This window comes from Lissotriton vulgaris, chromosome 6 (assembly GCF_964263255.1).
Source record: "Lissotriton vulgaris chromosome 6, aLisVul1.2, whole genome shotgun sequence".
NCBI classification, from domain to species: Eukaryota; Metazoa; Chordata; class Amphibia; order Caudata; family Salamandridae; genus Lissotriton; species Lissotriton vulgaris.
The window spans coordinates 1118982423-1119054511 of NC_141694.1; positions in this window are offsets into that span (position 1 = coordinate 1118982423).

Here is a 72089-nt window from a genome sequence, read left to right on the forward strand (position 1 = left end):
TCACGGTGCGCTGTTCAGGAAACGGCTCGCATTCTTGATCCGCCTGTCCACTGGTTGTTCAGTCAAAGGACTGGTGTTTTTCACCTACAAATTGTTTTTCTCTGTAAAGACTGTTGATGTTGTAATTACTTTGCTATGTAATTTGTTTCAAATGTTTCTGTCGGTGTCACCCAAATCGTGATTTTTCACCTTGAATGTTTGTTCATTTGTATATATTGTACATATTCTTGCATGTTTTTGAACTGACTGTCTAGATAGAAAGTCCTTTTGATGTCATACCTCCAATGGAGTAATGCAAACTGATTATAAAAAATAATAAATTTGTTTGGAAATACAAAACCATTGGCTACGCAGTACGGTCTGGCTGTGTGGACCTTGATTCTTCTCGAAACAATCCTGATCAGCTACTTTGTTCTGTTTTTTCAATTGTTGAGATCCAGGCTGATTAGTAGTAGGATCCAATACCTTCATTTGTACACAGGCTGCCAATAATGCCAGCACCATTTGCCTACCCCTCAATGATTGTAGAGGGAATGTCAGTGCGTTAGGGAGACCCAGTAAGGTATACGCCAGGAATCGCGGGATCTCCGTTTCGAAAGCTTTATCAATGTTATTTAACACTCCCTCCCAGAAGCGCTCCAGACGTGGGTAATGCCAAAGCAAGTGTGCTAGAGAACTAGTGAGACCAAAACACCGCCAACACCTTCGCCATATGATTTATGTCCCAGCTGTGAATACATGCCGGCGTTAGATACCAGTGGGATGTGACTTTGAAAGCTGAGTCAGTGCCAGCAGTACTGTGTGCTGTGTGGTGAGCTCTGTAATGGGTGTTCTCCCAATCTTTAGCTGTCAAAGCCCTACCCAGTTCCACCTCCCAACGGAGCTGCCCTATCGTCTTTCCCTCTCCCTGTCCAGTGGCCAACATAGAATACTGGTCCAAGATAAGGTGCTTATCATCTGTTTTGCATACCAAACATTTCTCAAACGGAGTAAGCCGTCGGGAAGCCGGCGCTATGTATGATGGGGAGGTAACCCAGTGTCGGGTTGGATATAGTGTAATTCATCAGCTTTAAGCAAATCATAATCTTGTCTCAGCTGCTTATAAGGCATTATACCTTGGGTATCAAACATGGAGCCATCCGTTTACACCCCGCTTCTCTCCATCTCTGGAAAAACACAGATTTACAGCCTCGGGGGAAGTCCGTATTGTTTATTTTATTTTTATTTATTTTGCGGGTTTATAGAGCGCTAGAATAAAATCCCAAGGGAGTATCTCCGCGCTATCTGACTGCTAACCCTGCAGTAGAACGAATTCCATGGCTCCACTCTGGTTCTCAAACTGTGTGGTTAGATCTGGAACAAGAACGTCTTCAGCTTTTTCCTGAAGGCCAGATGATTTTCTAGCTGCCTAAGCTGGAGCAGGAGACCATTCCATATCCTCGGTCCCCTCACAGACAGAGCCTTACCCCCTTGCCTTACCCGCTTGATCCTAGGAACAGTGAGAAGCATTTGGTCACTGGACCGTAAAGCACGAGAAGGGACATACGGCACAAACTTGTCTGCCAGATAGGAGGGACCCAGACCATGAAGTCCTTTGTGGACCGTACAACAGATCTTAAAAGTAACTCTCTGGCGGATGGACAGCCAATGAAGCCTGGCAAGAAGAGGTTTTGAAGATGTTCTCGGAGGGGCATTTAAAACCAGCCTGGCTGCGGTGTTCTGCACAACCTGTAACCTATCCAGATCCTCCTCATTAGCTGACAGCAAGAGACCATTACAATAGTCGAGACGACTGATAACTAACGCCTGGACCAGGGTCTTTCTGATGGTATCTGGAAGCAATGGAAAAACTCTGCGCAGCAATCCAATGGTCCGAAAACAAGATCCAACAATGTTGGTAACATGCTGCTTCAAGCTGAGTTCTTGTTCCAGACGGACCCCTAGGTTCTTGACTATCTGCTTAGGCTCGGGGACTGGGCCTAGATCTAAAGGCCACCAGTCCGGAGCCCAGCAGATCTTAGCCTCCCCAAAAAGCATAACCTCTGTCTTTGAAACATTGCACTGCAACATATTCAAAGACATCCACTGGGAAACTGCTCTCATCCCCTCAGAGAAAGAATGTAATACCTCTGGAGTAAGATGGTCAAAGGGAAAGAGCAGCTGGGTATCATCAGCATAAGATACTGGGCAAAAACCAAAGGCTCTCAGGATATTAGCCAGGGGGGCCACATAGATGTTGAATAATGTAGGGCTCAAACAGGAGCCCTGTGGCACCCCCTTAGTAATCCTGGTCTCCTCGGATCGGAAATCGCCCATGGTGACACATTGGGTCCGATCCGAAAGAAAGCTCTTTAGCCAAGCCAGTGCCATGCCCCCTAGTCCACTCCCAGTCAGACGCTCGACCAAAATTTCATGTGAGATGGTATCAAAAGCTGCCGATAGATAGATCTAGCAGCACCAGGACAGCTGATTTTCCTTTGTCCTGGAGCATGCGTAGATCATCGGTGATCGACAGCAAAGCTGTTTCCGTGCTGTATTTTGGTCTAAAGCCCGACTGGGATGGATCTAGGGCACCAGTGTGTTCCAGGTGATTGGACAAGTGCTTATTGACGTGCTTTTCTATGAGCTTTCCCATGAATGGTAAAAGGGAGATGGGTCTCAAATTGGTCATGTCAGCCCATGTAGTGGCGGTGTTCTTGCGGATAGGTCGCACTTGGGCTCTCTTCCACTCCAATGGGACACAACCTGTGTTCAAAGAGAGGTTGACCAGACTTTGTATTTCTGGTGCTAATATGCTCCTCACTGAAACCATCACTCTTGGTGGAAGCTGGTCCATAGGACTCCCACTCTTTATAGTTGTAATAAGTCCCTCCACTTCAGTCAAGGTGATATTAGAGAAGTTCGACAGAGTGGAAGCGATGATCTTTTTACTCGCTGGGACAACAGTGGGAAAAGTGACATGTCCAATTGAAGCAATGGAGGCATGAATCTTCTCATAGATGGTTTCAATTTTGTTCGTAAAGAAGCAAGAAATATCATTACAAAGTTGTTGAGATGAAGTGTCAACACTCTCACATGCTGCCGGCTTCAAAAAGGAGTTCAGTATTTGATAAAGCATCCTCAGCGCATTTCCTACCGCCTCTAACTGTGAGGTAATATGATGTTTGCGAGCTGTTCGAATAGCTTTGTGATATGATTTTAACGCCCTCTGACACTCCAATTTATCTGACTGCAAATGAGATGTACGCCAGGTTTTCTCAAATTTTCTTGTTCTACGCTTCATGGATCTCAGGTCCTCTGAAAACCACACCTCCTGATTTTTCGTCGGGCGGGTCTTAAAGGTTTTCATAGGAGCTATGTGCTCAATGGCAATGGTTACTGCCTTTTCATATCTCTCTAGCGCCACATCAATGTTATTGGTTGTGGAATAGTCTTGGATAGAGAAGGCATCCCTAAAAGATTCATTGGTAATCTTGTGCCATTGTCTCCGTTTCATAGGGATCTGAATAGATCTCTTTAGAGTTGGTCCTATCTCAGGAATATGAAATTCCATAGTAAAATGGTCTGTCCATAGATTTGCAATAGGGGCAGAACACTCAACTCCAAGGAACCTGGACAAAATGAGGTCCAGAGTATGTCCGGCCCTATGAGTGGGTCCTTTATTACGTAGCAGAAATCCTAATGAAAAGAGATCATTTAGTAAATCCTGGGTCTCTTTTTCCTCCTTAAGCTCTGCGTGTATATTAAAATCACCCAATAATAAAAAATCTTTCTCGACATTAACATAGGGGGCCAATAATTCCATCAAAGTGTTGGAGAAATTGTTCATAGGTCCAGGAGGCCGATAGACCAAAGCACCGTTCATAAAACATTTAGACGAGGTACTGATTTTAAAAACCAACATCTCCGCAGAGCAATATTTCTCAAGAGTGGAGACCATGATATTGTCTTTATGCACGATGGCAAGGCCGCCTCCCTTTTTAATGGGTCTGTCCTGACAGATAATTTTGTATCCCACCGGTATTCCCAAAGTAATAGTAGGTGCAGTGTGGGGTTTTAACCAGGTTTCAGTAAAGAAACATAGGTCAGGTTCAGCCTCCGAGATTAGATCCCATATCTGCATGTGATGTTTAGGCAGTGATCTAATATTACATAGAAGGCATTTATAACGGGAACCGGTGGTGATAGGGGCAGGGGGTGCGGGCACAGCTAATTGCTCCAGCCGGAGCGGTGCATTTATACTCTGGAAGCGGCAATTTTTACATGAGAAGGGGCCTTCTAAGTATTGAACTTGGTTGCACACACAGTCTCCACCAATAGATGATTGAACATGGCGTAGTGCGGCAGCAGTGTATGATATCTTGTGCATGATGTTATCACTTACTGGTGCAGGGGTCCCCATCCTAGCCCTAGGCCCCTAGCCCCGTCCTGTTACGGACTGGCACAGACTGGCTTCTCTTTGGCGCCTCTTCGGCGTGTCAATGGCGCTCCCGCTGCGCGTTTCCGCTGCGCTAGCAGCCAAGGGCTCTATAGATTAGGAGGGTTGGGAGACTAGACCGACACCCTAACAAGATGGCCGCCCGTCGTGGAACGACCAGGAAGTGCCAGCGCTATTCCTCCCTCCACATCAATCAGCAGTGAAAGCTGCGGTGGACCGTGGAGTCAGCGCACCTCAGAGGTGAGTACAAAGCTATCCGTTTTTTTAAATCAACTTACTTGAAGATATGGGTACAGACAGTGCATTAAAAATAGCATTTTTGTTAAAAAACCGAGTACAGCGCTAATAGGTTTAAAAACCAGCATTACAATTACACACTTTAAAATTCTAGAGCAGAGATGCACACAACATGCTCCCACCACAATATTAGCAATCAATAGGGGGGCGCGATGAGGATAGGCTCTTTAATAGTCAGGGAGGGCTGGGAGACTAGACCGACACCCTAACAAGATGGCCGCCCGTCGTGGAACGACCAGGAAGTGCCAGCGCTATTCCTCCCTCCACTCCACATCAATCAGCAGTGAAAGCTGCGGTGGACCGGGGAGTCAGCGCGCCTGTTGACTATGGGAAAGTCATCAGACCCCTTTTGAGTGCCAATACGTCCCATACTTTCATCGTGGCTGCTGGGACTGGTGCCTAGTAGAGACCGCATGCCCTCAATTTCAGCCAGGCCTCCATCCAAATGTTAATCCCTGCTATCACCTGATCCATGAAGGTCCAGTACTTTTCGAAAAGTGGTTGATTCCACTCCACAATATATCGGAGATGAGAGGCTTGTAGGTATCTCTGTATTACAGGGAGGGCTGCACCCACCTCACGATTGGGTTTTGAAAATTGATTAAAGGGCAGGCATGTCTTCCGCCCTTCTCTAACAAATGTATTAATGGCCAACTGGAGGGATCACAGCATCTTTGGGGGGAACTAACGGCAGTAGCTGAAAAATGTATAGGATTTAAAGCAGCATTGTCATTTTAACTGCTGCTATACGACCTAACCGGGCTAATTTTAGCCACTCCCAACCCGCTAGGGCTTTCCTTGTCTGCTCTAAAAGTGCGGAATAGTTCAGTTCCAGTGTCCTCGATATTGTCGTAGCTAGTAAAATACCTAGATACGTTATTGGCTGTGAAGACCATTGTAGGGGGAATCGCTTCCGTAGGTACTCCTCTTGCTGTGACGGGGTAGTGAGGTTGAGCACTTGAGTTTTTCTCAGCTTGACATTAAAACTCAAGACACGAGTGACTACCTTGAAACGTGTAATATCACACCCCTTCCTCTCTTCCAAGAGAGCTGGTAGAGAGGATAGTGGTTCTGCTAGGGTCAGAATCACATTTTCTGCGCAAAGGCTTATTTTATGGATGTCCCCTCCAAAGTGCAGTCCTTTTATTAGGGGTTGGTCCCTGATCTGCTGGGCTAGGGGCTCCATATATTGGGCAAAGAGGAGGGGTGAAAGCGGACACCCCTGCCTCGTGCCTCTGACTATACGAAAGGACATAGAGGACGTCCCATTGACTCTAAAAAACGCTCGAGGGGTCTGATATATATATGGTAAATCCATGTCATGAGTGGCTCTCCAAAACCAAAGCGATGGAGAGTGTCGAATAGGTAGCTACACCTTACCCTGTTGAACGCTTTTTCGGCATCCACTGACAGGAATAGGGCTTCCTTCCCAGAACTGCACACGCTGTCCATAAGATATTCAAGACATTTCGTAACCCTGACTGATCTGAGTCAATCAATCCTTCCATCATCGGGCCAAACTGCAGCTAGCACCCCGGTAAAGAGCTTTGCATCCAAGTTAAGGAGGGAGATCGGACGGTACGCCCCGCATTGACTAGGATCTTTGTGCGGCTTCAAGATCACTGAGATCCCTGCTTCAGACATGGAATCAGTGATCGTGCCACTGTCTTAAAAGGACTTAAACAGTCTTGTAAGTAGATGGGCTAGTTCCATACAGAAGGTCTTTTAAAACAAGGTGGGGTACCTGTCCGGGCCGGGGTCTTGTTCACCTTCAACAGAGCTAGGGCCGCTTTGACTTGTTCCGGTCGGATGGGCTCGTCTAGTTGACTCGCCTGATCCTTGGGAAGGGGTGTGATATTACACGTTTCAAGGTAGTCACTCGTGTCTTGCTGCCCTATTTCCTCTATGGCATACACCAATTGATAAAAGTGCTTAAATGTATCCGCAATCTGACTTTCTGCATAAAGCTCCTCCCCCGATAGTGTCTTTATCTTGGGTATCGCCTCCGCTAGAGTCCGAGCCCTCAGCCAATGAGCCAGCATCCTCACACATTTGTCGCTGCTTAAGTAAAACTTATGTCATAATCGCAGTAGCGCATATTCCGCCCTATCCAAGTCAAGATGTTTTAATAGGAGTCTCTTCCTTTCCAACTCCTACCACACCCTCGGCACTCCTGTGCGTTTATGGATCCCCTCCAGCTCCCTCACCTCTTGTGTAATGCTCTGTCGTGTTTCCCTGTGTGGTTTTTCTTTCGGCAGAGGATATGGCCATGAGCTCCCCCCGTATCACCAATTTCAGGGCCTCCCAAATTGCAGCTAACGGGGTGTCGGCTCTATCATTAAGGCTGATATATCCCTCACCTCTCCCCCAAATCTCCTTCACTGTTGCCGGTGATTGCAATAGCCCCTCTCGCAAGCACCATCAGGTCTGAGTGGGAGTGGCTCCACTCGTGTGCAGTTTGACTGTGATTAGGGCATGATCCGATGGTGAGGGAGGCGCTATTGAGGTCTTCCGAATGTTAGGCAAGAGTGCTGTCAACGCTAGGAAGTAATCTAGGCGCGTGTAGGTCATGCGCAGAGGAATAGTATGTGTAATAGCGTGTATCTGGGTGATGAAGGCGCCAAATGTCATGCAGCCCACAGTCCGCAAGCCATTCTTTACCCTCAGAGGAGATCGCCCCTGTTTGTACCTGCCACAGGCAGGATAAATCCCAGTCATTATCCATCACTAAATTAAAATCCCCCCTATCAAAATTGCCCGTCTGTGAGAGTCTTAATGAGAAAAGGTTCCTGGTTCATGGTAGATGAGTAAACGTTGAGGAGAGTGAGAAGAGTAGTGCCCCATTGAACCCTCAGAGCAAGAACACTCCCCCGCACCTCATGGAGCGTTGAGGGGACTTTGCCTACAAATTTCGCATTAAGCAGTATAGCTACCCCACAAGTTTTGGAAGTACTGGCATGTGCGGCGTATCCTTGGAGAGTAAATGGGTTTCTTGTAGCATGCAAATGTCCCCCTCTGCATTTTTTAGCAACAAGAGAATAGCCGAGCGCTTTACGGGGTGGTTAAGCCCCCGAACATTGAGGGAGATTACCTTAAGGCCTTTACCCATTACCTGTACCTACTGGGGGAAAGGTTTGAAAGTCGCAAGCAGCCTAGTGAGACCTGAGTGGTACGGACCCATGGACGCTTAACCGCCCCATCCTAAGACTAGGGGCCCTAGCACCGGTGCAGTATACCCAAAGAAAATGAAACCCCAGAAAAATAAACATCAAGTACTCAACCATTAAATCGGATGGCGTGACCTAACCGAGTCCACAAGGAGAGGAGAGCCTGCGTTCCGGCTCTGCCTCTACCTCTAGTATGTGCTCTATGATGCTGTCCGGTATTGCACTCAGCATGGAGCCGACTGATCAGGGATGGAGATGACCACTTCTCATTCTTTGAAAATAGTTGCTGTGTCTGGTTTATGTGGTGACGAGGGTTTCCCCACTGTTTGCCAACGGTGATGGGCTTTGCTCGAGTCGTTGGTGGGTTTGCTCTGCCTCTCTGGGGACTGTGACCTTGCCATTCTCAACACCTCTTAGGCCTCTTGGAGAGAATGAATCTGCCGCAGCTTACCCTTGTACCTAAAGATAATACGGAAAGGATAGCCCCAGGAATAGGCAATCCCCAATTCTTTCAAGCGCATTGTAATCGGCCTACAGTCCCTGTGTTTACTTAAGGGGACAGCCGATAGGTCTTAGTAGAGTGTCAGTGAGGTTCCACAGAACTGCAGAGGATGCGCCGCTCTAACTTTCTTTATAATCAGTTCTTTCAATTTGAAAATTATGTATACAGATAAGAATGTCTGGTGGTGGCGCCTTCCTGCCCCTAGGTAAGCCTACCCTATGAGCTCTGTCAATCTGGATTTCAGTTGTGTGCTCGTCTCCCAACACCTATAGACATAGAGCCGACACAAACTCCCTGATGTCCTCCCCTTCTGTATTGGATGGCACTCCTCAGATTGGAATGTTGTTGCGGCGGGAGCTGTTTGCCAGGTCTTCCGCTTGACCTTGCAGTTCAATATGTTGTTCTTTAAAGCAGAGGAGCTCCTGCTGCATCAACTCGATTTTCTCATCCCGCCCAGTTTCAAGCTTCTCAAGAGTCGCAACCAGCTCCCCGATGTCTTCCACCTCTCATTTAATTTCTTTTGAAGTCGGCTGCTATATGCACTTTGTGCTCATATAGATCATCTCTCAATGATGCAAACAGTTCCGTCATGAAGGCCTTCGTGGCCGGAGCATCTGCACCTTCATGGCTCCCGATGACCCATCCGTCTCTTGTCTTGTACTGTCAGTCGTCCCTTGGGTGGGCTGTTTTAAGAGCATTTCTTTAATGGAGCGCTCCTTCTTCAAGCAGGCACTTGCCATCCTCCCCATCCAGCACCTCCGATGGGGTGCGACGCTCTTCAGGATCATCAATAATTAATCATTGGCTTGTCTGTGGTATCCGGTGACCAAGGCCCTGCCTCTCTACTGGCTGCGATTAAATATCCCAGACCCCAGGTCTGGTGTGCCAGGTAAGTCAGGTCAATGCTCCCTAAACCGTATCATCAAGCCGCACCTCTAACTCACCTATTTTGGGGCTATGAAGTGCGTCGGTTTCCACTCACTGCAGGGGGTCAGGCGGTTCGATAGCCACCACTGCGCCCTCGTCTGTGAATACAAAGCACCCTGTCCAGGGAGTTCTGTGCTGGCCAGATGGCCTTGTACTCTATGGATGCGCCAAAGCCACGTGGTAGCTGAAGGATCACTGGCAGTTCGTTGAGTGGGCCTCCTCACCCACATCATGCACTGTATCTCAGCAGCCTAGCTCACGTCCTCACTTCCTAGGGCTCCACTGTTCGCTTGCCTACCACTGCCCTCAGGGGCCTCCCGGGCCTCCACGCCTAGGCATGCGCTTCGCCCTTACCAGCTGTTCCCGGTGGTCCTCTGTGCAGTGTTGCTTCTGGCGGGTGTTGTGTTCTAGTTGTCCTACGCCGGTGGCGCAATAGGCGCACAGCGTAGACCCACGTGACCCTGCAAATAAAAGGGGTCTGTGAGCGTACGTACGCCAGTTGGCGACGACGTGACCAGCAATTAAACATAGCCCACAGTGTCCGTCCATTCTGTTCTAGGCCTGCGCCACGTGCAAACAAATTAGCAACCCAGAGTGCCCCCGAGTGTAGGGTAACTCATTGCCCTGCCTGTGGACCCCCACACGACACAACAGCTGGCGACGAGGGTGGGCGTACCCTCGCTGTGTGTGTACACGTTCCTTTGCGGGGCGGCCGCGAGCTCTGCCATCGGCTCACGGCGCTCGTGCCCCTGGGGTCCCGGCAGCTGTACGACGATTCGCCCGGAACGTCGACCGGGGAACACTGGTGCCCACCAGGTGAGCCACTGCGCCTGCAGGGAGGGGTGTGCACGCCCGGACCGTCGACCGGGGCACGCAGAAATTCACGGGGCGCGCCGCCGTGCCTACCGGCGGTGCGTGCATCGCTACAGAAGGGCTGCGACCTCATTACCTGCCCGACTACACACACTGGCTGGTTCCCCCTCGAGGCGGCAAGTGGAGCCCAGCTGACATTGCGCAGCGCCGCAGGCGGATGAGCCATCGCATTGAAGCGCGCTGCCGCCACAAGGCCGCTGCCACGCCCCCTCACCTCCGCGCTGCCCGTGAAGAGGGCCCTGATAACGCGCTGCTGCAGGGAGGGGAGAGAACAGGATCACACGGAGCCTCTGAGCATAGCACCATACCCAACACAAGAAAACAAGCATTGGCAACACGAAAAGAAAAGAACAATAGAGCTACATAAACAAGAAAGAAGCCACATAATCCCTACGTCACACGGTGGCACAACTCCACCTCACGCCTTGCCAATAGCGAAACCGCACAGCGGAAGCCTAGGAGCACCCAGCAAAGCCAGTAGCGCGACACCGCAACGGACATGGCCACGATACCGCCAATCGAACCATTTCTAGTAGAAGGCTCGCCATCCTCACTGGCTCCAAAATGGAAGGACTGGGTCGACAGGCTGTTAATATTCTTTGAGGCCACCAAGGTCAACAAGGATCAAAAAAGGGCCATGGTATTACATCTTGGGGGCAAAGACGTCCACAACATCGCGAAAACTCTAGCAGAAGCGTCCCCGAAGACCCACCGCACATTGATAGAAGCCCTGAACAAGTACTTTGAGCCCATGGCCAATCAGAACTACGAACGGTTCATCTTCAGACAAGCGCGGCACCTGCCCGAAGAGTCATTGGACGCGTACCACACCCGGCTAAAGAACCTCGCCTTGACTTGCGGATTCGCGGACGTCACTGAGGAGATCCGGGGACAGATCATTCAGGGATGCGCATCAGCCAAACTCCGAGAACGCATCCTGGAAGAGTCAGGGAAGCCCCTGGCGGACATACTGACCCTAGGTCGCACGAAAGAGTTGTCGAAGGCCCGAGCGGCCCCCATGGAGGTGGCCCTCCAGGCCCCGGTGAAAGCCGAACCAGTCAACAAAGTGACCGTAAAATCTCCAGCGAAATGGAACAAGAAGAGCCCCGGAGCCGGAGCTACAGGAGCCACCGCAAATGCATCAGGAAAGACCTGTGGATATTGTGGAGGATCACTTCACCCAGCAAAGGGGAAGCGGTGCTCCGGGTGTGGTCGCTTTAACCACTTTGAAAAAGTCTGTCGGTCCAAGAAATACAGAAGACCAAGACGAGTGGTAAACACAATTCCTGAAGGAGACCCCAGTCAGAGCGATATGGACGATGACGAGGAAGAAGAAAGGGTCGTCCACCGAGTACATATGATTGGCACGGCCGTCAGCAGGACCAGGCGGTTACCGCAATGTGGCATCCAGGTGGGAGAACAGGAACTCATGGCTGTGGTAGACACCGGAGCGACCATCAACCCCCTGGCAGCCTCTCTGTACTAGACCATGGATCCACCCCCCATGCTCAGCCCGTCGCCCATCCCCGTCTTCTCCTACGGCCAAGACACTCCTCTGAAAATCCGAGGTAAATTCAGGACATCCATCTCACACGGCGATCATTCCATCACGGCCAACATCTTTGTGGCGGAGGACGGGCAAGGCATGCTGCTTGGATGCCGGGCGGCCGAAGACTTGGGGATTGTCACCTTTGCATTTGGGGTACACCAGGAATCCATCCAACAGCTCACCACGGATTTTGCCGACATCTTCAAGGGCATTGGAAAGTTCACCGGGAACAAAGTACATCTCCACATTGACCCCACTGTCCAGCCTGTAGCCTTAAGGCATCGCCAGATTGCATTTCATCTCAGACCACTCGTGGAAGAAGAACTAAAAAAGCTAGAAGAAGCGGGCATCATAGAAAAGGTAACTGGTCCCACTCCCTGGGTTTCTCCTATAGTGGTCACACGGAAACCGAAGCAACCAGGAGCTGTCAGAATCTGTGTGGATATGCGCCTCCCCAACGCCGCCATCAAAAGAGAGCGCCACATAACGCCCACCATTGACGATCTGATAGGTGAAATGGTGGGAGCAAGTTGGATCTCAAAGCTGGACCTCCGGTCTGGTTACCACCAGCTAGTGCTTGACGAAGAGTCGCGTAACATTACGACCTTCTCCACACATGTGGGACTCAGGAGATACACACGCCTCAGCTTTGGCGTGTCCAGTGCCGCGGAGGTATTCCAAATGTAATACAGGAGCTGATCACTGACATACCCGGAGTAATTAACGTCAGTGACGATATCATGATCCACGCCCGCACAGTACAGGAACACAATGCCCGACTAACACAAGTGTTTAAAAGACTCAGAGAAGCAGGCCTCACTTTACATCGTGAGAAGTGTGAGTTTCTGAAACGCAAGCTGCAATTCTTTGGGTACACATTCTCAGCCGAGGGAGTCAATCCAGACCCCGACAAGGTAAAGGACATTAAAGCTGCCGCTCCCCCCACAACTGTCACTGAAGTCCGCAGCTTCCTGGGGATGGTCAACTACTGCGGGAGGTTCATCCGAGATCTGGCTAAACTCACACTGCCGCTAAGAGACCTCACCAAAGACAACACGCCGTGGAAATGGGGACCGGAACAAGCCAAGGCATTTCATGACATCAAGGAAGCTCTCTCAGACGCCAGAACTCTGGCCTTCTTTGACCCCCGGAAACTAACACTAGTCGCCGTGGATGCGGGCCCAGTGGGGCTGGGAGCAGTCTTGATGCAAAGACAAAGGGCGGATGAAGATTGGACCCCAGTAGCGTTTGCGAGTCGCTCTCTCACCGAGACTGAACAAAGATACTCGCAAATCGAGAAGGAAGCAATAGCGATTCACTGGGGATGCCAGCACTTCCATCTGTATGTATATGGAAAGCCATTCACAGTAGCCACGGACCACAAGCCGCTGGTAGCCCTCTTCTCCGGAACATCCACAAAATCTCCCCCGTGCATAGAGAAATGGATGCTTCAACTCCAAGACTACAACTGCCGGGTGGAGTACCAGCCAGGATCAAGGAATCCCGCGGACTATCTATCCCGACACCCGAGAGCTGCGACCAGAGAAAAGATGGAAGATGCCGCGGACACCGAAGCTTACGTGAGGTGCGTCACAGCCAGATCCTGCCCCGTGCCGGTGTCTCTGGAGAGTATCGCTGCAGCCACCCAGGCGGATGAATGCCTGCAAAAGGCCCGAGCAGCCCTGCAAAGTGGAAACTGGCGCCGGGCCAGGGAAAGTTGGAAGATACTAACACCAGAAGCACAGCGTATCCTGCAAAGTCTGTACCATGTGCGTGAAGAACTCAACGAGGACAACACCGGATGTCTGCTGCGAGGACACCGACTGGTGATACCATCTGCTTTGACGGCCCGAATGGTACAGCTGGCGCACGTGGGCCACCAGGGAATGGTGAAAACAAAATCCCGACTAAGGACCAAGGTCTGGTTTCCCCTTATGGACGATCTAGTGGAGGCTACAGTGAGATCATGCACCGCCTGCCAAGTCACAGGGGACACACCACGGGAAGCTCCCATAGTCATTGAGCCACGGCCACAACACCCTTGGGAATGTGTCAGTCTGGATTTCGGCAGCCTTCCGGACAGGAGGCAAACCATGGTGGCCATCGATGACCACTCCAAGTATCCCGAAGTAGAAATCCTACCGACTACCAGTGCAGCGGAGGTCCTCCCTAAACTAGAGAAATTAATAGCAGCCCACAGTCTGATCAAAGAATTACGAACTGACAATGGTCCTCCCTTTCAAGGGCAGGAGTTTACCAACTATCTGAGTACAATGGGCATACAGCATCTCCTGATAACGCCCCGCTGGCCTCAAGCCAATGGAGAAGCCGAGTGATTCATGAGGACCCTCAACAAGGTGATCCGGATCGCTCATGAGAAAGGACAGTCAATAGAGTTGGCCATCTTTACATTCTTAAGGAGCTATCGGCAGACACCTCACATGACTACGGGGGTCGCCCCTGGACATGTCCTCATGGGAAGAGTAGTGGTGGACTCGATACCTCATCACCCTCACTGGAAGCCGACACTGTCCGATGAATGACAGATTGAGGCCCGACGGCGGAAAGCATACGCCCAGACTAGTCTACGCCGAAAAGCCAAGGTCCCACAGATTGTCAGAGGAAATTTAGTACTACTCAAGAATCGGGTCACCAGCGGGAAGTTCAGACTCACCTACGAGGCACGACCCTGGAAGGTGATCAATGTAAAAGGAACTCGAGTGATAGCCGCCCGAGGCAGAGAAGTAGTCACTCGCAACGTATCTCATTTCAAGATCTTTCATCCCGAGACTGAGGCGATCTCTCACTCTGAGCCCCCTGCGAGCCCAACGTCAGTCAACTCAGAGACTCTTCCCCCGCTGGCAGCATCAGGGGGACCTCGCGAAGAAGAGCCCACTGACGTCACCGGAGGGGAAGACCTTCATCAGAACCCATCGGAGAGCAGTGTCGTGGACCAAAGTGGGAACAGTCCTGTGGCCAGTGACCAACGACAACCTTCCCCGGCTGGGGTTGGTGCCACGCCGAACAGGGGTCCCAACCGATACCAACTGAGGAAGAATCCAGAGCCATCCCGCCGTCTGCGGGATTACTTCACGTAAGACTGTTCCACTGTTTTGTTTTTTTAGCTTGTTGAAATGAACATTCCAAGACTGTATGCTGAAACCCATGTGACCTAGACGCCTCACCCGGTGGTGTCCTGAACATTGCCAGGCAGAACTGTCTGATCGCTTTGTTTCGTTTTATTTTATGGTTGGTGAGGAATGTTGTGTTCTAGTTGTCCTACGCCGGTGGCCCAATAGGCGCACAGCATAGACCCACGTGACCCTGCAAATAAAAGGGGTCTGCGAGCGTACGTACGCCAGTTGGCGTCGACGTGACCAGCAATTAAACATAGCCCACAGTGTCCGTCCATTCTGTTCTAGGCCTGCGCCACGTGCAAACTAATTAGCAATCCAGAGTGCCCCCGAGTGTAGGCTCTCTCAGACGCCAGAACTCTGGCCTTCTTTGACCCCCGGAAACTAACACTAGTCGCCGTGGATGCGGGCCCAGTGGGGCTGGGAGCAGTCTTGATGCAAAGACAAAGGGCGGATGAAGATTGGACCCCAGTAGCGTTTGCGAGTCGCTCTCTCACCGAGACTGAACAAAGATACTCGCAAATCAAGAAGGAAGCCATAGCGATTCACTGGGGGTGCCAGCACTTCCATCTGTATGTATATGGAAAGCCATTCACAGTAGCCACGGACCACAAGCCGCTGGTAGCCCTCTTCTCCGGAACATCCACAAAATCTCCCCCGTGCATAGAGAAATGGATGCTTCAACTCCAAGACTACAACTGCCGGGTGGAGTACCAGCCAGGATCAAGGAATCCCGCGGACTACCTATCCCGACACCCGAGAGCTGCGACCCCCACACGACACAACAGCGGGCCGCATCAAGGTCCCGGGCGGCTGAATACTCGTTGGGGCAGCCCAAGGTCTCCTGCTTCCACTGAATTTCAGATCTACAATGGTCCCGGGGTCCGCCGACCACCACTCAATCAGCTCGCCAGGGGCCGTATCGCCATATTGCTCTGGGGCACACGATGGTGCGGTTTGCGCTACTCCTGTAGCCCCTGTCATCCACAGCGCTTACCATTTAATCCTGCAATCTTGGGCGAGATCTGATTAGGAACCCCAGGCGTGGCAGTCTGCTCTCAGGTGGCTGGGACCAGCGCCTCGCCCATTCCCCCTCAGCAGCCGCGCCACTCATGAGGCAAGCTTTCCTCCGCTGGGTCGTTCATGCACCAAGCTGTTCTACCCCGGTCCACTGCACAGGGTCCTCCAAGTTCTCTGAGCCCCTGAGAGCTATAGATGAGGCAGTCAGCATGCCGGATCGGATGCCCTCTGCGCCCCTCGCTTACGCCAGGGAACTCTCACTTCGCGTCCCGGGCATGCTGTCCACTCTCTCTGGCACCCTGTCATTCCCTGCCACTCCAGCATGTCGATACTGGTCGCCAGACACCCCCACAGGCTCCAGACATGATCCGGAGGCTGATGCTCATTCTCCCTGCCAGGGATGAAGTTTCAGAGCAGGCGATTACAAGGCTATTGTTTTGGTGGAGCCGGAGGAGCCGCAAAATATGTCCTACATAGCCACCATCTTGGCCACGCCCCCTAAAACATGCTTATTTAAAAACAAACTCAAGGCTGTGAGCCACTCTGATTGTGTCTGAGAGCTAATGGAAGCTCGAGATCAACAGGTTGGAAATACCTGGGATAAACAATAGCAGCCTGACTGGGACTTCAGCATGGCAGCATGTGTGATGTTATATGTACAACATTGCTTCCTTGTTTAAGGGAGAGAAGCATTTTGCTGCCACTGCGAGTTTGCTGCATGATGGGATTCCAGCTCAGCTGATTCTAGTTTACCCACAAATTTATTTGGAGGTAGTCAGGGGTCACAGCTGTGACCTCTAGCATGCTCCCTGTTACTCCTGGCACTTCCTTTCCAACCCCTAGCCTCAGAGGGCAGAAAAAATATTTGCCTCCTCTGAGGCCAGGGGTCCAAATGTAGTGACAGGAGTAGCAAGTAGCAAGCTAGAGGTCACAACTGTGACCCCGACTATGTCCAAATGGCACCCAAGTGGTTAACCCAGCAAAGAGGTATGTCTGGATTACAAACAAGACACTTGGCCTGATGGCACCTACCCACAGGTAATGAGACGTTAGACCACCTATCTCGGTTTTGGCAGATCACCCCCCCTAGACAAATTAGATTAGGAAGCGCTAGGTGGGAGTGCACTATAGCACAGTAGTTATATGCAAGCAAACATTCACTGCTATAGCACAATGGTGGAATTGTTCCTCTTTGTCACTGTTAGAATTGGGGGTCTCTAGTTGCCAGAGGTAGGTACCTTTGACCAAATAGGGACCCTTGCTTCTAGTCAGGGTAAGAGGCTACACTCCTAAAATACCTCCTGCTCACCCCCTTGGTAGCTTGGCACGACCAGACAGGCTTATCTCAGAGGCAGTGTGTAAATCATTTGTGAACACAGAGTAATGTAGTGAAAACACTACAGATGGACACCACACAGGTTTAGAAAAATAAGTAATCTTTACTAGACTTAACACAAGACCAAACAACAAAAATCCACAATACTGTAATCCAAATAAGTCTTTAAAATTTTAGAAACAGCTTAGTTCACTTTAGATGCAAATGCAACACTTTACTCTCACGGTACCTTGGTTGGGTACCGCAAAGCAAACAAAAGGGTCGCAGGGAAGGTGATGCGTCGGTTCCTTACACTCAGGGGAGTGGATGCGTCGGTTCCTTACTGCTGCGCAGGAGAGTTGAAGCTTGCTTCCGTACTGTGTGGGGAGGTGATGCTTCAGTTTCTTACTGCTCTCCGATACGATGCGATGACGCTCCGGTGCAATGTGACAAAATGGCATGGTTACGATGCGACAACGTAGGTGCGATGTGTGCAGGCCCGACGGCTGTGCGGCAACTTGGTGATCTTCTGAGCCGCGACATACCTTGCGACAAGCTTCTCCGGTGATATGGCGGTGACCTCTGTGGCGGCGGTACGCTTCTCTGGGGATGCGACGTGATTCGGTGATGCAATGGTGATAGCAGCAGAGGCGGCACACTTGCTTGCCGATGCGACAGCAACTGCTGCGGCTGCTACATGCTTCTCGTCGTTGAATTGCGCTTCCAGCACCCAGCGACACACATTCTCTCAGAAGGCCCAGCACAACAGCAGGCACTTCAATTCCCAGCAAAGGAATTCAGGGGGGAGCTGGGGGTGAAGTCTTGTATCCCTCAGACTTCAGGCAGGAGGTAAGCTCCAAGTTCAAGCCCTTGGAGATCTTCCACAAGATGATGAAAATAACACGCAGTCCTCTTCTCCTTTCTTTGGCAATGAAGCAACCACTGCAGGCCAACCCCCAAACACACAGCGCCTCCTTCAGCTTCCTGGTTCTTCTCCTCAGACAAAGGTTTGTCTTGATTCCAAGAAGTGATCTACAGCTCTGTGGAGAAGTGTGGCTCAATGGTTAGAGCGGCAGACCCTGGTGCAGAGGTCTGGCCCTGGACCAGGGTTCAATTCCCGCCTCGGTGGGTCTTGGGCTCAATTTCCTCGGACCTGATAATTCTCGCCTCAGTGCCTATTCTAATCATGGGTCCCACTCTGTAACTCTGGGCAATAGCTTGCTTTATCTCCACAACGGCCCCAACAGTGCTGGGATGCCAGGCTTCACCTTGGGGGTGCCCAGGAGTGGCCATTTCACAGGGAAAAGCCAGGAAGGGTTCCACAGCGGTATGCGTTACAGCGCCAGGACACCCCAGTTGGGGTATTAGTGCGCTTTACAAGTACAAATTACATTACGGGTCAGGGTCCCCCTTTTTATACACCAAAACCCTTTGTCTCTGAAGGCAGAGAGTGTCTGTACCTATCCAAACCAGTTCTGGGTGCATTCTGCTAGTGCAGAACTTCTTCCTTTGTCAGTGTGGGCCAGGGTCATCAGACACACCACAGGAGGTGGAACCAGGATTTTGGAAGGCAGGTACAGCCCTATTCAGGCCCAGATCCTACTCCTCCCACCACTCCTCATGTAGATAGGTCTATTCAGCTTTGTGCTGACTCACCCCATTTCCTGGAGCCACCCCAGCCCCTGTCCCTAACAAACCAGACATGGTATACACAACCTAGCAGAGGCAGGCCTGGATGGTTAGGCAAGAAAATACCTACTTTCTAAAAGTGGTATTTTCAAACACAGAATGTTAAAACCAACTTCATAAAAAGATGCATTTATCATTAAGAGATCATCGGCCCCATGGTTTGACCAGTCACTTAAAGAAAAACAAGGATAGGTACGTAGTCCTGAACGTATGTGGCGGAAAGAGTATCATGAGGAGGATCGCTGTAAATGTAAAACAGCTAGAAGCGTATACCATGCGCTGATTAAAAAAGCAAAAATTACATTTTACACTACAGCAATAGAAATGGCTAATAACAAACAAAAAGCTATCTTTAAGATAGTAAATGGTTTCAACAACCCCAAAATACTAGTGCAGGAAATCCCACCTTCTGAAAATCTCTGTAATATTATTGCGGACTTTTTTGAACAAAAAGTACAGGGCCTTACTAAGGACTTTGCAGCTCCTGTCGAAGAATTAGGGGAAGCTAGCAGTAGGGTGAATTGTCCTCCGTACTCTCTGGCGATGTTTCGGCCAATAAGCCAGGAAGAGACTCATGAGGCAATACTGGCAACCAAAACAGGGTCGCCATTTGATCCATGCCCCCCCATGCTTCTACATACACTAGTGGATACTGTCAATCCTGTAATTAATAACATCATAAATGCATCACTGGCCACGGCCATCATCCCCTCAGAATGGAAACTGGCGGGGGTCAAACCGCTGCAGAAAAAACATCTACCTGACCCCGCCACACTATCCAACCTTCGACCAATTTCACTGCTCCCTGTATTATGTAAAATTACAGAGTTGTTTGTAAATAAACAAACCACTAAGTTTCTTGAAGACAACCAGGCCTGGCACCCTAACCAATCAGGCTTCAGAGCACAACACTCTACTGAGTCCGCTCTCCTGTTCACCACTGATACCATCCGTATGGTATTGGACCAGGGTAAGAAGGCTGTCCTGTTCCTTTTAGATCTGTCGGCAGCTTTCGACACGGTCTCACATACCATCTTGATTGACCAGCTAGCAACATCTGGCATAACTGGAAAGGTCCTGGACTGGATTAAGAACTTTTTAAGTGGCAGGAGACAAGTGGTCACCCTGGGTGATTTCTGCTTGAAGGAAAAACTACTTACGACTGGAGTACCGCAAGGGTCTAGTCTAAGTCCGACACTTTTCAATGTGTACACCACCCCTCTGATCAGATTGATATTGTCCTTTGGTATTGATGTGGTTGCATACGCGGACGATACTCAACTGATCCTATTCCTTGATAAAGACACCCAGGACTGGGGAGAAAATCTGAAAGGTTGCCTGACGGCCACATTTGACTGGATGGAGAAGAACCATTTGAAATGTAATATGGGCAAAACAGAAATCATGCCAATGGGCCCTCATAATGACTTTGTCCCTAAACTCTGGTGGCCGGTGAACGCAGAGGTACCGCCTAATACCACCAATGCGGCACGTAATTTAGGCATCAAGTTTGACACCGCTCTGTCTTTCAAACACAGGCACTGGCAGTAGCAGGGACCTGTTTCAACGTCATCAAGGGACTAAAAAATGTTTTCAACCTTCTTCCCCTGGCAGCTAGGAAAACGGTAACGGTCGCTCTTGTGACATCGAGGCTAGATTACTGCAACAGCCTATATGCAGGGACCAATAAAGTGGTCACACACAAACTTCAGAAGGTGCAACACGCAACCGCTAGGCTGGTGTTGAAATGGCCAAAGAAATCCCCTGCATCTGCTGCATTAGACACCTTGCACTGGCTACCAATTATTAATGGGTCCTTTTCAAGATCCTAGTTATTACATTCAGAGCCTTCCACTCTCAGGGACCAAAGTACCTACAAGGGAGCCTCTCTCGTTACCACCCCGTGCGCAACTTGCGTTCCTTCAATGCCAACCTGTTGTCTGTCCCTGGTTTCAGACCGAGATCAAGGGGGGGGTAAATCTTTGCCAGTTCTAGGGCCAAAGGCATGGAATAAACTCCCCCCTCACCTCCGTGCCATAGAGCAGGAACTGGAATTTCGAAAGGCACTGAAAACCTGGATCTTTAAGCTTCCTGACACCTGTGCAAGTGTTCCTGTGTGAAGGCCTGGCAGAATTACTAATAGCAGCCTGACCAGTGTTTATATCTTCCTTTCAGTAGTGGCGCCTAGATGCTCCTTGGAGCGACAGTTGCGCTATACAAATATCTGTTTACATTACATTCTGAGTTCAGGCATACTGAACTCGAATTTCTACCTAGTTTCCTGAGTCAGTTAGGATTATAAGATGTTATAACTGCCTATTGGTACAGGTAGCCTTGCAATAGTGAAAAACGAAATTGTCTGTAATTCACTATCAGGACATGCCACACACATCAGGGCATGTCCTACCTTTTACATACAATGCACACTGCCCTTGGGCTACGTTAAGTGTGACTAATATGTAGAGAAGGGAATGTTTAGGGGCTGGCAAGTGGGTGCACTTGTCAAGTCGACATGGCAGCCCCAGGCTGCACACAGACTCTGCAATGGCAGGCCTGAGCCATAGTTTAAAAGCTGCTCCAGTGGGGGGCACCATCAATGCTACAAGCCCACCAGCAAAACACACATGATGATGGACGGAATGTTGCACAATGGCAAAACATTCACTCCCAGTCACAGATCTGGGTTTAATCCATCGTTATTTTGCTCACCAAGCTACTGTTAAGCGTGCAACCACAAGATTCCAGATGTTCCGTCTTGAAGATGACTAGTCCCAATTCTTTCTAAAACCAACTAGCGTGACAAGGATTTGGCTCTTGGCACAACCAATTAGTCCCAAAAAGGAAGGGGAAGTGGATGAGAAACAAACAAACAAACACAGGATCTCTTCTGAAAGGAGATTGCTGCTGCTGTTTCTCGTGAAGTATTCTGGGCTTTCTCCTACAGCTGTGGTTTGACTTGAGCTGAGTACTGTAGCTGAGTTATAAACACCAACACATGAATTAGCAACTTAAACTAAGCATTTCCAGTTATAACTGTATTTTCTTGACTTAATCGAAATACATACCCAAACAAGGAAAAACCCATTCATATACTTCGTAGTAGCAAGGTATTTTGAGTTCTCCTATGTAATTGTGTCACCTACAGTACAAATACAGTGATTAAGCGTCGAGTACAAGAAATAAAAACATTGCACTGCAAACTACGTTTAACCGATTAATGAGTGAGTTAGTACAACTTGTGAAACAGTCATGCACAACTGTATTTCCCTACCTTGCGTCAAAATGTTCTTGCGTTGAGTAGGGATTCTGAAAAGAAAAGGAAAGCGAGAAAAAACACAACCTACTGCTTTCTCTTAATCCCTTAATAATCCTAGGAACTCTCAAAGGATTTCTACCAAATACAATATGACTTTTACAATATGCAGTACAAAATTCCAAGGCAACAGTTGAATGGCACTGTTACTTTTATATTAGTTTGCTGATGTGTCCTTTCTAACATTTACAAGAAAGTCTTTTCTCCGCAGGTAAAATTGTCTGTAAATAACCAAAAGGTTTGTGAACTCAAAAGTCCGTTTTGCTTTAGCCAAGGATTGTTTATTCTCTGTCTAACTAGTTAAGTCTTACTTCTTTAACAGCTCCGGAAGTCCGTTTGTGGGGAACTCCTTGGCAGGAGGACGGGTCCGACGAGGAAAAGGCTCCGATGTTGAAAACCGGAATTCGGAACTCCGGCGAAGAAGACGAGGGAGAATGAAGAAAATCTCCGGACCTCCGCAGCTCTGGAAGGTGTTGCTGCTGAGGACTTCAGGTAAGGGGGCACTGAGGGAGAGGGAGGCAAAGGGAATCAGGAGACGGGGAGACTGGAATCTTGCAGAGACGCTGACGCTGCAACCTCAAAGCGAAGCGTCTCTCTGGGCTCCGACGAGGCTTTTATAGTCTCTCAAGCCGACGGCAGTTTCCACGTGTTGCCGAGCCTCGGTTTACGCACATGTGCAACGTGCTGGCTCTATTCATGAATTTGCATAGTTTTCCAACCTCTTCTTCAATATGTATTGCCAAGTCCAGTACCAACAAGCACTGCTAGAAGCCAACGCCCAATGGAACAAACAACAAGCATTGCTAGATGCAAATGTCAAATTTAGCAAACACATATTATCAAGGCATAACAAGTGTAAAAAGAAGAAGGTGTTTAGGTGCTCATAACAGTCCCCCCCCCCAAAGGTCGTCTCACAGGTCGGGGCTTGTTAGGATACATGACATGAAAGGAACGAACCAAGCGCGGAGCATGTACATGATTCTACGGCTCCCAAGATCTTTCAGAAACATCATAACCTTTCCAGTCGATCAAATAATATAAACGACCCCTAACTCGTTTTGAATCTAGAATTTTCTTGACCTCATACTCTACGTGATCTCCCACAACAATTAGAGGGGGTGGTTCATCAGGACGGGTGTTTGGATTTACAGGTTTAATCAAAGATACATGGAATACAGGATGGATTTTATAATCTTGGGGAAGGCTCAGTTTTACTGAAACGGGATTCACAATCTTTTCAACGGTAAATGGGCCAATGAATCGAGGTTTTAATTTTCTAGGTCCCTCGATTTGAATATTTTTAGTAGATAGCCAGACTTGATCTCCAGCTTTATAAACTGGTGATGGAATTCTATGTTGATCGGCACTGATTTTCATTTTATGTTTCTGTTTTGTTAAAGTTTGTTTGACTTTTTCCTGGAAATCTCGCAAACAAGCTATTTTTTCTGAAACTGCTGGCATATCAATAGTTTTCTCAGGAAAAACAATTGGTAAGGTTCTAGGGTGCTGGCCAGTGAGAAAGTAAAATGGGGAACAGCCTAGAGCAGAATGTAAAGTGTTATTATATGTGAACTCTGCTAAAGGTAGAGCCTCAACCCAATTTGAAGACAACGTAGTGGTCAAACATCGTAAACTTTGTTCTAAGTATTGATTTAGTCTTTCGTTTTGACCATCAGTTTGAGGGTGGAAGGCTGATGATAATGCTAAGTCAATCCCCAACTGACTACTTAGCTGTTTCCAAAATTTTGACAAGAATTGAGGGCCCCTGTCTGAAATTATTTTCTGTGGTAAACCGTGTAATTTCACAATATTAGCTAAAAACACTTCACTGAATTCTACTGCTGATGGAATGAAATGTCCCATTTTGGATAACAAATCTACAACTACTAGGATAGTTGTCATTCCAGATGATTTTGGTAAGTCTGTGATAAAATCCAAACTAATAGTATGCCAGGGTATTGGAGGTATTTCCATTGGTTGTAACAACCCCATGGGAGATGAATGAGAAGACTTTTGTTGAGCACATACTGGACAAGCCTGAATGAACTTCTGTACATCAAGTCTCATGTTCTTCCACCAAAAATGTCTTTGGCATAACTCTGGGGTTTTATTTATTCCAGGATGAGCAGCTAAAGTCAAATCATGATTCCATTTAATCACTTGTTCCCTCAAGTTTTCTTTTGGCACGAATAATTTATTCTTATGAAAGAATAGACCATCAGAAACTGTAGTCTTTTTTTGTGAAAGCCAATCTGTTTGATTTAATTCTTTAGTTTGGTCTCTAAGCATAGTTAGAAAATCTACTTGAATAATTTCTGCACATATCTTTTCTGCCGGAATAATACTTTGCAGTTCCTTATCAGACTCTTTGTTTTTATCACAGACCAAACGTGACAGTGTGCCTGATAACAATTGCTTGGCTCCTGGTCTATATGTGATAATCAAACTCACTAAAGAATTGTAGCCAACACATCTGTCGAGGTGTAAAAGCCCTGACTGTGGAGTAGAATTGCAGATATTTATGGTCAGAAAAAATAGTTATAGTATGCTTTGCTCCCAGGAGATGATGTCTCAATTCCTGAAAGACTGATTTAATTGCTAGAAGTTCACGCTCAGCAATAGTATAGTTCTGTTCAGCAGGCAATAACTTCCTTGAATGGAAAGCTATCGGATGAAAATGCCCTGAGTCTACATCTTTTTGTAACAAGACTTCCCCAAAGGCTGTTTGAGATGCATCTGCCTCAACATAGAATGGTCTGTCAGGATCTGGGTGTTTCAGAATAGGAGCGGATGTAAAAGCTTTTTTTAGAACATTAAAAGCTGATTCCGCTCCTGCATTCCACTGAAATTTCTTTCCTTTCTGTAAAAGGCTTGTTATTGGAACTACAATTTCTGAGAATTTTGAGATGAATCTCCTGTAGAAGTTTGCAAATCCTAATATTCTTTGCACTTCCTTGACGGAAGTTGGAGATGGCCAATCTAAAATTGCTTGCACCTTTTTTGGGTCCATGACTATTCCTTCAGGAACATACTTTTCAAGTTTGGCGAACAAGGAATTATCTCTTAATTTTTGCAGAACTGCTTTTACATGTCCTACATGTTCCTCAGGAGTTTTTGAGAATATTAAAATATCATCGATATATACAATGACACAGATGTCCAAAAGGTCATGCAACACCTCATTGATGAAATATTAAAATGCTGCTGGAGCATTGCAAAGACCAAAGGGCATCACTGTATATTCGAAGAGTCCAAATTTTGTGCGGAAAGCTGTTTTCCACTCATCTCTTTCTTTGATACGTATTAAGTGGTATGCCCAGCGAAGATCCAATTTAGTATAGATTGTTGACCCTTTCACTTGATTTAAAAGAACCGGGATCAACGGTAAGAGATATCGATTTTTAAATGTAGCCTTATTGACAGCGCGATAGTCTATACAGTCCCTCAAATCACCAGTCTTTTTTGCTACAAAAAAACAAAGGAGACGAGACTGGCGAGGTGGAATGGCGGATAAAGCCTATCTCCAAGAGTTCGTCTAAGTATGATCTTAAATACTGATTTTCAGGTTCGGTAAGGGCATATATGCGACTGCACGGCAGAACTGCTCCTGGAACAAGGTCTATTCTGCAATCATAAACCCTATGAGGAGGTAATTTAGTGGCCTTCACAGGATCAAAAACATCAGAAAAATCCTGATATTCTGGTGGAAGTTTTGGGGGGTCAATCTGAACACTTGCACAGAGAAGCGGAAATGTAAATGCAAATGTACAGGAATTTATATAGCGCAAATCACTGAGCGGTTTCTAAGCGCTTGCTTAGGGAACCCGTCCTGGCATTCCCCTGTGAGATAACCCCGGCAGGGTATCCGCAAGGTGAAAGCCAGGCATCCCGCCGCGAGGGGCCGTTGTGGAGATTAAGCAAGCTATTGCCCAGAGTCGCAGAGTGTGAACCCGTGAATCGAGTAGGCACCGGAGCGAGAATTGTCAAGTCCATGGACATTTTAGGACTCAAGACCCCGCCGAGCCAGGAATTGAACCCTGGTCCCGGGCTGACCTCTGCTTGCAGGTCTGCCTCCTCTAACCAGTGAGCCACACTTCTCCACACTTGCACAGAGAAGCGGAAAGGCTGGGTCTCTATGTTCTTGGTAACAATGAGTCTTGCAAAACACTGAGTCTAAGGTCATGGTGCGTTTCTCCCAGTCAATTTTTGGATTGTGGAGTTCTAACCACGGAATCCCTAAAATAACACCACAGGCTGGTGTATCAATGAGATCAAAACTGGTTAATTCTGTATGTCCGTTATCAGATACCAGAAGCAAAGGTGGAGTGTGGAATCTGATCAATCCAGAAGAAAGTGCTGAGCCATCTACTGCCCGCACAGGTTCTGTTTTTTTTTGGGGTATTTGAGTTAAATTTAATTTCTTAGCAAATTCCAAATCAAAGAAATTACCTGTAGCACCTGAGTCAATTAATACTGGAATACTGTGCTTTTGTTGATTACCTAAAATCAAAATCACTAATAGTGAAATGTCGAGGTATTTGTTTCTGAATGCTTATGGCTTTCTGCGGGTCTTCACACAACTATTTCTCGAGGAATCGACCCCTCCTTCCCTCGAGACACTCAGTTTTCCGTTTCCTGTGAGGAATCTGGAATCACAGTAAAGACCTTCTTTTTCACTGGCCTTATGGAACAGTCTCCGGCAAAATGGCCAGCTTTCCTACAGTATAGACATAGGTTAGCCTTTCTTCTCCTGTCCTTCTCCTCTTGAGATAAAGGTCCCTTAATTCCTCCTATCTGCATTGGCTCTATCTGGGAGTTTTTATCCTCAGTACTTTTCTTTTCAGTTTTAAAATGCAAGGCTCTAAAATCATTTCTTGGCCGTTCATTTTTTCTTTCGCCTAACCTGTGATCCAACTTGACCACTAAGTCCTGAAACTCAGTAAAATCCTCGAGTAAATTCACAATGTGTGACAAAGAATCTTTTAGTTCCTCTCTAAGCCCTCTATAAAACAAGGATACTCTCTTATCCTCAGGCCATTGAGTTTCTGCTAGCAACCGATTAAAAGTTGTCACATAGGAAATTAGATCTTTGGAACCTTGACGCAAGTTTAACAACTCATTATCGGAAGCTTGCAGAAAAACATGTTTTGCAAACAGACTAGACATGGCGGCTTTAAAGTGTGTCAAATTATGCAGTAGTGGATCATTCCTATCAACTAGGGGCATGGCCCAATTAGCTGCAACTCCTCCAAGATAAGAAATTATAAAGGCTATCTTAGTAGTGTCTGCAGTGAAAATGTTAGGTTTGCACAAGAAATGAAACTGGCATTGACTCATGAAAGTCTGAAAATGTGCACTGTCTCCGGAAAACCTTTCCGGATTCGCTAAGGGAACAGGCTGTGGCGATACTACTGTAAACTGGACTGGTTGATTTTGCCCAAAACTTGTCCCCTGGGTTGGATTCTGAAATGGGACTCCGAATTTTGGTGGTGTCAGGATTGGTCGTTTTACTTCAACTTTTTCTCTCCAAGACGTAAAACCATCTCTGGTATTGTCTAACTCTTCTCTGGTGCTATCTAGTTCCTGTCTAAGGGAATGGTTTTCTAAACGTAACTCCTGTTCCTCATCATTCATCTTACGCACAATCTCGGTTAACTGAGTAACATCCATATTAGCTAGATCCATGGAAATAGTCAGCTCCAAGAGGGAATAGGATAGTTATGGCTTCGCTTTCTGTTAAGCGTGCAACCACAAGATTCCAGATGTTCCGTCTTGAAGATGACTAGTCCCAATTCCTTCTAAAACCAACTAGCGTGACAAGGATTTGGCTCTTGGCACAACCAATTAGTCCCAAAAGGGAAGGGGAAGTGGATGAGAAACAAACAAACAAACACAGGATCTCTTCTGAAAGGAGATTGCTGCTGCTGTTTCTCGTGAAGTATTCTGGGCTTTCTCCTACAGTTGTGGTTTGACTTGAGCTGAGTACTGTAGCTGAATTATAAACACCAACACATGAATTAGCAACTTAAACTAAGCATTTCCAGTTATAACTGTATTTTCTTGACTTAATCGAAATATATACCCAAACAAGGAAAAACCCATTCATATACTTCGTAGTAGCAAGGTATTTTGAGTTCTCCTATGTAATTGTGTCACCTACAGTACAAATACAGTGATTAAGCGTCGAGTACAAGAAATAAAAACATTGCACTGCAAACTACGTTTAACCGATTAATGAGTGAGTTAGTACAACTTGTGAAACAGCCATGCACAACTGTATTTCCCTACCTTACGTCAAAATGTTCTTGCGTTGAGTAGGGATTCTGAAAAGAAAAGTAAAGCGAGAAAAAACACAACCTACTGCTTTCTCTTAATCCCTTAATAATCCTAGGAACTCTCAAAGGATTTCTACCAAATACAATATGACTTTTACAATATGCAGTACAAAATTCCAAGGCAACAGTTGAATGGCACTGTTACTTTTATATTAGTTTGCTGATGTGTCCTTTCTAACATTTACAAGAAAGTCTTTTCTCCGCAGGTAAAATTATCTGTAAATAACCAAAAGGTTCGTGAACTCAATAGTCCATTTTGCTTTAGCCAAGGTTTGTTTATTCTCTAACTAGTTAAGTCTTACTTCTTTAACAGCTCCGGAAGTCGGTTTGCGGGGAACCCCTTGGCTTGGATGGGTCCGACGAGCAAAAGGCTCTGACGTTGAAAACTGGAAGTTCAGAACTCCGGCGAAGAAGACGAGGGAGAATGAAGAAAATCTCTGGACCTCCGCAGCTCTGGAAGCCGTTGCTGCTGAGGACTTCAGGTAAGGGGGGCACTGAGGGAGAGGGAGGAAAAGGGAATCAGGAGACGGGGAGACTGGAATCTTGCAGAGACGCTGACGCTGCAACCTCAAACCGAAGCGTCTCTCTGGGCTCCGACGAGGCTTTTATAGTCTCTCAAGCCAACGGCAGTTTCCACGTGTTGCCGAGCCTCGGTTTACGCACATGTGCAACGTGCTGGCTCTATTCATGAATTTGCATAGTTTTCCAACCTCTTCTTCAATATGTATTGCCAAGTCCAGTACCAACAAGTACTACTAGAAGCCAACGCCCAATGGAACAAACAACAAGCATTGCTAGATGCAAATGTCAAATTTAGCAAACACATATTATCAAGGCATAACAAGTGTAAAAAGGGGAAGGTGTTTAGGTGCTCATAACAGCTACCCCAGTTCAAACATGGCCATATGCAAATCAGTCTTGACCCTGTGCCTCATGGGAACAGTCCAGACCGAACTGCCAAGCCATGTCTTCCCTGGACCGGAATCAAGCATCCTAGGACCGGTTTCTGGCTATCAGCCGTCTTCAGCCAGGATAGCTTGACTCCAGTGGCGTAGTGAGCAAGGGTCCCACGTCTGGGCATGCCCTTCCCACATAGGGTGAACAGCAAAACACACAAGATGATGGACAGAATGTTGCACAATGGCAAAACATTCACCCCAGTCACAGATCTGGGTTTAATCCATCGTTATTTTGCTCACCAAGCCACCCCAGTTCAAACATGGCCATATGCAAATCAGTCTCGACCCTGTGCCTCATGGGAACAGTCCAGACCGAACTGCCTAGCCATGTCTTATCTGGACCGGAATCAAGCATCCTAGGACCGGTTTCTGGCTATCGGCCGTCTTCAGCCAGGATAGCTTGACTCCAGTGGCGTAGTGAGCAAGGGACCCATGTCTGGGCATGCCCTTCCCACATAGGGTGAACAGTAAAACAGACAAAATGATGGACGGAATGTTGCACAATGGCAAAACATTCACCCCCAGTCACAGATCTGGGTTTAATCCATCGTTATTTTGCTCACCAAGCCACCCCAGTTCAAACATGGCCATATGCGAATCAGTCTTGACCCTGTGCCTCATGGGAACAGTCCAGACCGAACTGCCAAGCCATGTCTTCCCCGGACCGGAATCAAGCATCCTAGGACCGGTTTCTGGCTATCAGCCGTCTTCAGCCAGGATAGCTTGACTCCAGTGGCGTAGTGAGCAAGGGACCCACGTCTGGGCATGCCCTTCCCACATAGGGTGAACAGCAAAACACACAAGATGATGGACGGAATGTTGCACAATGGCAAAACATTCACCCCCAGTCACAGATCTGGGTTTAATCCATCGTTATTTTGCTCACCAAGCCACCCCAGTTCAAGCATGGCCATATGCAAATCAGTCTTGACCCTGTGCCTCATGGGAACAGTCCAGACCGAACTGCCAAACCATGTCTTCCCCGGACCGGAATCAAGCATCCTAGGACCGGTTTCTGGCTATCAGCCGTCTTCAGCCAGGATAGCTTTTGATTTACAGGCCCTGAGCACACGCTGTGCTCTGTACTAGGGTATGACAAGTAAACCAAATAAGCCAATCATGGAGTCACTAATCCAAATAAAATACTTTACAATAGGGAGCACTTGCACTTTGGCACTGAATAGCAGTGGCAAAGTGCCCAAAGCATCTAGACCAGCAAAACATATAGTAAAAACATAGGAGGCAACAGCAAAAAATGGAAGGGAGACCCACGCGAATGGTTCCAGGTCTAACATGTGTCCCCTCCAGCTGAAACATGGGGAGAACCACCCTACCTCTTGGGAGATCTCATCACTAAGGCGGAAAAATCTGGACAGACCATCAGCATTGGCGAGTTCTGTACCAGAGCGGTGTTCTACTGTGAAGTCCTTCCCCTGTAGGGAAATGGACCACCTCTACAGCTTTGGATTCTCACCCCTCATCTGCAACAACCATCTGAGGGGCCTGTGGCCTGTCTGAACCTGGAAGGGAGTCCCAAACAGGTACAATCTCATCTTCTTCAGTGCCGAGACCACAGTAAATGCCTCACTCTCAATTGCATTCCACCTCTGTTCCTGTGAAAGTAACCTTCTACTGATGAAGGCTACAGGTTGGTCTAGGTCCTACTCATTCATCTGTGACAGGACAGCTCCACACCATGCTCTGAAGCATCTGTTTGGACAATAAACTCTTTTGAGAAGTTAGGTGCCAGGAGTACGGATGCCGTGCACATGGCAGTCTTAAAGGGCATCAAAAGCTTTCTGACAGGTGTCAGTCCAGTTCACTTTCTTGGGCTGCTTCCTGGAAGTCAGCTCTGTCAAAGGTGCAACAATGCTGCCATACCCCTTGACAAAACCTTCTGTAGTACCCAGTGAGTCCTAAAAAGGCTCTCACCTCTGTCTGGGCCTCGGGGGTTCCCAAGCCAGGATAGCCTCAATCTTTGGCTGTAGGGGCACCACCTGGCCGCTCCCAACCTGGTGTCCCATGTACATCACGGAACCCTGTCCGATCTGGCACTTACTCGCCTTGATCATGAGGCCTGCTCTCCGCAGCGCCGTCAATACTTCCCAGAGGTGGCGCAGATGTTCTTCCCAACTGGCGCTGAACACTGCAATGTCATCCAGGTAGGCGGCACTGAAATCCTCCAGTCCAGCCAACACTTGGTTGATCAACCTCTGAAAGTTGGCTGGGGCATTCTTCATTCCCAAGGGTATAACTCGGAATTGGTAGTGCCCATCTGGTGTGGAGAATGCTGACCTCTCCTTAGCCCCATCAGTCAAGGTGATCTGCCAGTACACAGATGTCAAATCAAACGTGCTGCGGTACCGGGCAGCCCATAACCGATCAATGAGCTCATCAGCACTGGGATGGGGTAAGGGTCAGTCCTGGTGACTAAATTGAGTCCTCGGCAGTCCACACAGAACCGGAGTTTGGGCATGGCACCACGCGCGGTAGCCTTTGGGACAAAGACCACTAGACTGCCCAAGGACTGTTAGAGGACTCAATCACCCCCAATGCAAATATCTTGGAGACCTCCTCCTTGATGCAAGCTCTCACCCTGTCAGTCACTCTCTAATTCTTGTTCTCAACAGGAGGACTGTCCCAAGTGTCCACATCATGGACGCACCAGTCAGTGACACTAGGGGTCAGGGAGAACAGGTCAGGGATTGTCCGAACAGTTGGCGACAATCCTCCTGCTGCTCAGGTGTCAGGGAGTTAGAGAGGTTTACACCCTCCGCTGACCCATCTTGCTCCCATCTTGCTCCTTGACACACAGGAGGTTGGGAAGAGGCTCAGTCTCCTCTCCCATCCCAGCATCTGTGGCTAGGCGCATGCTCACTTTAGACCTCTCCAAGTGGGGCTTCAGGCTGTTGACATGCAGGACCCGCAAGGGGTTCCGGGGAGACCGCAAGTACACCAAGTAGGTGACATCATTCTTGCGCTCCACCACCTCAAAGGCTCCAAACAAAAGGGTCACAGGGAAGGTGATGCGTCGGTTCCTTACACTCAGGGGAGTAGATGCGTTGGTTCCTTACTGCTGCGCAGGGGAGTTGATGCTCGCTTCCTTACTGTGTGGGGAGGTGATGCGTCGGTTTCTTACTGCTCTCTGGTACAATGCGATGACACTCTGACGCGAAGCGACAAAATGGCATCTTGGTTACAATGACGATGCAACAACGTAGGTGCAATGCGTACATGCCTGATGGCTGTGCGGTGACTCAGTGATCTTCTGAGCCACGACAGGCCCTGAGACACGCTTCTCCGTTTATGCAACAGCGACCTCTGCGGCGGAGGAACGCTTCTCCGGTGATGCAACGCACTTCGGGGATGCGATGGTGACAGCAGCGGCGGCGGCACGCTTGCTCGGTGATGCGACTAGTTGCGCTCCCAGCGACACACAGTCTCTCAGAGGGCCCAGCACAACAGCAGGCACTTCAATTTCCAGCAAGGGAATTCAGGGGGAGCTGGGGGTGAAGTCTTGTATCCCTGAGACTTCAGGCAGGAAGCAAGCTCAAAGTTCAAGCCCTTGGAGATCTTCCACAAGATGATGAAAAGAACGCTCAATCCTTTTATCTTTCCTTGGCAATAAAGCAACCACTTCAGGCCAACCCCCAAACACACAGCACGGGGTAGGCTCCTCCTTCAGCTTCCTGGTTCTTCTCCTCAGCAAAGGTGCGTCTTGATTCCCAGAAGTGATCTAAAGTTCTGGGGTCTGGGTCCCCCTTTTTATACACCAAAATCCTTTGTTTCTGGAGGTAGAGAGTGTCTGTACCTAGTCCAAACCAGTTCTGAGTGCATTCTGCTAGTGCACAACTTCTTCCTTTGTCAGTGTGGGCCAGGGTCATCAGACACACCACAGGAGGTGGAGCCAGCATTGTGGAAGGCAGGCACAGCTCTATTCAGGCCCAGATGCTACTCCTCCCCCAACTCCTCATGCAGATAGGTCTATTTAGCCTTGTGCTGACTCGCCCTGTCTCCTGGAGCCACTCCAGCCCCTGTCACTAACAAACCGGACATGGAATACACAACCTAGCAAAGGCAGGCCTGGATGGTTAGGCAAGAAAATACCTACTTTCTAAAAGTGGTATTTTCAAACACAGAATGTTATAACCAACTTCACTAAAATATGTATTTTATCATTCTGAGTTCACGCATACTAAACTCAAATTTTTACCTAGTTCCCTGAGTCAGTTAGGATTATAAAATGCTATAATCAAACTGCCCATTCTGGCCTATGGGAACAGGTAACCTTGCAATAGTGAAAAACTAAATTGGCTGTAATTCACTATCAGGACATGCTACACACATCAGGGCATGTTTTACCTTTTACACACAATGCCCCCTTCCCTTGAGCCTACCTTAGGGGTGATTAATAAAAAGAAAAGGGAAGGTTTAGGGACTGGCAAGTGGGTGCACTTGCCAAGTCGACATGGCAGCCCCAGGCTGCACACAGGCTCTGCAATGGTGGCCTGAGCCATAGTTTACAAGCTGCTCCGGTGGGTAGCACAATCAGTGCTGCAAGCCCAGCTGCAGCATTTGATTTACAGGCCCTGGGCACGCGCGGGGCACTGTACTAGGGTCTGACAAGTAAACCAAATAAGCCAATCATGGAGTCACTAATCTATTACAATTCTTTACAATAGGGAGCACTTGCACTCTGGCACTGAATAGAAGTGGCAAATTCCCAAAGCATCTAGACCAGCAAAACATATAGTAAAAACACAGGAGGCAACAGCGAAAAATGGAAGGGAGACCCATGCCAATGGTGCCTGGTCTAACAGTCAATATTATCATAATCCTTGGAGAGTCCGGATTGTCATGGTCTGAGGTGCACTGTGAGCTAGCAGGAATACAGGCCATTATATCATAAGGGTGTGCACGGAATTAGTCCTGCACAATCGTCTATGTTATCTAAGAAATGCAGTTTTACTGGGTAGGCAAAAGCCATATGACAGGCCTGAAAGTACGCCAACAGGGTAGGGCCACCCAAATATGAGGTGGATGGCCTCACATAACTCTCAGTTGAATGGGGGTCCCTGTAGCCTTCAGAAATTCAGGGAGGAGTGTTGCTGGTCCAGACACAGGTTCCAGGGAATGAGTCCTAGAACGCTGAGGCTCCCTTGTGTTGTCAGCCAATGGACGAGGAGAAATCAAAGAGTCCTTCGACTTCTTGCACTTCTTTTTGTGCCTCCTACCTGAATGTCCCAAAGACTTCGAATGGGATGAGGAGGACTTTGGTTCTGCAAAATAATCCCAAGACCAGGAGTTTTAATTCCATGGAGTCACATGCCTGGCTGCTAGCAACTTCAGGGACCGCTCCCTCAAAGCCTTCGGGCCATGGCCCAGCAATCAGAACACAACTTCTGGTCGTGCTCACTCTCCAGACACCAAAGACAAATGAGGTGCAGGTCTGTCACCAACATCAGTCAGTGACTGGCACTGCAGGGCTTACAGCCTAATTTGCACAAAGACATCATTGACACCCCAGGAGATAACCCTCAAATATAGTTGACAATAAGTTGAAAAATTACAGAGGAGTAGCTTTTCCCTGGATCAGCAATGGCTGGGGAAGAACGTTAGTGTGCCTGGGAGACGCCTATATAGGTACTGCAATGTCACTATATGCAGATGACTGAAATGAAGAAGATGGATGCCACCTACCGGTGCTCAGGGGTATTGTGTAGGAAAGTGCCCCTTTTTGACATGGTCACCCCACTTTTTGCCACTGGTACTGATGTTTTACAACTGATGTGCACTGAGTCCCTGCTAACCAGGCCCCAGTGGCAGTGCTCTTTCCCTAAAACAAACTCATTTACTAACCAATTGACAAGGACTCTCGTGTAAATGGTAACCCAGGGTAACTAGGGAATGGTTACTAAAGATGGTCCCTAATGGCTGCAGCATGTATTATGCCACCCTAAGGGACACACACCCAAAGCCACGCAGACTGCCATCGCAGATTGCTTGAAATGGTACAAACCATTGTGAAAACACGACTTGGCACACACCCTGTGTGCCATGCCAATAGACACTGAATGCAATATATATGTCTCCCCTACAGTAGACCTCAGAGCCCTAATGCAGGGTACATTATATTACATGTGAGAACATATCTGCATGAGCAGATAAGATCCCGAGAGGTCTAGTTCAATTACTAGCTATCACAAGTGATCAGAGAAGCCTTCTTAAGAATATGTATTGGGCACTGGTCATCACGAGCACCTAAGCTACATGATGGCTTTAATGACACCACTGGTGTTTGGTATCAAAAACCTTGTCTTAATAAATCTGCACTGTTGCCAGAAGTAGATCTATTCTGACATGCACCCAGAGGACACCTTAGAGAAGCCCCCTGAAAAACCTACTACTATCTAGTTCGTTGGCTGTCTGGTATTGTCAGCCTGCCACCACTGACAAGTTTCTGACTGTTTGCAGGTGTGAGCTCATGCTGAGGTCAGAAACAATGCCTGCTCCAGGGGAGGGTGTCCACACTTCCTCCAGCAGGATGGCTAGTGTTTTAGCACATCCAGGCCAGAGCCTTCAAAGCCTCTGCCGCCTTCGATATGCGACCCCCAGACCAAGGAATGCCACCCTTTGCCCTGATGCCCATTTGCCACCAGGACAGGTGGGAAAATTAGCTAGTAAGGAGTGTTTACTCTCAGGTTAGGCACACCCATAAGGTGGGCTACCTGAAGCGAACATCAAAGGAAGGGTTTCACCATCTTTTTTTTGGTTAAACTAGGAACTCTGGGTCAGGATTATGCCCGCTCTCCACAGGAAGTGGTTATATGGGGGGTGTAGTCAACCCAGGGGTAAGTAGCCCATTGGCTACTAGCTAACACTTCCCTACTGTTGTGTAGTTCCTATATCACCTATACCGGATCTGTGCATTTGGATAACATAAACTGTGGGATTGGTGGCAGACTGATTCCATGCACCCCCACCGGATACGTTAGCCTGTCTATATCAGCTAGCTCACAGTGCCACTATAATCTCCTTTTATCGGGGAGAGAATTGTTTTTGGTAACCTCAGAACATGACAACCCTTATCCCTTAGGATTGCGGAAACTATATATTACTTTTTGCGTACTCACTCGTGCTCGCTTAGTTTGTCTCAGAGATACTCAGAATAAGCATATTGGGCGTTTGTCAATAAAGATTTATTGAACAGTTGTTATTCTAGTGTAGAATAGATGAGCTGAAACAACCATTAGACAGTGGCAGAGATATATGAATAGCAGTTCTACGAAAGTAAAGGGATGGTACAGTTCTACCATTTTGCAATAATCATGTATATATACAAGTACATAAAGTACATGATAAATAAGTGCGTACTCCTACGATGCCTCCCTAACTAGATGTACCTACATGTACCTAGCATCTGTGTAGGTGTTATGCCAAGAATCCCTCTAGGATCTAGTCCACCCCATTACCTCAGATTGAGAGAATGTGGGACCATGTCCTTGTCTCGAGTTGGATACCCCGCAAGGGATGTTAGACCACTGCTAGCTAGAGTGTCTGCATGCACGAACCTCAGTGTCTTGTCAGTGTGTCAGCTGGGAAGTCACAGTCTCCTCTGTCCCGCTAAGCAAGACATGATGTTTGTATACCCATTGGTCTCCCCAGGGGTCCTACCTTGCTGTGTTACTGTGTCAGCCTAGAGGATGACGTCTGGCCTGAACTTTATACAGAGATATTATAAAGGAGATGGTAGTCCTGCTGTGCTACAAAGAAACCTCATGCCTAATAAATAAGATTCGAACTAGGGAAAAACCTGTGTTCTGAATGCAGTGCTATATCTAGGTAAAAGGTCAATGCCTAAGAACCGTTATGTTTGCAATGTAGGGGAGAATATAGGTGAAAGGTTATGATGTTATCTGCACCTATATAAGGTACCAATATGGAATATAACACCCACTCCTCTTCCGACTGGACGACATATGTAACTTATTACCATGCTACTAACCTAACTGGGTATAGGTATGCTCAAAGTTCATAAAACATTTGTTTTGCTAAAATATTAAAACTTCTAAAAAAAATAAAAAAGCTTAAAAATTGTTAAAAGAAAAATGTTTGCAAACTATAGCTCTAAAAGTGTCTGTAGTTATAGCCCGAACCACTATTAGCATTACAAAGCCATTCATGCCCAATAAATGAAAGGAATGTTAATGTCAATTTTGTTTTGAGTTCCAAATTTGAGCATGTTTAAAAAAGGACAAAGTAAAATATCCAGTGTGAGTAAGGATAAGTGTTGTTTCACCTCTGAGAGTGTTGAGGTTTTTAGCCAATCAAGGCATAACTTCCCAACACTGTATTACATCACTACCCCTGGATGTTGTCGCTGTACATAGAGCAGATCTGGCTTATGGATTGTGAACACTTTGGATTTACCCATGAATCTTTTCTGACAACCTTTGGTGTTTGTGGGCCAAATCAATCATTTCTTCCAATCTGGTTTGCTCTGTTATATTGTATAATGTCATCAATTATAATCCCTTCCTCTGATGTTTCGTTACCCTTGGTATGTGATGGTGTTAGCAGCCAAGGTGTGTTCAAATCTTTGTTCTTGGCTAGTCAAAGGCAAGATGTCTGTTGCACTGTCTCGTTCAAAAACATGTGTTGTTGAAGGATGAGGCATGCTCTGAATAAAGCTTCTATCCCGTGCATTTGCCATTCTCTAGTACCCCAGACTGATTTTAAGTCTATAGTGTCTTTCCATAAGTCGCAACCCTGTTCAGACAACTGGGCAATAAAGGATGCAGAGTTTGGTGTTGGTTAACATATTTTTCTGTGCTGATATAGGTGTAACCTTATAATAATATGAGGCTGGGTCAGACATATTAAACCCTGAAAAATATGTAAACTTCTGTGTAAATGTTTTTGAACTGCCTTTCAGCGGTGTTGGGCAATGTTCCCACTGGTGGTATGTGAACACATTTCTAGGATTAACAGATTTATGCAGGAAGTGATGACCATAATGTTGATAACAACACATAGTTTCATAATCTAACGTTCCTTCCAATGTTTTACTATTAGAAAACGTAGCAGATTTCTCCAAATCAGACATGTTCTTTACAGTTTCAAAATGCCAATCATCGGAAAACGTACTTGAGGTAATGATATCACTTAATGATATTTTAAATAAATGTGGAATTTTTAAAAGTTCAGTCGGGCCATATATATCTAAATCTACCTTGTCCCAAACTATACCATCAGGTATAGGAACTGCTGTAATGTTCACTGATGACAAGTCTCTTTGTTTTCGATGAGATGATTGATGTGGTTTTAAAAGTAAATTCTCATTTTGGACTTTAGAGCTTTGCTGCACTTATTGTCCATTAATAAGCATATTAAAAACTATTACTAAACCTATCCAGAAAAGAATTAAAGTACTCCGGTAATTATCCATAGTTCTACCCATGGTGATACCAGGTAAGTCTTTTTAAGAAAGTTCAGAAATTCTTTAATTTGCTGATTGTGTGATTTTTGGGCTGGCGTCGTTTCTGGTTCGCTTGGATCCAAAGAAAACGTATCAAAGTTTATGAAGTAGCCAGAAGAAGTTTGATCAATTGATGAAATTGCATCAGGATTTGTTGAAATCGTATTTTGCTCTTGTCAAAGCATGTTGATGTAGACATTTGTATTTGGTCTTATAGCATTTTGTTTTCCATTTTGAGTTTGAGTTTGAAGGTGAATTTCAGGTTCAAGGGGAAAGAATTCCATAGCACTATTGCATAGTCCATCATTCCTTACAGGAGGCTCTTTGAATGTGATGAATCTTTCTATTTGAACTTCTTGAATTGTAGTGAGAGGAGGGCGTCTGCTACTTTGGAGTCCACGTGGCCTACTACTCAGTATCGGCCACATAGTGTTGTTTGATTAGGTCAATTGAGACAAATCTTTTCTCCTTTTTTCTGGCAAGAGGTGGTAGAAGTACAGTTCTTGTTCCTTCAATGGCTAGGACCGGTACAGGGTTTTTGTAGGATGGCCCAAATACCTTCCTGTCCGCTATTATCTCTCCGACCAGATCACAGACTTTTGAGATCCAGACAGGTCTTGCCGTGACTGATTTGACTTTTCCCGTTGGCAGTCTGCTTCAGGTGGACATTACTTTGTTGTTTCCTGGATTCATTTTGATCCTGTAAAACAGCCAAACGATCATGGATGTCAAATGGGTTTTTATCCGCCATTGCGCCTTCACAATCAAGATCAGGTACCCACATTCTTGCCCAAATAGGACCTCATATGGAGTGACCCCCCCCAGAGAACTTCTTGGCATATTGTTAAGGGCCAGCTGGACTCCATACAGATATTTTAACCAGCTCTCACCCGTGCCTAATACTCTAGCTGCCAAAGACTGCTTTAAGTCTCGGTTTTTCCTCTCCACAACTGAATTTCCCTCGGAATGGTATAGACAGGACTACCGCAATGCTACAGTCAATCCTCGCATGGCCTCCTTGTAAGCCAGAGAGCTAAAAGAAGGGCCCTGGTCAGAATGTAATGTGCCAATTGCGTATGTCCATATGAAGACTTGCAGTTCTTTTATTACAGTTCGAGCATCAGCCAAGCGCTGGGGCCACACCCATAGGAATCTCGAGCAGGAATCCACTGCAACCATGATATATTTGTAAGCCCCATCTCTTTTTAAGGGGCTGCAGTGGTCTAGGTAAACATATGCTAGTGGTTTGTCAGATATTAACAATTGTGTCTGTGCAGGACGTGTTACTGTGAAACCTTTCATCTGCTGGCAGATGTTGCATTTCAAAACATAGTCTTTAGTCTGCTTTGTTAATCAGTGCCACCAATAGCGTTGTTTTAACATGGAAACGGTTACTGTAACTCCTACATGTGCAGAACCTATCCCTTCTTGTGCTGCCAGAATGAAACCTAACCTACAATCCATGTTTGGAATTACTCTATCCCCCTGTGAGAAGTTGGCCTGGTATATGATGTACACTATTCTAGTGAACACTTTGCACCAGTCCAAACAACCCTTATGGTGATGGTTGTAAAGTCAACCTTATAGACCAGCTATCCTAGAGGTAGCGTGGACAGAACAGTCTTAGGCTAAAAGACTCTTGAGGGTGTGTAAAGCCAGCTGTTTTACCATATGTAACCCCTTGAATACCAGATGAAAGGACACCACACAGGATATATATAAAATATATATGTATTTATTTACTAACACACTCCTCTGAACTCTTTATGAGATCAGAGGCAAAAGCATATAACAAGTTACACTTAGAAATACTTTAAATAGCACCATTTACAGTTAGGCCCTAGGGGCGCGTCAAACCATATACTAAGTAAGTGGTATAAGAACCACGACTTGGGAAAGGAGAAGGCCTAGGGCCTAGGGAATCGCTGGGGCTACATTATCTGACCCTTAGGTTAGGAGTAGGAGGCCCACAGGTGGCGCGTGCAGAGTCAGTACTCTCACGCGAGAGTCAATAGAAAGTCAATAGGAACGTAAAAGGTAAGTAAATTAAGATTTAGGACACTTCCGGTCTAGCTAGAAGGATACAACTAAAAACCTAGACACTTGGATAGTCAATACCCTTGAGAGCACCAAAGTACTCGCGTTACCTCACCCACAGGAAGCGGGTGCATAGGTGTGAAGATGTGTCGGGTTTCACCGTTGAAGTCTATGGAGCCTGTGAAGAAAGATGCTGTAGGCGACCAGGAGGAAGATGTCCGGGTGGATCCAAGGGTGGATCGAGGATGAAGAGGACCTGAAAGCAGGGAGGACAGAGTCTAGGTCACTAGCCAGTGACCGGGTGGAACCAGGGAAGGAACCAGACGTTGTCGAGGAGCAATCAGGTGCTGGGGTGAAGCTTGTCGTTGCAGCCACGCGGACCAGGAGGCGTCGAGGATGACCAGGTGCTGGAGAGGAGCTGTCCCACAAAGGATTTTGCAGATGGAGGGGTCTGCTTCAAGATCAGAGCCAACAAGCCTAAGCAAAGGCAACCCATGCAGGATACACAAGGAGCTTCTGGTGCAGACCAGGAGGGTCTGAGGTACTTCACCTTTTCAGGGAAGTAAGTGCCAGTCTGGAGCAACCAGACCAGTGGTGGGGTTTCAAAAAGGATCGTTGCCAGGGGCTACTAGCCTACGGGCCAGCAACCGGACAATGCGTCGAGCAGAACACAGGCAGAAGGGCCCCTTGCAGATCTCGTGGAGTGTGGAGGGCTGGTCTTTGGTGCAGGTGGAGCTCGGTGTCGGGGTATCTCAGTCCCCAGGGCACAGCTTTGAGGAGGCCTCAGGAGCTGCGCTGTTAGCAAGTTGTCGACTTTCCAAGTTACCTGCTTCCACGGGTCCCGACGCCTTCCACGGGGCTCAGCTGAGCTGGAGTTGTGCAGTGGGGTCAGAGGGATCCGGGAGTTGAGGTCTTGTCAGGCTCTGTGCTTGGGTTCCAGCGGGAATGGGGACAAAGCAAGCCGTTGAGTTGCTGGATGGTGCCTGGTTTCCCAGGGTGGTCACTCCTTGGCCACAAGGGAGATTCTTTAGTCTTCAGCTTGGATGAATGTCGAAGGGTCCAGAGTTTTGTCTTCAGTCGATTCCAGGATTAATCTAATTTCTCCTGGGTCAGCTCCTACCTTTATACAACTAAAGGGGGCTGGTTTGCTCACTAGGTCCCTCCTATGGGTGGGACCAGGAAGGGGAGTGGTTACACCCACTTTCCTTTGTCCAGTTTCGCACCAGAGCTGGGGCTGGAGTGCCCCAGCAACCGGTTTGAACTGGGGTATGCATGAAGCACCTAGGGTGCCTCAGGCAGTGTCTCAATCTATTCAGCCCTCCCTGTCCCATTACACATCCTCCTGTCTGGGGTGGTGCTCGCACCTCCCCAAGCAGGAGACCTATTGTCCAAACCTCCGTGACTGGAAGGACTCCCAGCAGCAGGAGGTCAGACTTGTGACTGTGGCAGCAGCATCCATTTTGTGATGTTGGGGCTCTGGTTAACTTTAACCGGGATAGTCAGAACTAACATGTCTTCTCCCTCTAGAAGGGTGGAATGCTAACCCCGTCACCAGAATTGGCAAGGGGGTAGTATTCCAAAGTGTATGACATCTTACTAAGCATGGGCGAATGTTGCGAATCTGGCGTTCGCGAATTTGCGTATTTGCGAACTCGCAATCCGCAAAATCCGCGAATTCTGGCGAATTTGCGGATTTTTTTTGTGTGTTCGCAAGGGTTTCTGCCAGTTTGCGAGGGTTTTGTACCAGTTCGCAATTGCGAACTTACTTGTCGGCTCGCAACGGTCGCGACTATGTTGTTTCTACGTCTGGTTCATCATCACAGGTTCCCAGCACCCTCTGTTTCACCACTGCCACCCTCTGTTTCACCCATGCCACCCTCTGGTACATCAATGCCACCCTCTGGTTCATCATCACTGTAGATTATGGGGGGGGAAAGCAAGCACACCTGCCCTGCTTCAACTGACATGAATTAATTTGGGGTTGATTTATTAATGTGTCACTGTTTTAAAATTCCAGTCTGGCACCTGCTTCCTTATCTGTAATTTGCTTTCTGTTGCAGTGCAATTTTTTTTCCAGGACCTTTGTGGCCTACTTGTAGCTATTCTATGAGCCTGCTGTGAGAGTCAGAGCAGGGTCATACAATTGTTGCAACTAGCAACTGAACTCTGGAGGGGCCCCAGTCAGGAAGCACTACAGGGAATGGTTACTAATGATGAGTTTGAACTTTTGCACCTGCTGAGTGCTTTCAGTTTAGCAGAACTCGTTTTTCTGCAATTTCGCGGGATTCGCGGGGCGCGAACGTGCGCGAGATCGAATTCGGAAGCCGCGAATAAGTGCGAATATGCGATTTGTTTTATTTGTGGCGTGTTAGTTCGCAAGGTTTTGTGCGTTTTAGCGAGCCGCTTGTAGCGCAACGGCGCGAAGTTACCCTCACGGTCGTTCACAGGCGCGGCCATCTTGTTTGCATGACGTATTTCCGTTTCCGGGCGCGATGTGTAATCTCGCAAAGTGTGCGGCTCGCTAGTACAATTTTGCGTGTGTTCGCGAGGAAAATCTTGCGCGAACTTACCCACGCGGTCGTTAACGGGCGCGGCCATCTTGTTTCTCATTCATTGCTATGGTTCTGGCCATGCTTTTTCTATCCTCTCTGAATCTCTACCATCCTTTGCTTGTTTGAAGTTTTTTTTAATCTATTTTACTTATTATCTATCCCTCTATTTTTCTTGCTCTATATTTTGGTGTTTTCTGCTACTTTTGGTTAATTTTAAACTACTTTTTTTAACTCTTTTTTTTCTTCTTCCCTATTCTATTTTCTTTATTATTTAGCTTCCTTTCTGCCCAGACCATGGTAAAGGGAGCCGGGAAGCATCCCGAGAAGGGGAAGGGTCCCGCACCCCATGCCCGGCTCCCGTGCGGGCATTTGAGGGGGGAGCAGGTCGCACCCCGGGAGATCTTCAGCCCGGAGGAGGTGGCCGCACTATTTTTTTATGTTCAGTGCCGCCTCCCCAGGACCATCATGGCAGGCGGCAAGATCGCTCGCGGGTACGGGATCCAGGAGCGCCGGAAGCGGTGGGAGAAGGTGTGCCGGGCCATGTACCAACACTCTCGGGCCCGGCGCACCTACAACCAGGCCAACCACTGTTGGACGGATCTCCTGGACCGGGAACGCAATCTGCTCGACCTGCTTGGCCTTGAGATCCCCGGGCTTGGTGAGTAGTAGTAGCTATTTCTTTACTACTCTGTTTTCTCCTGCTCTGTGTGTTATTATATTGCAAATTTTTGTCTTTAACCAAGAGCATTAATGCTGCTGATTACATTGTAGGTAAATTATATTTCAAAATGTTCTGTGCATTTCAGGTGCATTGCTCTTCTTCTCAGTAGTGTTGCTACTATGCTTATTTGTTTTCGATTTTGTGTTCATTTCATTGGCCTGTGAAATTATGTATGAGTGTAGTTTAAAGAACTGCTGTAATGACCAGATTCTCAGACCAGATAGAACCAGCTCACTGAGCAACACCAACCTGGCCAAAACGTAACCACCTCCCTCCTCAGGACCCATCTATCCAGGCACCTGGGTACCTACCTGAGGATGGGGAACTCGCAATATACAAGCTCATATCATCAGAAACACCACTAAATCTATAGGGATTACTAAGAATACTCACTGATTACTAAGGACGTCCATGCCCTACACCACACTCATACCTCATAGTCTCGCGACCACATGGGTCCAGACTAATCTACCCTGGGGCAGTTCTGATTATTTACCATTACACACTGATTACCCTCAGTGCTCACTCAACATGCAATCCGGCGTGTCTACACACTGGGCTGCAGCCCCAGTGCTCTCTGTTTATCCGGTCCACAATCCGGCGGACCTAAACACTGGTCTCCCTCCCAGTGCTCGCTCACTTACAACCCGATCCACAATCCGGCGGATCTACACACTGACCACAATCAGTGCTCTCACTAACGCCGCTACACAACGACGACCACTTTCCTATGAATATATTCAGCTCTCTCTCTATGTTGGGAAGTCTCTCTCACTATTCACTAAGGGTTCGCTACTACAATAATATTATGGGATGGCCGAATCACTTAGTGTCAATAATTCCCTAGCTCAAGGGCTCCTCTCTCTCCCTAATTATTCAGTGGCTACTTACCGGATCAGGGGCAGCATCTGTTCTGGCTGTAACACCTGACTAGAAGGAAAGGTTACCTGTGCTTTAAGAACAATAGACACACACTGTATGCAAGAGAAAAAACGCTCTCTATCATAAGAACAACACATGCACACTAGTTCACTAAGAACTGGGGTATCTTTATTACAATCACAATAAAATACACATACACAGATCTGCGGGGTCTCTATAACTAACAGGAACTTTAACACACCGCTGAAAGAAAAGGATTAGACATACAATATAACAGGGACAATGTTATCTGCGGGGTCTCTGTGACTAACAGGAACTTTAACACACCGCTGAAAGAAAAGGATTAGACATACAATAGCCTAGGGAATAAAGACAAGATTAAGGTGTAAGTGTAAAGCAAGCTAATTTAGACTACCTCACCTATTAGAGGGAATATCTCTCTCTCTGGTAGGATCAGGTCTCTCTGTCTCTCCCTCCGTCACCACAGCTCCACGCCTCTGGCTCAACTGCTTCAGCTGACAGCCTCAACTCCTCCATCTGCTTTAATGCATTCTGACAAACTGGCAGTCCCAGCTGATAGTTCATATGACTGCTCTCTCCAGCTTCAGCAATCATCTGCCTTCTTTCTCCATTCCAGAAAACCAATAGAACTGCACTGTACTCTGCAGCTCCAGCAGACATCCTACTCTCCACTCTTCAAGAACCAAACTGACCACTCCTCCTCTTCTGCACTTCGCTGATATGGATTCCTCTCCTCTAGTGGAAAGCTCCAGCCAGTAGCCTCCTCCCACCAGGTCCATGCACCGGGCTCCTTGCTCCAGACGCTCCCACAGTGATCAGCTGCTTGTTTCGTCTAGAGACCTGAGCCCAGGGACACTTCTGGATTAGATTCAGCTCTGGCCGGTTCTCTCCGGTTCGCTTAGGGCGAACAACAGCTCAAAACCAAAATATTACCTTTCCCCTTAAAGCATCTCAGCCCTGCAGGGATAGAAAGCAAAATGGAGTCTCTCTAGTTCTGGGCCTTGTAGGCCTGACAAGGATGAAATAACCCTTAGCTCTGTCAGAGTACCTACACAAACCATACCAATGTGTAATATAAAGTCAGGACCACAGGATCCACCCTCTACTATAGGCAAAATAATGAAAGAACACATAACTATGCTAAAGCCAATAGGAAATATATGGATTAGAGTCAAGAATAAGGGATCTATCATCATATAAAGCAGCTATCCTCTTCTAGGTCTGGAAAAAAGGGCTTAAAAGGGCCAACACAAGGTAAGAATACAGATCCTAGATGTGAGCAAGCTTAAAGTCTTTATCACTCCGAAATAGAGCCAAAAAGCCTGTCAAGACAACTGCGTAATGCTAGACACTAAGGGTCAGATGTTTAATTACCGGCGCATCCCTGCAAAGTAGCAGGGATGCACCAGTAATTGTGCGCCACGCCACCACCACCCATGGTGCGCCGTATTTATAATGTGGCGCACCATGGGCCCAAAACGTCACCAAAGCGTTACGCATCTGTGCCGTAAAGGCGGCGCATTGCTGGAGTTGCGTCGCAACGATGGCGCAGCTCCAGCAATGCTCTGGGGTGCCCTATCTCCCCAATGCTGCATCAAGCCGTACGTCTACTTCAAGCAGGCGCAGGGTTTGAGTCACGCATCATTGTCCTCAAAGTGACTGATTGAAATGTTGTAGATTTCCCTCAGCCACTTTTAGGATGCGTTCCTGCGCAGGAACGCCCTCCCTTGCGCCGGAACGCCCCCTGATGGCGCAGGGCTTTACAACGTGATGCGTCTCCCATATGCGTCACGTTGTTAATATACGCCGCACCATGGCGCCTCTTTTGTTCTGCCGCTGCGTCACAAAAGTCACGCAACAATGGAGCAAAAGAGCCGCAAGGAGCTTCTAAATCAGCCCCTACAGACTCAAGTCCAGTCCTTCCTTTGTACACATGGCGATAAGAAGAAATAGTGGTGGTGGATTGATAGTTTGAGTATTTTAATGACTGGTTAATGTAGTAGGAAACTTTTTAGTGTTGTCGCTGATCTGCAATCACGATGGACTTTGTCTGTCACTTTGCGTGCAAATCAAGCAATACTAATAACGTAGTAGACCACATGAGATCGGTCAATATATCCCGTGGAATAGTTGTCTATTTGCTATTTCGCCAAAATATTTTGTTATTGTTCTTTTGAAATGTTTGATTTGGTTGACAAATATCATCCATGTTTTCTGGTCTTTCTTTCTTTCATGTTGTACATCAGCTCCCCCCAGGGGCAAGAGGACACAGGAGGAGGAGGAGGCTGCTGTTCAACAGGATGCAGGCCAGGATCGGGCAGGCGAGGGCTCCTTTGCTGGCCTTGGTAAGTTCTAATTTTAATATAGAGTACCTATTTTTTCCTAGCGTTCCTCATTCGATTTTTTCTAAATCGTCTTTGATCTTCTTGTAGACTGTATCTAAATTCTTATCCTGCCTCGACTATGACTCCCTGTGGTATTACTAGATTATTCTTATTAGTCTGTCTGTGTAGCTAACTAAGATTGCACATTTGGGAATTCCATTGGACTTCCATTCTAGTCAGCAATAGCTCTATGCACTGAGTGCAGTCCTCTGAGATTGTCCATAATGTCTTTTCAAGTCTTCTAAATGTTTATGCTTTGACAATTGCCAACAATAAAAAGGTGAATGACCACCAAGAAAGAATAGGATACTACTTTACTTTTGGTTTGGATAGTAGGACAATCCATTCTACTACTGTTGCAGGGACAAATCTGCACAAACAGAACTATGGACTCTAAATAATGCATTGCTTAGCTTATCAATTATAATAGGTGTCCTCTTGCTTTTTCCAGCTTAGGAAAATTCGTAAAATAGCCCATTTTTTGACTACCGAAGCTCTCACCCTGGTGTTGCTGGCATTAGTCATCTCTCGGATCGACTATGCCAACGCCCTGTATGCAGGTATCCCACAATATCAAATTAAAAGACTTCAGCTAATACAGAATCAGGCAGCCCGCCTGATTTACCATCAACCAAAACATCATCACGTCCGTCCTCTGCTCAAAGCCCTTCATTGGCTTCCTGTATCGGAGCGTTGTAAGTTCAAACTAGGCTGTTTGACCCACAAATCCTTGGCCGGCATCGGTCCCTCCTTCATTTCCTCTCTTCTGCACCCCTATGTCCCCCCCAGACACCTCCGATCTTCTCACCATGCGCTCCTCCAGACACCTAGGTTTAAGCGCAAAAAACACGGAGGTCTCAGATTCTCCTTTCTGGCCCCCTCACTCTGGAACTCTCTCCCGCTGGAACTTAGACTCTCCTCTTCTTACCCTCACTTTAGGTCTCTCCTTAAAACCCACCTTTTCCGCAGCGTCTACACATAATCTTCTTTTTTCTCCCCTACATGCCTCCCGTTGAATTAGTGAACAGCGCCAAGAAACCGTCCGGTGTAAGTTGCGCTATATAAGTCTTTTTTACATTACATTACATTACATTACATTACATTACAGGCGCTGTTAGACTTTCCACATACCTCAGTGATAACAGACTTTGTAGTTGAACCCCCAATCTCTTTACTGACTAGATAGTGTTGCAGAGTCATTTAGCTCCCAAAGTCACCGATGATTGATCCCCAATGATGATTATCCAACGCAGGACAAGAGTACGGAGTCAGAGTCAAGAAGTGTCGGAGGCACGGACTCATGCTTGCAAAAATTGCAAAACCTTTAGCTCAGCCACTCTAGTCTGGAGGACCAAAAACCACAGAGTCTATTTAAGTTTAAAAGCTTTATTAAAAGTAAACACATTTATTAAAATCAAGTTTGTCATAAAACTAAACGTTTAACTGAAAATGGAAAAGTGCTTAGTGCTGACGATTAATTGAACACATTTCTTGTGGTCGAGCCGAGCTCTCACCTGGTTTGAGCTTGATCTTGCTCCTGTTCTTAGAAGTCAAGCTTCTGTCTGTTAGGAGAAAAAGTGGTGCGTTTTAAAAATAAAAAGCAAGCATTCATCAGTTGTGCCAAAAAGTGCAGCAAGACAACAGCCTTCCCTGGAAAAAGGGACATTTTTACTTTACAGTAGACAGTCACAAATTATTACATTGTTTTCTGTTTTTTTCACATTTCTTTATTCCTAGACCAAATATTATATAGTAGTAAGTGGTGTATTCTAACATTCTTAAATGTACTTTGTAGGTGGAACATCTGGTGGCGGGGCCAGCGCGGAGGTGGTGGTGCTGGATGAGGGGAACACTTCTGGGGAGGATGCGGTGCAAGTGCCGGACGACACCAATGTGCCTGTGAGGGTTCACACGGTGGTGGCGGGCAGAGGTAAGCTATATATTCCTTACATATTGAGATTGAAGACTGCAGAGTGTGCTATCTGCACGGGTGTATTATAAATCAACCAGGTAGTAGCCTCCTCTAAATGTACTTCGACTTAGCTGTGAAGTTTTTGGCGAGAAGAATCCCAATCAGATCTGAGATGAACTTGATGGATGGGATGAATGAAAAGCGAAAGAAGGGTGTAAGTAAGTGTGGAAGGACGAGAAATTTATTGATGACTGGCAAAGAAGAATGATATGTTTTTGCTTGGTCCCCGAGGTGGCTGGGAAGGGAAGAATATGGTATGGTGCATGGCTGGGTGAATGATGAAGCAAGGATGGGTGGAAGGAGAACAGCCTCGGTGGGTGAAACAGAAACTGTATGTGTGCATATACTTTGAATGGATGGATGCCTGGATCATGGTACTATCTGACTCTTAGATAGCATATGTGTATCTAGAGAGAGTAGACGGTCACTGGATGAACTAAGTGTTACTTTGAAGAGCATGTAACACCACACCGCACGTCCGTTCCAGTGCAGGAAAGGCAAGGAAAAGAAGTTGTAATTTTGTCCAAATACTACCATGAATAGTAGCAGTAGTTTGTATTGCAACTGCAAGCACAGCATATATCCGGTTATTACGGTGGACACTCCCTACCTCTCTTAATAAGTTTAGTTTAGTAGTAGTACGTCATTCATGTGTGGATGTATCACTGTTCACTCAATAAAAAGCAAAGCACCTAAAGTCATCCCATATGTAATCAAATACATCCCATGTGAAGTGATAGATAATCAGATTTAGCTTCTTCATTTTCCTTTTCTAGTACTCATTTGCACTGTAGGGTGAAAGTTAAATTAATTAAGCAGTAGCCCTTTTAACAGAGTATTCTCAGTGCCACCCGTAATAGAAAAGTAAGAGCTTCACCACCTGCATGTACTGGACCGGTACAGTAACGCAAGTCTGTCTGACTCATCATGGTGTGCGTCTGTTTTTCTCGGATGCAAGTTCACTGCGCTGGCATTATGCCGGCTTGCATAAGATAACGTACCAATTTTCCTAAACAAGAGAGAAGAAGAAGAATAAGACTGGTGTACTGTCATAGTCGACTGTAATGGAAGTCCATAATGCTCGTAGAATTTGTTCCTTAAACTCCCACTAATGTTAGAGCAAGGATGAAGAAGTGGGAGGTTAGATAGATACTGGCCTCAATAGTTATGTACTGTGCTTTCAAGTTGCTAGTTGTACTGTGACACAACTTTCTGCTCAATCATTTTGTGTTAATCTTAAGGAGCATTGGTTACAGACTATGTCTTTCTTTCTTCATATAGTTGCTCCTTCCAAATCAACAAAACCAACAAGGAAGGTGCGGGCTCGAATGGCCTGGCAACGGAGGCTGGATGCCACTGTCGCCGAATATCGGCGGCTGGTGGCCCTGGAGGAGGAGGACACGCAGTCTACTGGTACAACATCCACTGGGACAGCTGCATCCTCCTCCGTGCCCCCACGGGCTGCCAGCCAGCGCAGTGCTCCAGCGGTACGGAGCCGGGCTACCAAAGCTAACCGCCACCGCCGAGCAGCAAAGACAGCAGCTGCCCCCCACAGGAGTTGCAAGGCACGCCAGCACCGCTTATGCCTCAGAGTGTCCTACCTGGAGCAGGAGGTCTTAACATATAAGACCTTGGTGGAGGGCCTCCGCTCCGACCATGCCACCCTCCGCAAGGAGTATGATGCCCTGGCCGCTAAAGTGAACAGCATCCTGCCGTAGTGTCCCTTGCCCCTTTTTTTAGAGACTTTTGGGGGGTGGGAATTGGGAGTTGGGTTGTTTTTGGGACTTTTGAAGGACAATCGTTGGGGTTAGGGAGGGTCTTGCGGGAGATTATTTTGTTAGGGCTACACAAATATACTTTTTGAAACTTTATCTGAGCATACCTGTTTTTTACTGCTTTTGAGTCTGGTGGGTGGGGTTTAACAGTAAGTTTGTTTTCCTGAAACTTAAGTCTGTGTCATTTTCTTCCTTTAAGTGTAAATGGCTAAATGTTTTCAACACTAAGGGCCAGATGTAGGTCGCCAAATACCGGTCGGTAACGGCCCAAAATCGGTAAAATTGGCCGTTACCGAGCGGTATAGCGAGAAAGAGATGTAGGTGCCAAAAAAATACCGATTCGGTAAATATCAATCGGAAAAATTCCGACTCAGAATTCTCCGAGTTCATATTTACCGAATCGGTATTCACCGATAGGAAAATTACCGAGTCGGCATACACCGAATCGGTAAATAAGGAATCGGAAAACATGGCCATCGAGATGTAGGGAAGGCCAAAAATACCGAATTCATCCAAATTCGGTATTTCAGAGTCGGTATTTACCATGGACTGAAAGGTGGTGGTAACCATGTGGATGCTATAAAAAGGCTCCCAAAATGCAACCCTCCAGTCAAAATGGCTGCACTCTATGTGATAGCGAGGAGGCGAAGGCTACAGGCAGCAGGACTGACAAAGGGAGGAGCAGGTGTACAGGCAGAGGATCACTCTGTTCCAATTGACTGAGCCTGAGATACTCCAGAGGTACAGGCTGCACCCCAATACCATCATGGACCTAATAAGGGACCTCCACCCATACCTGGATCATCCAACACCCAGGGCTCACGCCATACCTCCCCATGTCCAGGTGCTGTGCAGCATACACCTGCTTGCCTCTGGGAGCTACCAGAGTGTGATAGCTGCAGTAGGAGGTGTATCCCAGAGCTGTCTGTCCCGTTTCTTCAGGAAGTTCCTGGATGTCATGACTAGGAGAATGGGACACTACATACAGTTCCCTGACCCACCTGCGGAACTTGCCAAAACTAAAACAGACTTCTATGGACTGGCTCACTTCCCGCATGTGATAGGCTGCATTGATGGCACCCACATTCCCCTATGCCCACCTGCAACCACGGAACACATATACAGACCCCGTAAGTCTACGCACTCCATCAACGTGCAGGTGATATGCAATGCAGGGAACATAATCACCGACATAGTTGCTAAATTTCCAGGGAGCACGCACGACTCCTACATATTCCAGAACAGTGGAATATCCACACGGCTACTGAATGGCGATTTTGGAGATGGTTATCTGCTAGGTAAATATGTAGCACACACCCTGAAATGTATCTCAGCTCCATGTGAAATGTGTATGAAACTCATGTACCTCTCGTTCTCTCCCAGGTGATAGTGCATATGCCCTGCGTTCCTTTGTGCTGACACCGTACCTGAACCCAACCAACAGAGCAGAAAGGCGATACAATGTGTCACACAGGTCCACCTGCAATGTTGTGGAGAGAACCTTTGGACTCCTGAAGAGCAGGTTCCGTTGCCTCCACAAAAGTTGAGGTGCGCGACAGTACACCCCCCTCCTGTGTTGCAAAATTATAGTGACCTGTGCCATATTGCACAATCTTGCTACCAAGGAAGGCACAGAGGTGGAGTTGACACATCATGAGAACATAGATGAGGACCAAGAACATGCAGAGCCCCAGGCAACAGGGCCAGCCGCACTAGATGGCAGATTGAGACGGACTGAAATTACACAACACTATTTCTAGGTAAAGTATGACACACAGACAGGTATACTTCAGGACATGAGTAGTTTATTCTGCACTACTTCATGATGGTCACATGACTGTATGTCAATGTCACTGGCTGCACATACTCAGTTGCTGTCACTGTGTGCAGTACAGTCAGTCCCCTGCATAGTTCAGTGCTTGCGTCCTCGCACTACATTGCGGGATTTAATTAATTTTTTTAATTAATTAATTAATTAATTGCAGGTTTTATATAGCGCTAGGATCGACTCCCGGAGGAGTATCTCCGCGCTTCGACCGCTGCGAAACCCTTCCTGGCTTCCCTGAGAGATGGTCCCTTAGTGGGTATCTCCAGGGTGAGACCAGGCATCCCCGGCGGTCTGGTGGGTCCGTTAGTGAAGATGAGGCAAGCTAATGCCCAGAGTTGCCGAGTGTGATCGCTGATCAGAGTGGGCACCGAGGCGAGAGAATTATCGAGTCCGCTGACCCTGGTCCAGAAACCTGCCGCGTCGGGAATCGAACCCTGGCCCCGGGCCGTCCTCTGCTCTCGGGTCTGCCGCCTCTAACCAGTGAGCCACACTACTTCACTAGGTGCCTGTCCTTCAGGTTCCCTGCTGGTGCCTGACACTGCATGGCTGTGCCTGCCGCTCCTGCGCACCTCCTGGACAGGTGTACTGGAGCCACTCCTGCTGGTTGACCCCTCAGTCTCCTCCACACCCGTGTCACCAGCATTGCCTAGGTTTGAGGTCAATATCTGCTCCATTGTAGAGGTCACTCTACCCATGCCCCGGGTTAAGTCAGTGCAGCAGTGCTCTATTGCTTCCTGCATTGAGATGGAGCGTCTGCAGAGGAGAGCTGTGTTGGCAGCGAACCTATTCATGGCCTTGGTCTGTTAGCGCATGTACTGCCGTTCCCCGGCACGCTGGAGATGTTCCCTGTCAAGTTTGTCGGAGAGGACCCCCATGTATGTTGATATGTCAGAGATCCCTTGTGCTATCAGGTCCAGGCTAGTAGCCATTTGGGTTATGCCCTTGTCCATGTTGGACATTGTTGCGCTCAAACCTCGCACCTGCCACTGCATGGCTTGCAGTGATTTGGCCTGCAGGCGTTGCACCTTCACCATCGTGCCCTCCAGCCCACAGAACACGCTCTCCCCATCCTGGCCCTCCCCACCATCACGTGCCCTCCTGCCAAGGACAGTAGTGCGCGCTGAGCCTGCAGACATAGTTGGTCTTGGCCTGTCAGGCGACCGCTCAGCTCTACTCAGGGCTTGGTCGCTCCACCCTCTGCTGCCGCTCCTGCCTGCCTTGCCTTGCCGCCTCCTGCCTGTAGCTTCCCTCGAGTGCCGCCCGCAGCTCCTGGGATCCCCGCTGCCCGCAGACCCTTGGATTTCCCGCCGCTGCCTCCCTGCGGCCCCGCCCCCCTGCGACTCCATTCGCCGCCCCGCTCCCGCCACCCAGCTGCTCCTCCCTCCCGGCTCCTTGCTTAAGGGGACCGTAGGGGACCTCAGCTTGTGACCGCTCAGCTCTCCTCAGGGCTTGGTCGCTCCACCCTCTGCCGCCGCTCCTGCCTGCCTTGCCGCCTCCTGCCTGCAGCTTCCCTCGAGCGCCGTCCGCAGCTCCTGGGATCCCCGCTGCCCGCAGACCCTTGGATTTCCCGCCGCTGCCTCCCTGCGGCCCCGCCCCCCTGCGACTTTATTCGCCACCCCGCTCCCGCCACCCAGATGCTCCTCCCTCCCGGCTCCTTACTTAAGGGGACCTCAGCTTGTGACCGGTCAGCTCTCCTCAGGGCTTGGTCACTCCACCCTCTGCTGCCGCTCCTGCCTGCCTTGCCCTGCCGCCTCCTGCCTACAGCTTCCCTCGAGCGCCGCCCGCAGCTCCTGGGATACCCGCTGCCCGCAGACCCTTGGATTTCCCGCCGCTGCCTCCCTGCCCCCCTGCGACTCCATTCGCCGCCCCGCTCACGCCACCCAGCTGCTCCTCCCTCCCGGCTCCTTACTTATGACGCCCCCTGAGCGACCGCGTAGCGGACGCGCGCAGCAGGAGCACCAATTGAGCGCCGAAGGTGCGCCAAAGGTAAGCCCGTCTGCGCCGTCCGCACCTGGACCGCGCCCAGTGCCAGGACCCCTTGCCCCCGACGAGGCAAGACGACCCGACGGACCTACGACGCCGCAACACTCAACGCACTCAACACTGGCCGGAACCCTGCCTGCTACCAAGCCACCCGAGACGCACCCACGGACCCTTTGCCTGCCAAGCCTGCCATTTCTCCTGCTACCGGACCTGCACGGCCACCGCCAATCCCTGCACCAGCAGCAACCACCTGAAGTGCATCCTGCTCAACACCCGCTCCATCCACAGGCATGCCGTGGAACTCTGGGACCTGCTCGACACGACAGCACCGGACGTCGCCTTCCTCACCGGAACCTGGATGAACACCTCCTCAGCGCCCGACATCGCCATAGCCATCCGGGACGGATACAAGATCACCCGGAAGGACCGCATCAACCAGACGGGAGGAGGCATCGCCATCGTACACAAGAACACCATCCGCATCTCAACCAACTCCTATGAAACCTTCACCGCCACCGAACACCTGCACTTCCAGATATACACTGACCCCAAGACCACCCTCCGCGGCACCCTCATCTACAGACCACCGGGACCACGCACACAATTCAGCGAAGACATCGCAGACTTCATCAGCCTGCACGCCCTTCCCTCCGCCAACTACATCCTCCTAGGAGACCTCAACTTTCACCTGGAGAACAACAACGACAGAAACACCACCGCCCTGCTAGACAACCTCGCCAACCTCGGACTCAAGCAACTAGTGAACACCCCCACCCACTACGCCGGCCACACGCTTGACCCAGTCTTCTCATCCAGCAAGCACATCTCCTTCAGCCACGCCACCGGACTCCACTGGACCGACCACAGCTGCGTCCACTTCAGGTTAAAAAAAACTACGACCCACCACCACCCGCAACAGGTCCCCCGCCGATGCTGGAGCAAGATCACCGCCGAGCAGCTCACCGCCTCCCTCAGCCAGAACACTCCCACCAGCACAATGGACCCCAACGAAGCAGCCAGCAACCTCACCAAGTGGCTGACCGCCTGCGCCGATGACCTCGCACCACTAAAGAACCCTCCCAGCAGACACGGCAGCAAGAAAACCCCCTGGTTCACCGACGAACTCAAGGAATCCAAAAAGAACTGCCACACCCTCGAGAAAGCCTGGCGGCTCGACCACACCACGAACAACAGGACCGCCCTCAAGCACGCCATCCGCAAACACCATCAGCTGATCCGCGCCACCAAGAAGACGGCACTCAAAGAACGACTGGACAACAACACCCACGACAGCAAGGAACTCTTCAGCATCGTCAAAGAGTTCTCCAACCCCAGCGCCGGAAACAACGACATCATTCCCTCGCAAGACCACTGCAACTCACTCGCCTCGTTCTTCCACCGCAAGATTGCCGACATACACAACAGCTTCGACGCACAGACCACGCACCCTACCACCGAACCAACGCCCGCCAGCACCACCCTCTGCAACTGGACCCCGATCAGCACCGAAGACACCACACGCACGATGAACTCCATCCACTCCGGATCACCAACCGACCCGTGCCCACACCATGTCTTCAACAAAGCAGACGCCACCATCGCACCCCATCTCCGAGACACCATCAACTCCTCCTTCCACACAGTCACCTTCCCGGAGAGCTGGAAGCACGCCGAGCTGACAGCCCTCCTGAAGAAACCAACGGCGGACCCCACCGACCTCAAGAACTACTGTCCCATCTCGCTCCTTCCTTTTCCGGCCAAAGTCATCGAGAAGACCGTCAACAAACAGCTGGCCGCCTTCCTTGAGACGAATGATCCCTCGACCCCTCGCAGTCCGGGTTTCGGGCCAACCACAGCACCGAGACCGCCCTGATCGCAGCCACCGACGACATCAGAACCCTGATCGACAACGGGGAAACAGCGGCCCTCATCCTCCTGGACCTCTCTGCGGCATTCGACACCGTCTGCCACCGAATTCTAGCGAAGCGCCTCAGCAACATCGGAATTTGAGAAAAAGCGCTGGAATGGATCATCTCGTTCCTCACCGGAAGAACCCAGAGAGTCCGCCTCCCTCCGTTCAGATCCAAGGCCACCGAAGTCATCTGCGGCGTACCACAAGGATCCTCACTCAGCCCAACCCTCTTCAACGTCTACATGAGCCCCCTCGCAGCCATTGCATGCCAGCACAACCTCAACATCATCTCCTACGCCGACGACACCCAGCTCATCCTCTCCCTCACCAGCGACCCCACCACCGCCAGAGCCAACCTACATGAAGGGATGAAAAACATCGCCGACTGGATGAGGAACACCCGTCTTAAACTGAACTCGGACAAGACGGAAGTCCTCATCTTGGGATCATCACCCTCCACCTGGGACGACTCCTGGTGGCCCCCGGCCCTGGGCACCGCTCCCAAACCGGCGGACCACGCACGCAACCTGGACTTCATCCTGGACTCCTCCCTGACAATGACCAGACAAGTCAACGCCGTCTCATCCTCGTGCTACAACACCCTGCCCATGCTCCGCAAGATCTTCAGATGGATCCCCACGGAAACCAGGAAGGCCGTCACTCAGGCACTCGTCACCAGCCGACTGGACTACGGGAACACCCTCTACGCCGGAACCACAGCAAAACTCCAAAAAAGACTCCAACGCATCCAGAACGCCTCCGCCCGACTCATCCTCGACATCCCCCGACACAGCCACATCACCGGACACCTGAGAGACCTGCACTGGCTCCCCGTCAGCAAGAGAATCACATTCAGACTCCTCACCCACGCATACAAGGCTCTCCACGACCTGGGCCCCAAATACCTCAACGACCGCATGGCCTTCTACACGCCCACCCGCCAGCTACGATCGACCGGCCACGCACTCGCCACCGTACCACGCATCCGCAGAGCCACCGCCGGAGGAAGATCCTTCTCCTACCTGGCAGCCAAGACGTGGAACTCCCTCCCCACCCACCTTCGGCGAACCCAAGACCATCTCGCCTTCAGGAAGCAGCTCAAGACCTGGCTGTTCGAGCAGTAACTTTCCCCTCCCCCAGCGCCTTGAGACCCTCCAGGGTGAGTAGTGCGCTATACAAATGACGTGATTGATTGATTGATTGATTGATTGATTGGCGCACTCTTCTGGGGACATCTTCCTCATCCTCTGAATCATAGGTCTGCAGAATCCTCTGCGGGGGCTCCACCTGGCTACTTTCCCCTCCCGGCATGGGTGTGTTTGTGAGGTCAGGAGACCCAAACAACAGAGGGGACATTGGGATCGGTGTAGTGGGTGGGTCTGGTGATGAGGGGTCCTGGGTAGGGTCGTCTCCACATTCTCCTGCGCTGTGACGACTTTTCCTTTTTTCTTTCTCCCCTATTTTAGATGGTGCTGCCCTCTCCTCCCTCGGCGGTGCAGAACTGCGTGACGACTCTCCTGTGGAATGAAATTGACATAGGGTCAATGCTGTACTTTGTCTGTGTATGTTTCTTAATTAAATGGTCTGCACACCTTTGCACAGTCCACATTGCTTGTTTGGGGATGTGTGTGGCATGCCTTGCTGAGTCATGTGTGGTGTACTTTGCATCTGTGTGTACATGACTACATCTACCATGATGCATTGCAGCAAGAAATTCTGACCTCTCCTGCTGTGTCATGTGTGTACACAGTGGGGTGCAGAGCTGGGATAGCTGGGGGTGCATGTGGGTACATGCCTCTTACCTTGTTTCTTGGCTGCTTTCGCTGTGCTATCCAGGTCTCCTATCCCATGGATGCATTCAGGCTCCATGGTGGCTGCAACTTACTCCTCTATTGGTGTAAGTTTTGGGGCTTTGCTCCTGCCACCTCCAGTCACACCTGCATCCTTTTTCAGTCCTGCAATCTTCTTCTTGGTCACTATGCGCAGGTCATACCACCGCTTTTTGATGTCCTCAATGTCCAGGTGGGTGACTCCTATGGCATTCACTTTGCCCTGAATTGCTAGCCAGATGTTCCTCTTCACAGTCTCTGCAACATGCAGAGACTGCCTCCCAAATATTTGGCTGTAGTGGCTGACAATTTCATCCACAGCCACCTGAAGTTCCTCTGGGCTGAACTTCAGCTTCCTTTTCCTCTCAGCAGCATCCTTCTGTCCTTCCTGTGCCTCCATTCTGTCAGTCTGCTTGCCTGTGGATGCTCTGCTCCTCTCTCCTCTGCAGATTTGTTTGCTCAGTTGGTTTCCACTTGCATGGGTGTGGCCACTCCCAGGTACTGGGGTGGGGTGCTTCTCTCTCATTGGTTGGATTCACAGGGCCTTGGCTGTGGGGTGTGTAGGCTCTCCCTGATTGGTTGACAGGCTCACATGGCGTATTTCAAACTCCCAAATCGGTAATTACCGATTCGGTAAATTCCGAGTCGGTGAAATCCGAATCGGGATTTTCCGATTCAGTGAATCCCATTCATTCCTATGGGCAATGTGGCCCATAGGATTGCTTGGGTTTCACCGACTCAGATTTTACCGACTCGGTCAATTCCGATTCGGTAATTACCGATTTGGCTTACAGAGTCATACCGAGTCTGTAACTTTTACCGACTTTTTAGCTACATACCATTTACCGATTGAGGAATACCGATTCGGTATGAGTCGGTATTTTCCAATCGGTAAATGGAAATTACCTACATCTGGCCCTAAGTGCCTCTCACAGAGTAAGTGAATTCAAGAGTCCTAGGACTTTGGTAGTACTACCGTCAATCTCTCGTCTCTCCTAATACTCCATTATACTACCACCCACCAAACGCTTATCTTACCTGTAATTTGTGTTTGAAAGTAGGGCTAGGCCCAGGGCTGGCTCCACGGGAAATGGCGATTAAGGTTGGCAATCCTGGGCGGATGAAATGTCCTCATTGCGGTGGGTCTAGTGGTGTGACACAGTGGCAGTTGCATGCCTACGGAAAAAAAGAAAATGAAACCTGGTTTGTCCTTACTGGAGCATTACAACGGTACGATAGAGAATATAGCAGATGACAGTACACTAGAACAGTGCCACAATGTAGCCTAACAAATGGTAAAGTATTGAAAGTATAACTAGTACTTGCGTTGAATTTCTTTGACATTGGCTACTACTACAAGAAATAGTACTGAAGCTGAGTAAGTCTAGAATATATCCTCGGATTCCTTCACCAGCCTGTTGCTATGACCTTATCCTCCCCAGCAAGTGTGTGGAATTATTGATGTCATTTAGTTCCACATCAATCAAAACCACACAGCCCGGGGGCAGAGGGTTAGGGTTTGGAAAATGGATGGGAATGGGGGTTTCTTTTTGGGTAGGTTTTGTTGAGAGAAGAAAAAAAAAGCACAGCATGGACAAACAATAATTGAAGATAAAGAAATATTTTGGTACAAAGCTAACCATAAATCTTTTAAGTGACATAAAGGAAGTGCATGCACTACTGCATGCATTGTTACTGAAAAGTAAGTAGTACTTTCAACAACCGTGAATGACAGAATGCGACAGTACAGGGCTGCAGCGTTTTCACTTGCCTATCTCTGCACTCAGAGAAACACTTCTTACATTAAATTAGGTTTAAAAAATAGCCGAAGTAAAACTTATAGAATGGCTGTAGGGATCAATTTAGAAGCAGAGAGAGATCCAAGAAATGCAGTCACACTCATAGATGAAAACAATGAATACTGTATCTGTATGTTGTTGTAGTTGTCCTGTTGAATTTGGTAAGTAAGTTGCACGCATCAAATCATTCCTCTTATTAGCGGCACTCCTCCATTCCAGCTGACGCTTCGTCCATCAATGTTGGTGACCAGAAGACACCCTGTCCACTGCCTGCCTGGCGGATGCTGAATTGCGGCTCGCTAATGTGAAGCCTGACTTCATCCTTTTTTTCCCATTGCACAGACTGAAACCCGGCCTGTAATTATTGATGGAAAAACAGGAAGTGATATTAGAACACCACTGATAAATAAATATAAGGTATGTACGCTGTGTAGTGCAATAAGTCACACTTTGAGTTTTCGAATAGACAGTACAATATTTTTGAAAGTGCGTACTCTGTCTGAGTCTCCTTTTGAAGGATAAATAAGTATGGGCAAATTAATTTAGCGGATCTTTCCCCTCAAGCTAGGTGTACTGTAAACTGTGTTTTAGAACAAAATTAGAACTTCCCATCAGTGCTCCCACCCAGACCCTTACTAAAGCCAGTCTCAAAAATGTGGAAGACCCCCAATCAGATCTCAAAAAACGAGGCCTAGTAGAGAACTGGTGACAAAACGTACTTTGAAAGTAAAAGTAGGCCCAAATACCCCCTTACCCACCGTGGATTGTATTCAAACCACTTGCAAGCAAGCAAAAGTATCCATACCCAGCATCGCTCCAAGACTTGCAAACCCCCCACAAACAGCCCCCCACCCAAACACATGCAATACAAATACTGCTAACCCTAACGAGCCCTAAGTTAAGAATAGTGGCAAACACTTTCTTTAACTATGCCAAATCCCCCCTTTCCCACCATGGATTTTCTTCAAATCACTTGCAACCAAAAGTACACATTCCCACGAGTGCTCTAAGACCCCAGAACTCAGTTGCAAAAATCTAGAACACCCCAAAACACATGCAATCCTACTGCTAGGGCTAACCCTAACGAACCCTAAGTTACAAAAAGTGCCAAAAGGCTTTTCCTTATGGATTTTGTCCAAACCACTTCTATCCGGTAGTAGACCTTCCCAGCAATGCCCCAAGACCCGCTAACCCACCCGCAAAAAAGCACAACACCCCCAAACAGCCAAAAAGGAAAATCTCATACTTACAATATTTATCGGCCTTCGGTCAAAACGCGCTGTGCAGCTAGGTCATAACTCCCGTTTTCCACCACGGATTTCCTGAAAAGCAAATGCAATCAAAATTAGACTGTCCCAGCAGTGCTCCCAGACCCCAAAACACACCCACAAACACCCAGAACCCCCCCAAAGAGCACCTCAAAGGCAAGCAAGTCAGCAAAAACGCAAAAAAATGTTTGCCTCCGAATTGGTCCAAACCACTTTTATCCGGTATTAGAGCTTCCCAGCAATGGCCCCAGAGTAATCAACACAGGTGAAAACTAGTAGAAGACCCCCAAACAGCCAAAAAGCAAAAGTACAAAAATGGGGACTTAGTCATTTTCATGGCAATTTCCAAAATCACTCCGCGCGCGCTCTGCAGCTAGGCCCTAACTCCCCTCTGCCACCATGGATTTGCTTCAAACCTCTTACAATCAAAAGTATCCATACCCAGCAGTGCTCCCAGACCCCGAAACCCACCCACAAACACCAGGAAGCCCCCCAAACAGGCCAGCGAAAACGCTACATTGAGCAAAATGTCAGAAATAGCCAAAAAAAATTCAGCATGGATTTTGTCCAAACCACTTGATTTGATTGATTTGATTTGATTTTGAGTTTTGTAGAGCGCACAGCTACCCTAGGGCATCCCGGCGCTAGTGACCGCAGTCCTGGAGGGTGGGAAGTCATGGGGGGAATGCTCAGGGGAAGAGAAGAGTCTTCAATCTTTTCCTAAATCTGAGGTGGTTTTGTTCTTGCCTCAGAGAGAGTGGGAGGGCATTCCACAGTCTGGGGGCATTGTATGAAAACAGGTGACCGCCTGTTCTGGCCTTACTAATTCTGGGGATTTTTGCAAGGGAGAGGGAGTTGGATCTGAGTTGTCTGATTGATTGTTGATGGGACACAAGAGGCCTGAGGATGGGAGGGCCTTCATTGTGCAGAATTCTATGGGCAATGCACAGGGTCTTGAAGTTGATCCGTTCCTTAACTGGCAGCCAATGCAGACTTCTAAGGGCTGGCTTGGCCGAGTTCCTCGCTGCGGTTCCTGTGAGTATTCTTGCCGCCGCATTTTGTGCACATTGAAGTCTGTGTACTACAGAGACTGGGGCCCCCAGATATAGGACATTCCCATAGTCCAACCTGGAGTTCACCAGCCCCTGCATCAAGAGCTTCCTGGATTGAAGGGGGAGTAGATGGAGGATCTTTCGTGCCATCTTCATAAGGCCGAAGCACGTTCCCGCAGTTTTCCTCGCTTGTGTTTTAAAACTGAGATCCTGGTCCAACCATATCCCTAGGCTTTTTACCTCGGATTTTGGGGATGGTGGAGATCCCATGCATGGTGGCCAGGGAAGGGGTGTGGGGATTTTATTTGGGTTTCCCAGAAGGAATATTTCTGATTTTTCCCCATTCAGTTTTAACCGGGACTCGCACATCCATTGGTGCACTTTTTCCAGACAGCTGAATAGATTGGAGAGGGTGTTGTCTGATTGGTTGAGGGAAACGACAAGCTGAGTGTCATCGGCATACATTATTGATTTAATCCCAAAAGGTTTAACAATATCCTCGAGGGGTGCCATGTACACATTAAAAAGTGTGGGGCTCAGGGAGGATCCCTGAGGCACCCCACACTTGAGTGCTTGAGCCTTGGAGATGGAGTGTCCATCTGTCACTTGAAAAGACCTGTCTTCAAGGAAGGATGAGATCCAAGCTAAAGCGGAATCCGCCACTCCTATCAGACCCAGACGGTGAACAAGGGTTGCGTGGTCCACCGTGTCGAAGGCGGCACTCAGGTCGAGGAGGATCACTGCCACTGATCCTCCTACGTCCAGTATGCCCCTAGCTTCTTCGACCAGGGCTAACAGTGCGGTATCCATCCCTTGTCCTGGTCTGAAACCTGTCTGGGTTTGGCGGAGGAGGTGATTGATCTCTAGGAACTCAGAAAGGTGTTGATTTGCTACTCTCTCGGCGATTTTGCTAATCGCCGGAAGCAATGAAATCGGTCTGAAGTTTGATGGGTCTGTGGGGTCAAGATGCGGTTTTTTATGAGAGCCTTTACAGTGGCTTTTTTCCAGTTTGCTGGAACTATGCCATTTTTGAAAGAGGCGTTGATCAGGTTGGTGAGAGGAGGGGCTATAGTGGAAGCAACTAGCTTCAGTTTACTGATCGGGGCTGGATCTGATGGGGCGCCGCTTTTGACTTTGTGCAGGACGTTGAGAAACGTTTCGGTGGTGATTTGGGGGAAAGAGAGCAACCTCGGGGTGTCTTGGGAGGCCGGGTGGTAAGGGTCTCTTAGTGCAATTGGCGCCGCCGGGAGGGAGTTCAGAATTTTTTCGATTTTTTTCGAAAAAAATTCAGCCATCTGGTTGCATTTTGTACCATCCAGGTCAGGTGATGGTGGGGGTTCCTGTATTTTGGAGAGGAGTTTAACTATCCGATAGGTCTCTTTTGCGGAGTTGGTCGCGGCTGCTATTTGATCCTCAAAGTAGGAGGCCTGTGCCGTTTTTAATGCATTTTTGTAGAGCCTAATGTGAGCTTTGTATACACTTCTGTCTTCTGTGTTCCAGTGTTTTCTCCATTGGCGTTCAAGCCTTTTGCCTTTCCGTCTTAATTCACGTAGTTCCTCAGTGAACCACGGTAGTTTGGATGATTTCCTATTGGGAGGGAGGGCTTTGAGTGGCAGGACTGTATCGAGAGAGTCGCTAATCCATTTATGTAATTGAATTTCGGCTTTGGAGGGGTCGGGGTCGACTGTAGGTAGAGTGGAGGACAGAGAGTGTTCCCATAGGATAGTGTCAAGTTTTTTCCATGGGCGTGACGGGGCCCGGGGGCGAGGAGTATCCGCGATCTTCCCTGGTAGTTGGAGTTTGAAAAGGGACCAAGAAGTGGTCAGACCAGGGGAGAGGGAGAGGGGTTTGAACAGAGAGTTTGGGAGATTAGAAAAGATGGGATCCAATAGGTGTCCTTTCGTGTGGGTGGGATCATTGCTAAGTAATTGTAGATTTAGGGAATTTAGATCAGTTTTTAAGTCTGTGGCAAGTTTATTGCCTTGATCATCGAAGTGGAGATTTAAAACCCTGAGGATTGTGAAATTTGGCGTCCCGCAAGCCAGAGAGGAGATGGCATCCATGAGTGAGTTTATGAAACATCCTACCTGTCCTGGCGGACGGTAGATTAACACCCCAGTTAGTGTGGTAGATGGTGGAAGGTGTAAAGAAAAAAGGACATTTTCGCTATCGAGAATGGGGCTATCTTTGAATTGACATGCGAGGTTATCGCGATAGATAATCGCGATGCCTCCTCCCGTGCCCGTCGGTCTGTTGAGGGTTTTAATGAAGTGCCCAGGAGGTAGTGCTTGGATAATGTCCGGGTCGGAACTCTCGGACAGCCACGTTTCTGTTAAAAACAGAACGTCCAAGTCTGACTCTGTTAATAGCAGGTTGATTTCAGTGTGGTGTTTAGGGAGTGACCTGCAATTCAGCAGGGCCATCTCCAGGCAGGCAGGTTCCGAGTGGGATAAGGGTGACGCCCTGTAGGCGCAGTTTGGGCATCTAAGAGGCACCTGTTCCGGGGTAATAAGTCCGTTACATCTGGTGTTTAACGGTTCTCTGAGTAGGTGCAGAGTTTCTTGAGAGTATTTAATTTGAGGCGGTTCCGAACCGGCCAGGGGTGTGGGCTCTAGGCTCGGTCTGGCGCGGACGGGCGCAGACGGGCTTGCCTTAGGCGCTCCCGCTGCGCTCGTCCGCTGCGCTTCCGGTGATAGCACATGATGTAGGTGGCAGGGGGGCGTGGCCTTCAGGGGGCGTGGCCTGAGTTCTCGCCGGCTTGGCGTTTTCTGTCAGGGGAATGTTTCAAACAGCGAGTGAGCGCTAGGTCCGCTGCTCGCTGTAGTTCCAAATGAAGGTGAGTGCCCTGGCGCTTGCTGGCGCGTGGTGAAGGTAAAAACACAGGATTAAGTGACACAACAGTGAAATGAGCAAGTTTTAAAAATCTCCCGGCTTCCGCCTCAGGAGTGCGCGATCGTGGTTTAAAGTCGCTTGTAAGCAGCGCTTTAAATACCGCGTCAGGGGGCGTGGCCTTCAGGGGGCGTGGCCTGAGTTCTCGCCGGCTTGGCGTTTTCTGTCAGGGGAATGTTTCAAACAGCGAGTGAGCGCTAGGTCCGCTGCTCGCTGTAGTTCCAAATGAAGGTGAGTGCCCTGGCGCTTGAAGTGTAGGGACGATACAACCTGTACCTACAGTTATTTACTCATCCTCCTTGTCAGTAGGTGCTCAACACGATCCAACATGACAGGGGACTGGACCTCACCTCACCTAGACCGTGCTCAGGTATACGAGGCCCCGCACTCTCCGTCGGTGCCACCACTCGCTAGGTCATAACTCCCGTTTTCCACCACGGATTTCCTGAAAAGCAAATGCAATCAAAATTAGACTGTCCCAGCAGTGCTCCCACACCCCAAAACTCACCCACAAACACCCAGAACCCCCCAAGAGCACCTCAAAGACAAGCAAGTCAGCAAAAACGCAAAACAAATTCGCCTCCGATTTGGCCCAAACCACTTTTAGAGCTTCCCAGCAATGGCCCCAAGACCCGCCAACTCACCCGCAAAGAAGTAGAACACCCCCACAAGTACAGACTCTTTCTTCATTGGGCGTAATCCAGCCCTCTGCTTTGAGGGAAATAGGAGTCTGGAGGAGGAGGATAGAGGAGCACGTTCTTGTGAACTTGTGAACCTGAGGAATGCAGACTGCGGCACCTTCAAATCAATAAGCAAACAAGTGAAGACAGTTCTGCTGATGGGCTTGTTTTTGTGATTAGGTGATTAAAGTTTTAATTATATTAACTGTGCACAACAAAGAAAGACAGACACACAGGAATAAAAGTGAAAAAGGACGAAAAAGAAAGTTATTGATTCATTGGCTCATTTTCAGGGCTCAGGGTCAGGGAATAAAAATAAGAGTTCGTCCTCATACTCTGCGTATTCAGGCAGGAGTAGGTCGGTGTCACCTAACAGAGAACAAATTCACTCATCTAAGTTGCTGTCCTTCTCGTCTTCATCCGGCGTTTGTTCTCGTACGTTGTAATCTGGTGGTATGAGGTGCTGATTCATCTTGATCATTGTTAACCTCTCCACATTTTTGGGCGAGAGGCGGGTCCGTTTGGAAGATACAATGCCACCAGCAGCACTGAAAACACGTTCAGAAGACACACTTGCGAGTGGGCAAGACAAGTAGATTATAGCCAGGTTGGAGATCTGTGCCGACAGTTCTTTTTTCCCATGCCAATACGCCAATGGGTCAGCATTAAAATAGACCTCTGTTGAGTCATTCAGATAGTCCTGCACCATCGACTCAAGGTCCTCCAAGGTTCCTCCACTTTGCTTACTTTTTGCTGTGACCTTTTGAGAACCAAGCCCAAGCCAAGTTAGCCAATCCTCTTCTGCATCCAATGTTACTGTTGTGTCTGGTGCAGATGATCCGGTTGCTGGTGTCTTTAACGGCTGAGAGGTCACTTGTGCCACAGCCACAGGTGCAGAAGTGGATTCTTTTGACTGGGGATGGCCTGCTGATGCTGATGTACTGCCTTTTCCTTCAATTTGCTGCCGTTCTCTTTCAAACCTCATGGCTGACAAGGCTAGCCAACGTTTGTACTTTGTAACATCTTCATCATCAAAAGGAAAGAATGCTCGGCCTGCCAGCGCCTTTTTGTAGCCTGGATCCAGAATAGTAGCACAAATGTAATGCTGTTCTGAGTGGATCATTTTCAGACGTTCATCACCAAGTAGGCGCTCTAATAATTTCTCCGCCAAAACAAAAGCGTCTTGCTTTTTTTCATCTTTTTGAAACATAGAAGACACCGCCTTCAGTTGGTGCTCCAGCATGCGCAACAATGGGATAGCTTTTCCCAAATTACAGTCCTCCCTGCTGACTGCACGCGTGAAGACCTCAAAAGGACGAAGCATGTCTGTCAGGCTTTTAACTAGGTTCCATTGCGCCGCATCTAGCCTCAGGTCCTTCTGAGCTGTACCCAGTGTTAAGAAATAGTGATCGAGTACCGTATACTGCTCATACAGACGCTCAAGCATGTAGAAGGTTGAGTTCCAACGTTGTGGCACCTCCTGGATGAGTGCTTTCACTGGCATTCGACGTTCATGTAGCAGGCTCCTCAGATGCTTCCGGGCCTTAAAAGAATGGCTGAAATGGTTGCACATTCTTTGGCAGGTGGCCACTAACTCGCACGCTGGACTGTCTTCATCACTCAAGAATTTTTAACAACCAGGTTTATACAGTGCGCCAAACACGGCACTCTGAAATAGTGACCCAGCTCCATGGCCTTAACTACATTGGCGCCATTATCTGTGGAAACATAACCAATCTGGCGTTTTTTTGGGGACAGCCAGTGAAAGACCTTTGTGTTAAACACATTCAAAATGTTTTCTGCTGTATGACGTTTCTCCAAGCCAAACATGGCTAGTGTTGCATGTTTCCGAGCAGCTTTAAAAACTTGGTCCGGGTCAACACCTGCGTTTAGCTTTGCTTTAACCCCTGAAAAAGAGACCCAGTGTGCAGTGATGCACATGTAATCAGTGCCTGCGCCACTGGTCCACATGTCTGTTGTCAGATGTATAGTGTGAACAGCACTCTTCTGCAAAGCTGCCCCAATCACCTCCAGCACATCTTCATGTAGTGCTGGGACCGCAACTCTGGCAAAATAGAACCGGCTAGGAACCTTCTATTTAGGGCTGAGCGCTGCCACTAATTCTAGAAAACCAACCCCTTCTACAAAAGAAAAAGGGAGAAGGTCCAGAGCTAGCATTTTAGTCAGCTTAGTGTTATACAGACGCGTCAGTGGGTGGTTGCGATCATATGGCGCTGCTGAAAACAACATGGTTCTAATGTTGCCCTGGACCATGGTTTTACGGGATGATGAAGATGAGGACTTCTTCGACCCAGTTATGCTCGCTGATGAACTTTTTCGCATTGGTGTCTCACTCTCTCCCACACTCTTAGTATGGCTCACAGGGGGTATGCTGCTGACAGGGGTACTGGGTGTAAGTGAAGTGTTTGACACTTCTTCCTCCTCGTCATCATCAGATGAAACATCAACGTTTTCTTGACTTGCAATTCGGGCTTCCTTGATCTCTTTTAGGTGCGCAAACCATTGGACAGCGTGCTGTCTCTCAAGATGACCTCTCTGGCCTCCGGTACCATAGTTGGTACCAAACTTACCACGACTAACTGCATGCTTACAAATGGCGAAGTTTTCCTTTTTTGGGCAAACACTAAAGAAGTCCCAAACTGCGGACTTGAAATGTCTGTGGGGGCCGGAGGAGGCGGCGATACTGGTGGTGGTGGTCATGCTGCTAATGCCAGATGAAGTGGAGGATGTGGATTGCCGAACTTTAGTACGTTGTGCACTTTCACCACCACTAATTGAGGTCGAGGTGGATGGAGGTCCCTTCTGGCGAGGAAGAAATATGGAAGCGGTACGTGTTGGTATACTAGTTAACTCCAATGATTGTGGTGTTTCCATTGCCTCCTCGTCAACAACATCATCACGCTCAGCAGCTTCTCGGGCTAGGGTCAAAATGTCTGTTTGCTGCATACCCGCTGGGGCTGCAGTGTCCTTTATGATGGCTGGGTCGTCGTCGTGAGAGTCTTCATCAGCAGTAGTATCCGCCACTTCTTGTTGAGCCTCATCACCCTCCATAACTATGAGACTTTCGACGACCTTCCTTTTACGCTTAACTACCTTTGTCAGATCATGGTGTGCCTCACTCTCAGACCGCAGTGGTGGTTCCCAAGTTTGATCCGTATCATCAGAAGGAGGTGGGCTTGAAGAAGATGTAGATACCACCCTTGATCTTTTCCTTGCTAGGGATGAGGAAGACAATGAATGATCATCAGGAGGAGTGCCTTCCTCAAATGATACCTCGGCTTGATTGTCGATTTCCTGATGTGCCCCTACTTCTGGAGGAACAACAATTGGGGGCACTTGTGACCCTCCATGCACCTCTGCTTGCGCATCTCCTTGCGCTGCCTCTCCTTCCACAAGTACTTGGGCTTGTACTTGCACATGTGGTTGTTGTTGCGGCTGTGGTTGTTCAACACTCGTCAGATGAGTTACAACAACCTGTGTTGATTGAGGGACATTGCTGCTACTTTCTTGCGATGAGCCAACATCACTGGTCGATGGTGATTGAACAAGTAGACTGGCTGCCTCTGCAGCACTCAAGGGCTTGGACTTAAGTTGGCGTGGTCATGGTGGCACTGAGCCCAATGGTGCAGGGGTGCTGCTCCCAGCTTGGTCCCCAGCAGATCCCGCTGCTGCTGCAGGCGTACTTTTTTTTTTACTCCCAAAAAATGTGGCGGGCGGCACACCAGTCTCCTTGGTAACTTGCTTCTTCTGCTCCTTACTGGCAACTTTCTTGCTAGAGGAGCTACGGGGAACTTTTTTTGGGGCCATCTTCTTCAGAGGTCAGAACAGCAGGCCGCAGTTGCAAGAGTTGCAGAGTTGTCTGTGGCCAGACGTGACGTCGCGTGACGTTATGCTGCAAACACACACCGCTGCAGGACTTCTTCCTGGCACTGGTGGTTCTCTTGAGTCTTGTGCACCTAAAAGCAATGGAAGACAGAGGAACATCAGTTCAGTTATACACCCCAAAAACTCAAAAAACACATACAAATCAGCACAATCCCATGTCATCCATGCCCTCCATGATGTTTAAATTCAAGACACCCCACAGAAAGACTAGGCCCATGCACCACTCACTACCCCTGGTCAAAAGGCCACAACAACAGCCCAAAAATCGAAAAACACAGAAAAATCAGCACAAACCCATGCCATCCATGCCCTCCATGATGTTTAAATTCAAGACACCCCACAGAAAGACTAGGCCCATGCACCACTCACTACCCCTGGTCAAAAGGCCACAACAACAGCCCAAAAAAACGAAAAACACAGAAAAATCAGCACAATCCCATGCCATCCATGCCCTCCATGATGTTTAAATTCAAGACACCCCACAGAAAGAGCACCACTCACTACCCCTGGGCATAATGGTTGAAACCTAGGCAAAATGGTTGCAGACCTAAGAACACTGCCTGCATTCAAAATGTCCCCCTGCCTCCCAGCACATGGCCTGCCTGTACCAGCACTCAAAATGGCCCCCACCCACATGGCCTGTCCCCATGAACACCCCAAAAAAACGAAAAACACAGAAAAATCTGCACAATCCCATGCCATCCATGCCCTCCATGATGTTTAAATTCAAGACACCCCACAGAAAGACTAGGCCCATGCACCACTCACTACCCCTGGTCAAAAGGCCACAACAACAGCCCAAAAAAAATGAAAAACACAGAAAAATCAGCACAATCCCATGCCATCCATGCCCTCCATGATGTTTAAATTCAAGACACCCCACAGAAAGACTAGGCCCATGCACCCCTCACTACCCCTGGGCATAATGGTTGAAACCCTGGCAAAATGGTTGCAGACCTAAGAACACTGCCTGCATTCAAAATGGACCCCTGCCTCCCAGCACATGGCCTGCCTGTACCAGCACTCAAAATGCCCCCCACCCACATGGCCTGTCTCCATGAACACCCCAAAAAATCGAAAAAACACATAAAAATCAGCACAATCCCATGCCATCCATGCCCTCCATGATGTTTAAATTCATGACACCCCACAGAAAGACTAGGCCCATGCACCACTCACTACCCCTGGTCAAAAGGCCACAACAACAGCCCAAAAAAACGAAAATCAGCACAATCCCATTCCATCCATGCCCTCCATGATGTTTAAATTCAAGACACCCCACAGAAAGACTAGGCCCATGCACCACTCACTACCCCTGGGCATAATGGTTGAAACCTAGGCAAAATGGTTGCAGACCTAAGAACACTGCCTGCATTCAAAATGGCCCCCTGCCTCCCAGCACATAGCCAGCATGTACCAGCACTCAAAATGGCCCCCACCCACATGGCCTGTCCCCATGAACGCCCCAAAAAATCGAAAAACACAGAAAAATCAGCACAATCCCATGCCATCCATGCCCCCCATGATGTTTAAATTCAAGACACCCCACAGAAAGACTAGGCCCATGCACCACTCACTACACCTGGTCAAAAGGCCACAACAA